Source organism: Triticum dicoccoides, chromosome 4B (genome assembly GCF_002162155.2).
Source record: "Triticum dicoccoides isolate Atlit2015 ecotype Zavitan chromosome 4B, WEW_v2.0, whole genome shotgun sequence".
Classification (NCBI taxonomy): domain Eukaryota; kingdom Viridiplantae; phylum Streptophyta; class Magnoliopsida; order Poales; family Poaceae; genus Triticum; species Triticum dicoccoides.
The window spans coordinates 570,135,387-570,207,314 of record NC_041387.1 but is presented as its reverse complement, the minus strand read 5'-3'; the positions used below and the strand labels follow the sequence as shown (position 1 = coordinate 570,207,314).

Sequence of the window (71,928 nt, the reverse complement as noted above, 5' to 3'; positions counted from 1 at the left end):
CTATGATGAATGGAATCGCATACCGAAACTTGATATCACTGGCAGTGCAAATGAATTTGTATATGCAATTGATGGATGTGGTGACAGCACATTTATATGGGTCACTTAAGACGGATATCTATATGAAAGTTCCCAAGGGACTGAAGATTCCTGATCCGAAAGCTAATCGCAACATGTATTGTGTAAATCTACTAAAGTCATTATACGGCTTGAGATAGTCGGGTAGAATGTGGTATAACCGAATAAGTGAAGGGTTACTCAAACAACAATGATTGCCCATGTGTATTTATCAAGAAGTCCACTGATGGATTTTGTATAATTTCCGTGTATGTTGATGACTTGAACATCATTGGGACTACACGAGAAATACATGAGGCATGTAATCATTTGAAGACGGAACTCGAGATGAAAGATTTGGGTAAAACCAAATTTTGTCTCAGTTTGCAACTTGAACATTTTTCTTCATGAATACTTGTTCATCAGTCTGCTTGTATCCAAAAGATATTGGAAAAGTTCAATATGGATAAAGCATACCCGTCAAAAACACCTATGGTCGTCAGATCTCTTGATAGAGATAACGACCCATTTAGGCCTAAAGGTGATGATGAAGAGATATTCGGACCAGAGTTTCCATATCTCAATGCTATTGGAGCACTAATGTCTCTAGCGAACTGCACCAGGCCTGACATAGCATTTGCAGTTAATTTACTAGCTAGATACAACGCATCACCAACGAAAAGGTATTTGGTGTGAAGAGTATTTCAGATATCGTCAAGGCACCAAAGATCTTTATTTATTCTATCAGAAAAATCAAGAGAGAACCATGGTGGGGTATTGCGATGCTGGATATTTATCAGATCCCCGTGATGTCAGATCGTAGACTAGATTTGTCTTCTTACATGGAGGTACGGCCGTCTCTTAGAAGTCAACAAAGCAAACCTTAGTGGCAATTGTTGGGGAACGTTGCAGAAAACAAAAATTTCCTACTCGTTTCACCAAGATCATCTAGGAGTTCATCTAGCAACGAGTCATTGGATGCATCTACATACCTTTGTAGATCACGCACGGAAGCGTTCAAAAGAACGGTGATGATGTAGTCGTACTCGACGTGATCCAAATCACCGATGACCAGCGCCGAACGGACGGCACCTCCGCGTTCAACACACGTACGGAACAGCCACGTCTCCTCCTTCTTGATCCAGCAAGGGAGGGAGGAGAGGTTGAGGAAGATGGCACCAGCAGCAGCACGACGGCGTGGTGTTGATGGAGCTGCAGTACTCCGGCAGAGCTTCGCTAAGCACTATGGAGGAGGAGGAGATGTTGGGGAGGGAGAAGGAGGCAACCAAAGGCCAAGGCGTTCAGGTATGAAGTCCCTCCTCTCCCCCACTATATATAGGAGGGCCAAGGGGGGGTGGCCGGCCCTAGGAGATCCAATCTCCTAGGGGGTGCGGCGGCCAAGGGGGGTTTCCCTCCCCCCCAAGGCACCTAGGAGGTGCCTTCCCCTCCTAGGACTCTTCCCCTTTCAAACCCTAGGCGCATGGGCCTATGTGGGGCTGGTGCCCTTGGCCCATTAGGCCAAGGCGCACCCCCTACAGCCCATGTGCCCCCCCGGGACAGGTGGACCCACCCGGTGGACCCCCGGGACCCTTCCGGTGGTCCCGGTACAATACCGATAACCCCGAAACTTGTCCCGATGCCCGAAACAGGACTTCCCATATATAAATCTTTACCTCCGGACCATTCCGGAACTCCTCGTGATGTCCGGGATCTCATCCGGGACTCCGAACAACATTCGGGTTACTGCATATACATATCCCTACAACCCTAGCGTAACCAAACCTTAAGTGTGTAGACCCTACGGGTTCGGGAGACAAGCAGACATGACCGAGACGACTCTCCGGTCAATAACCAACAGCGGGATCTGGATACCCATGTTGGCTCCCACATGCTCCACGATGATCTCATCGGATGAACCACGATGTCGAGGATTCAATCAACCCCGTACGCTATTCCCTTTGTCTATCGATATGTTACTTGCCCGAGATTCGATCGTCGGTATCCCAATACCTCGTTCAATCTCGTTACCGGCAAGTCACTTTACTCGTACCGTAATGCATGATCCCGTGACCAGACACTTGGTCACTCTGAGCTCATTATGATGATGCATTACCGAGTGGGCCCAGTGATACCTCTCCGTCATACGGAGTGACAAATCCCAGTCTTGATCCATGTCGCCCAACAGACACTTTCGGAGATACCCGTAGTCTACCTTTATAGTCACCCAGTTACGTTGTGACGTTTGGCATACCCAAAGCACTCCTACGGTATCCGGGAGTTACACGATCTCATGGTCTAAGGAAAAGATACTTTGACATTGGAAAACTCTAGCAAACGAACTATACGATCTTGTGCTATGTTTAGGATTGGGTCTTGTCCATCACATCATTCTCCCAATGATGTGATCTCGTTATCAATGACATCCAGTGTCCATAGTCAGGAAACCATGACTATCTGTTGATCAACGAGCTAGTCAACTAGAGGCTCACTAGGGACATGTTGGTGTCTGTTATTCACACATGTATTACGATTTCCGAATAACACAATTATAGCATGAATAAAGACAATTATCATGAACGAGGAAATATAATAATAATGCTTTTATTATTGCCTCTAGGGCATATTTCCAACAGTCTCCCACTTGCACTAGAGTCAATAATCTAGTTACATTGTGATGAATCGAACACCCATGGAATTCTGGTGTTGATCATGTTTTGCTCTAGGGAGAGGTTTAGTCAACGGATCTGCTACATTCAGGTCCGTATGTACTTTACAAATCTCTATGTCTCCATCTTGAACATTTTCACGAATGGAGTTGAAGCGACGCTTGATGTGCCTTGTCTTCTTGTGAAACCTGGGCTCCTTGGCAAGTGCAATAGCTCCAGTGTTGTCACAGAAGAGCTTGATCGGCCCCGACGCATTGGGTATGACTCCTAGGTCGGTGATGAACTCCTTCACCCATATTGCTTCATGTGCTGCCTCTGAGGCTGCCATGTACTCCGCTTCACATGTAGATCCCGCCACGACGCTTTGCTTGCAACTGTACCAGCTTACTGCCCCACCATTCAAAATATACACGTATCCGGTTTGTGACTTAGAGTCATCCAGATCTGTGTCGAAGCTAGCGTCGACGTAACCCTTTACGACGAGCTCTTCGTCACCTCCATAAACGAGAAACATTTCCTTAGTCCTTTTCAGGTACTTCAGGATATTCTTGACCGCTGTCCAGTGTTCCTTGCCGGGATTACTTTGGTACCTTCCTACCAAACTGACGGCAAGGTTAACATCAGGTCTGGTACACAGCATGGCATACATAATAGAACCTATGGCTGAGGCATAGGGGATGACGCTCATCTCTTCTATATCTTCTGCCGTGGTCGGACATTGAGCTGAGCTCAATTTCATACCTTGTAACACAGGCAAGAACCCCTTCTTGGATTGATCCATATTGAACTTCTTCAATATCTTATCAAGGTATGTGCTTTGTGAAAGACCTATGAGGCGTCTTGATCTATCTCTATAGATTTTGATGCCTAATATATAAGCAGCTTCTCCAAGGTCCTTCATTGAAAAACTTTTATTCAAGTAGGCCTTGATGCTGTCCAAGAGTTCTATATCATTTCCCATCAAAAGTATGTCATCTACATATAATATGAGAAATGCTACAGAGCTCCCACTCACTTTCTTGTAAACGCAGGCTTCTCCATAAGTCTGTGTAAACCCAAACGCTTTGATCATCTCATCAAAGCGAATGTTCCAACTCCGAGATGCTTGCACCAGCCCATAAATCGAGCGTTGGAGCTTGCACACTTTGTCGGCATTCTTAGGATCGACAAAACCTTCCGGCTGTATCATATACAATTCTTCCTTAAGGAAACCATTAAGGAATGCCGTTTTGACGTCCATTTGCCATATTTCATAATCATAGAATGCGGCAATTGCTAACATGATTCGGACGGACTTCAGCTTCGCTACCGGTGAGAAAGTCTCATTGTAGTCAACCCCTTGAACTTGTCGATAACCCTTAGCGACAAGCCGAGCTTTATAGATGGTCACATTACCATCCGCGTCTGTCTTCTTCTTAAAGATCCATTTATTTTCTATGGCTCGCCGTTCAACGGGCAAGTCAGTCAAAGTCCATACTTCGTTTTCATACATGGATCCTATCTCGGATTTCATGGCTTCTAGCCATTTGTCGGAATTCGGTCCCGCCATCGCTTCTTCATAGTTCGAAGGTTCACCGTTGTCTAACAACATGATTTCCAAGACAGGGTTGCCGTACCACTCTGGTGCGGAACGTGTCCTTGTGGACCTTCGAATTTCAGTAGGAGCTTGATCAGAAGTATCTTGATCATTATCATTAACTTCCTCTCTAGTCGGTGCTGGCACCTCAGGAACATTTTCTTGAGTTGCGCCATTTTCCGGTTCAAGAGGCAATACTTCATCAAGCTCTACTTTCCTCCCACTTACTTCTTTCGAGAGAAACTCTTTCTCCAGAAAGGACCCATTCTTGGCAACAAAGATCTTGCCTTCGGATCTGAGGTAGAAGGTGTACCCAATAGTTTCTTTTGGGTACCCTATGAAGACGCATTTTTCCGATTTGGGTTCGAGCTTTTCAGGTTGAAGTTTCTTGACATAAGCATCGCATCCCCAAACTTTTAGAAACGACAGCTTAGGTTTTTTCCCAAACCATAATTCATACGGTGTCGTCTCAACGGATTTCGACGGAGCCCTATTTAAAGTGAATGCGGCAGTCTCTAAAGCATAGCCCCAAAAAGAAAGCGGTAAATCGGTAAGAGACATCATAGATCGCACCATATCTAATAGAGTGCGATTACGACGTTCGGACACACCATTACGCTGAGGTGTTCCAGGCGGCGTGAGTTGTGAAACTATTCCACATTTTCTTAAGTGTGTGCCAAACTCGTGACTCAAGTATTCTCCTCCACGATCTGATCGCAGAAACTTGATTTTCCTGTCACGTTGATTTTCAACCTCACTCTGAAATTCCTTGAACTTTTCAAAGGTTTCAGACTTGTGTTTCATTAAGTAGATATACCCATACCTACTTAAATCATCAGTGAGGGTGAGAACATAACGATAGCCACCGCGAGCCTCAATACTCATTGGACCGCACACATCAGTATGTATGATTTCCAATAAGTCGGTTGCTCGCTCCATTGTTCCTGAGAACGGAGTCTTGGTCATTTTACCCATAAGGCATGGTTCACACGTGTCAAATGATTCATAATCAAGAGACTCTAAAAGTCCATCAGCATGGAGCTTCTTCATGCGTTTGACACCTATGTGACCAAGGCGGCAGTGCCACAGGTATGTGGGACTATCATTATTAACCTTACTTCTTTTGGTACTCACATTATGAATATGTGTAGCATCACGTTCGAGATTCATAAGGAATAAACCATTCACCATAGAGCATGACCATAAAACATATCTCTCATAAAAATGGAACAACCATTATTCTCAGATTTAAAAGAGTAGCCATCTCGAATTAAACGAGATCCCGATACAATGTTCATGCTCAAAGCTGGCACTAAATAACAATTATTAAGGTTTAAAACTAATCCCGAAGGGAGATGCAGAGGTAGCGTGCCGACGGCGATCACATTGACCTTGGAACCATTCCCGACGCGCATCGTCACCTCGTCCTTTGCCAGTTTCCGCTTATTCTGCAGCCCCTGCTTTGAGTTACAAATGTGAGCAACTGCACCGGTATCAAATACCCAGGAGCTACTACGGGCACTAGTAAGGTACACATCAATTACATGTATATCACATATACCTTTTGTTTTGCCGGCCTTCTTATCCGCTAAGTACTTAGGGCAGTTCCGCTTCCAGTGACCGCTTCCCTTGCAATAAAAGCACTCAGTCTCAGGCTTGGGTCCATTCTTTGGCTTCTTCCCGGCAGCTTGCTTGCCGGGCGCGGCAACCTCCTTGCCGTCCTTCTTGAAGTTCTTTTTACCCTTGCCTTTCTTGAACTTAGTGGCTTTATTGACCATCAACACTTGATGTTCCTTCCTGACTTCTACCTCCGCTGATTTCAGCATAGCAAATACTTCAGGAATGGTCTTTTCCATCCCCTGCATATTGAAGTTCATCACAAAGCTCTTGTAGCTTGGTGGAAGCGACTGGAGGATTCTGTCAATGACCGCATCATCCGGGAGATTAACTCCCAGCTGAGTCAAGCGGTTATGCAACCCAGACATAGTGAGTATGTGCTCATTGACAGAACTGTTTTCCTCCATCTTACAGCTGAAGAATTTGTCGGAGACTTCATATCTCTCGACCCGGGCATGAGCTTGGAAAACCATTTTCAGCTCTTCGAACATCTCATATGCTCCATGTCTCTCAAAACGCTTTTGGAGCCCCGGCTCTAGGCTGTAAAGCATGCCGCACTGAACGAGGGAGTAGTCATCGGAACGTGCCTGCCAAGCGTTCATAACGTCTTGTTCCGCAGGGAGAACGGGTGCGTCACCAAGCGGTGCTTGTAGGACATAATCTTTCTTGGCAGCTATGAGGATGATCCTCAGGTTCCGGATCCAGTCCGTATAGTTGCTGCCATCGTCTTTCAGCTTGGTTTTCTCTAGGAACGCGTTGAATTTGAGGACTACGTTGGCCATTTGATCTACAAGACATATTGTAAAATATTTAGACTAAGTTCATGATAATTAAGTTCAACTAATCAAATTATTAATGAACTCCCACTTAGATTAGACATCCTTCTTGTCATCTAAGTATTACATGATCCGAGTTAAACTAGACCGTGTCCGATCATCACGTGAGACGGACTAGTCAACATCGGTGAACATCTTCATGTTGATCGTATCTTCTATACGACTCATGCTCGACCTTTCGGTCTTCTGTGTTCCGAGGCCATGTCTGTACATGCTAGGCTCGTCAAGTCAACCTAAGTGTTTGCATGTGTAAATCTGTCTTACACCCGCTGTATGTGAACGTCTGAATAAAACACCCGATCATCACGTGGTGTTTTGAAACAGCGAACTGTCGCAACGGTGCACAGTTAGGGGGAACACTTCTTGAAATTATTGTGAGGGATCATCTTATTTACTACCGTCGTTCTAAGTAAACAAGATGCAAAACATGATAAACATCACATGCAATCAAATAATAAACGTGACATGATATGGCCAATATCACACAGCTCCTTTGATCTCCATCTTGGGGCTCCATGATCATCTTGTCACCGGCTTGACACCATGATCTCCATCATCATGATCTCCATCATCGTGTCTCCATGAAGTTGCTCGCCAACTATTACTTCTACTACTATGGCTAACGCGTTTAGCAATAAAGTAAAGTAATTTACATGGCGTTTCTTGATGACACGCAGGTCATATAAAAGAATAAAGACAACTCCTATGGCTCCTGCCGGTTGTCATACTCATCGACATGCAAGTCGTGATTCCTATTACAATAGCATGAACATCTCATACATCACATATAGATCATTCATCATTCATCACAACTTTGGCCATATCATATCACAAACCACTTGCCGCAAAAACAAGTTAGACGTCCTCTAATTGTTGTTGCAAGTTTTACGTGGCTGAATTAGGGTTCTAGCAAGAACGTTTTCTTACCTACGTTAAAGCCACAACGTGATTTGTCAACTTCTATTTACCCTTCATAAGGACCCTGTTCATCGATTCCGCTCCAACTAAAGTAGGAGAGACAGACACCCGCTAGCCACCTTATGCAACTAGTGCATGTTAGTCGGTGGAACCGGTCTCACGTAAGCGTACGTGTAAGGTTGGTCCGGGCCGCTTCATCCCACAATACCGCTGAAGCAAGAAAGGACTAGTAACGGCAAGAGAGTTGACAAATCTACGCCCACAACAAATTGTGTTCTACTCGCGCAAGAAGAACTACGCATAGACCTAGCTCATGATGCCACTGTTGGGGAACGTTGCAGAAAACAAAAAATTTCCTACTCGTTTCACCAAGATCATCTAGGAGTTCATCTAGCAACGAGTGATTAGATGCATCGACATACCTTTGTAGATCGCGAGCGGAAGCGTTCAAAAGAACGGTGATGATGTAGTCGTACTCGACGTGATTCAAATCACCGATGACCAGCGCCGAACGGACGTCACCTCCGCGTTCAACACACGTACGGAACAGCCACGTCTCCTCCTTCTTGATCCAGCAAGGGAGGGAGGAGAGGTTGAGGGAGATGGCACCAGCAGCAGCACGACGGCGTGGTGTTGATGGAGCTGCAGTACTCCGGCAGAGCTTCGCTAAGCACTATGGAGGTGGAGGAGGTGTTGGAGAGGGAGAAGGAGGCAACCAAAGGCCAAGGCGTTCAGGTATGAAGTCCCTCCTCTCCCCCACTATATATAGGAGGGCCAAGGGGGGGTGGCCGGCCCTAGGAGATCCAATCTCCTAGGGGGTGCGGCGGCCAAGGGGGGTTTCCCTCCCCCCCAAGGCACCTAGGAGGTGCCTTCCCCTCCTAGGACTCTTTCCCCCTTAAACCCTAGGCGCATGGGCCTATGTGGGGCTGGTGCCCTTGGCCCATTAGGCCAAGGCGCACCCCCTACAGCCCATGTGCCCCCCCGGGACAGGTGGACCCACCCGGTGGACCCCCGGGACCCTTCCGGTGGTCCCGGTACAATACCGATAACCCCGAAACTTGTCCCGATGCCCGAAACAGGACTTCCCATATATAAATCTTTACCTCCGGACCATTCCGGAACTCCTCGTGACATCCGGGATCTCATCCGGGACTCCGAACAACATTCGGGTTACTGCATATACATATCCCTACAACCCTAGCGTAACCGAACCTTAAGTGTGTAGACCCTACGGGTTCGGGAGACAAGCAGACATGACCGAGACGACTCTCCGGTCAATAACCAACAGCGGGATCTGGATACCCATGTTGGCTCCCACATGCTCCACGATGATCTCATCGGATGAACCACGATGTCGAGGATTCAATCAACCCCGTACGCTATTCCCTTTGTCTATCGATATGTTACTTGCCCGAGATTCGATTGTCGGTATCCCAATACCTCGTTCAATCTCGTTACCGGCAAGTCACTTTACTCGTACCGTAATGCATGATCCCGTGACCAGACACTTGGTCACTCTGAGCTCATTATGATGATGCATTACCGAGTGGGCCCAGTGATACCTCTCCGTCATACGGAGTGACAAATCCCAGTCTTGATCCATGTCACCCGACAGACACTTTCGGAGATACCCGTAGTCTACCTTTATAGTCACCCAGTTATGTTGTGACGTTTGGCATACCCAAAGCACTCCTACGGTATCCGGGAGTTACACGATCTCATGGTCTAAGGAAAAGATACTTTGACATTCAAAAACTCTAGCAAACGAACTATACGATCTTGTGCTATGTTTAGGATTGGGTCTTGTCCATCACATCATTCTCCTAATGATGTGATCTCGTTATCAATGACATCCAGTGTCCATAGTCAGGAAACCATGACTATCTGTTGATCAACGAGCTAGTCAACTAGAGGCTCACTAGGGACACGTTGGTGTCTGTTATTCACACATGTATTACGATTTCCGGATAACACAATTATAGCATGAATAAAGACAATTATCATGAACAAGGAAATATAATAATAATGCTTTTATTATTGCCTCTAGGGCATATTTCCAACAGCAATGTCCACCAATCATTCTGAGATAATTGCTTTGTTCGAAGCATCACGTGAATGTGCATTGCTTCGCAGAATGATGAACTTTGTCCAAAGTTCAAGTGGGATTGGTTCATTGAAATCACCCACCATTATCTATTAAGATAATGCTGCTTGTATTACACAAATGCAAACGGGTTATATTAAGAGCAATATTACAAACCATATTTCTCCTAAATTATTTTATCCCCATGATCTGCAAGAGAAGGGGAAGATAAATATTTTGCAAACGAAGTCATGCGACAATCTTGCCGATCTGTTTACAAAGTCCTTACCAAGTTCTCTGTTCCATAAATATGTAACTGGAATTGGTATGAGACGACTTCGAGACGTGCAAAATTCAGGAGGAGAAATCTCCTAGGGTATAACCTGTCAAGATCATGTGATCTTTAGTATTGCTCTTTTCCTCTGTGAGGTTTTCCAAATGGTTTCTCATAGAAGGTTTTTAACGAGGCAATATCAATGCAAGCATGTACGATATACATCATTTTCTCCTTATTTTCCCACTGGGTCTTAGGAGTTTTTCATGGCATATTGTATATTATTTTCTCAATTTTTCCCACAGGGTTTTGGAGAAGAATGTTTCAAAGATGAACAGTCTCGAGGACAAGCGAGGATTAGGGGGAGTGTTACGATTTAAACTAATTATATTATTTAGGAATAATCCTCCCTTGTAACCAGTGTGCGGTTTGAAATATGCCCACGCCCCCGCGAGCGAATGCGCCCCTTCGTGGCATTGGATCCTGTTCCCTCTGTATTTAATCCCCTGGGTCATCAATGAAAGTGACAGATGTCGGTACACTATGCGGTTGTGGAGGCTGATTAGAGATTGGATGCAAATTGGCGATATCAACACCAACCAGTGGGCGGCTCATCACTCTCTCAGTAGTTGGTGGACTCATATGGCAAGGCGCAGCAAGGCGATGGCGACCCTCACCTTGCTCACCACCTGGACCATTTGGAATGAGAGAAATGCAAGGGTCTTCCAGAAGAAATCAACGCCCCCCCAAATCATCTTGCGAAACTTGAAGGAGGAAGCTAGGCTATGGTGCTAGCGGAAAAAAAATTATATGAGACCAGGTCTCATATAAACCAGGCGAGACCCGCCCTAATGAATGACATGTGGCATTCACAAATCACAAAGCATCTAATCTCTCCATCCCTGATTTCAGGTGGGGGTGGGGTAGATGCTTTGTGATTTGCAAATGCCACGTGTCATCCATCAAGATGGGTCTCACCTGCTAAACTGTGAGACCTGGTCTCATAGAATTTTTTTCCGTGCTAGCGGGGGCGAAACGCCCGAGTAATTTGATGCCGCGAGAGTAATGACTTTGTATTCAGTGGGCCTCATGTGGCTCCGACTTAAACCTTGTCTCTTCCCTTAATTAATGAATGAAGCAAATCTTTTGCCTTTGGGTTCAAAAAAAAGTGACAGTTCAATCAATTCGTTACGCACCAGAGGTGAGTTGGACCAGCGTCGACGAGAGAACAGAAAGCCTAAGTTCCTCCAGCGAACCTCGTGGAGGAAAGGAACGGTTCTTCACTACTCTACTTCTAGAAAGCAGGCGAAGGAGACACTGTGATCAATGGTTTAGGCGTCTATTGTGCACCTATGGAGTTCAATCACAGCCCCTCACCGGCTCAATGACCAGTTAATGCTTAGCAAACCCAGGAACCTAAGGGTGTTCATAACTTCGGGGATGCACACCATAGCATTTGTATTACTTTGATGGGATTCACATCCAGAAATAAGAGACGAGTGGATGTCGGAGGCTCCTCAGAGCTCAGGCGATTCCGGCCGTCCGATTGATCTCCTGATGCGTTTCCGGCCGTCGGATCTCGGGTTCGGTTCACGTGAGGCGGCAGATATTTACCAGATCACCGTGAGCCGTTAGATAAAATTCCAATGCCACCGCGTGTAAAACTAGATGGTTGCGGAGGGCATTTTCGTCATTTCCCATGGTTGGAAAAATATCCAATCGCCACATGGGCGTGACCTAGCCGTCGCTTCTCCACATTCGCTCGTCCCACCTCCTCCTCTCTCTCTCTCTCGATCTCCTATGCCTCGCACGCCGCCACCGCTCGCCCTCGCGCCGCCGCCGCCTCCGCTCGCCCTCGCGCCGCCCCCTTGCCTCTCTCTCTCCCTCCAAGCCCTAGAACCTCACCCGCGCCTCCCAGCTCCACCGCCGTCCAGGTCCAGCCCCATGCCACCGTCGTCTTCTCGCCCAGCCGTCCGCCACCACACCGCACGCTCGTGCGCAGGGGCGAGAAGGGGAACCACCGCCCGCTCCCGGAGCGCGAGGAGGACGTGGTGATGCAGCGCCCAGATCCACGACGGCATCAACGCGCCGTCGTCGACCTGAGCCACCACCGTCCTCGAGGCCGGCCATGGAGTGGGGGTCTGACCCAGGTACAGCCGTGGACGGAGACACCCCAAACCCTAGCATTGCTGCTGCTGGTCAAGGTGCTATTGGCCCCTCCCCTCCCCTCATGATGTTGTTGTTTTTGGCCCCTCCCCTCCCCTCATGTTGCTGCTGCTTTTTGGTCACACAGGTGCACGCACGCGTCCAGCAGCGAACCCTAGCCTCGGACGACAGCAGCGGCCATCACCAATGATGGCAGCGACAGGGGGTGAATTAGTTCTGCAAGTCAACCCCTTTTCTCCTCCTTTCCACTCTTGTCTGGTGCTTATGTGGGACTCCAATAGTTTTTTGGACGTGTTGGCTGGTCGGATGCGGCAATTTTTTTGGATGCATTAGCTATTCGAGCCTGGATATGGTCTGTTTCCTTTTGTGAAATTAGGGGATCTGCTTGGGTCGTAGTTGGATTCTGTTGGTTTAAGATATTTCACTGGTCTGACTATTGGTTTGGGTTAGTCCCAGATTTAGGTGTTTCTCTTGATGATTAATTGTTGGATTACATTATGTTACAATATGACGCAGATTTGTTGCCATTCGGGGTTAGTCCCAGATTTAGGTGTTTCTCTTGATGATTAATTGTTGGATTACATTAGGTTAGAATATGACGCAGATTTGTTGCCATTCGGGTTAGTACCTGCTTTAGTTCTTTTTCTTAAGGATTAGTTGCATGAATCACATGCCTGGTTAATTTAACGGATTGTACCTTTCGTGGTTGCTGTTCAGTGGGTTTAGGAGCCATTCTTAGGTGCTTGATTGGAGCTTGTTAGGTGAAGGTGATGAGATGGATTGTGCATGGGCTCTGTTCTTGGAAATTGTCTGCCTGAATGGATTGGTTAACCCAAGCTCTTCCTTGTCCGTTTATCTTCGGGGTTGGACATCTGACAAGTTGGTTGGGAAAATATAAGACAATCTGTGTTGCTGTAGGTGTGGTTCTGACGTTCTTGGAATCAATGTACTATTTTCAGGGGCTGGATTTGTCTGTAATCGATTAGGCCTTGCAAAAGAGAGGTGGGGAACAGGTTATTCGTGGGCTTCTGTTGTTGGATTCTTAGATGGTGTCATTGTTGATTTGTTTTCATTGGTCCTTTCTTAATTGTTTGCCTTGGCGGTCAGTGAGGTTGCATGGTTGGTTAAGAACATGGGTGGTCTATGCCTGTTGTGGGTGCAGTTGTTTGTATTAGAGTATTGTCCTCAAGTGCTAGATTAATTTGGTCCTTGCTTAGCAATGTAATCACAGGAATGGATAGGTCACATGGTTGATTAGAAAAAGAGCACTGGGTTAGTCTCTGATTTGGTTCTTTGTCTTTAGGATTCACTGCACGCTGAATTATGTAAGGCTAAAATGTGTCCCAAATTTCTTGGTTCGAGTGTTTGGCTTGAGGGTTGATTGTTGGCCTGGGTTGGTCTCTGATTTAGTTCTTTAGCTTAAGGATTGATTGCATGGCTGGTTAGTATAATTAAGATTAATTGTTGGTCTGGGTTAGTCTCTGATTTCGTTCTTTGCCTCAAGGATTAATTATATTGTCCTGTTATTCTTGAAGGTTAACAGTGGTGATGGACAGTGTTGGCCGTGAGCTATTTTTAGGCTAGAAATTATTTCTTTCTTATGAAGGTTAATTATATTCACAACATCATATCTCGGAAAAGAGCGGTTACGAATTTGTTTAGTGTCAGGAGTGCAATGGATTATGATCAATTAAGACAAATCTATGGACAATCGTTACAAATGTGACTATTTCATTGCCTGCAAATTTAGTACTTACTCTTATTTCCAGGATTGTTGGTCGGTTCTATTGCTATTTATTGTGCAAGGACCCTCTTTTGCTGGCCTCGTTCTTCTGCACTGTGTACCCTCTTTTGTTGGATCAGCCTTTTAGATGATTTGCCAGTGTGTGTGTGCTCTTGGTATAATGATGTGATGAACTAATTGATCCTACTTAGGAGGTAGGATCACTATTTACCTTTATTGTCGCGATTACATGTGGTGTGTCTTTCTTTGATGTGTGTGTTGGCATGCTGCCTTTGATTATATTTGGGTCTGTACAATATGTTATGTGCTTATCATGATTGCTAGACCATGGCCTGCTCTGATTAGTCTTTGCATTTTTTTGCATTTTCTATTTGTTGTAGATAACATTCAATGCACTGTCTGAAGTGCGTCCGTGTAACTCGCTCTAGCATACCCTGTGTGTGCATATCACGTCTGTGGCATCACCATGGTGGAACCGAAAATGGACCTATCAAGGAGATGGATGTGGTTATACTAGATGCAGGTACATGTATTCTTTGATCTGGTTTCCTGTCTTTCTTGTCCTGTTATTTAATGGTCTGTTATTTCTCCTGTGTTGAACCATACTCTTTTCCTCGCAGGGTAACCATATGTATGCAGAGATGCCTGAGAAATTTGTTAACCAATTTATATGTGTCCCCCAAGAGTGTGGGTTGATGATCTGTCGCAAGTTTCTGGTCTTTCTCAAGAAGTATGTCTTCGGGCTGGTGGAGAGTCAATACATGATTAAGTTCACTAGGTATACAACTGTTGCGTGATGGGAGGGTCTAGAAGCAGAATTTCCTTTCTGCACCTATGTCCTGACTCCAATTAATCAGCTCCCAAGGCCTACAAACACGCCTGAGCGTTTCACAGGTACTTTTTATGATGCCTATCGTGTTGCTCCTTTTGTATTGGGCATGCCTTTGGTGTATTGACTTGTGTTTTTTGTATGGACAGATGTGGTTGGGATTATCCCAGGTTTCTTTGTTCTTTCATGTTGGAATCAGTGACAATACCTTGCCGGGTAAATTACCTTCTTTCCTATTAGAAAGTAGTGTATACTCTCTAGCTACTTAATGTGTTCTTTCTTGGCTGTAGCTTATTTGCTATTTTTAACTTCAAAATGATATGTCAAATATGCTCTAAATTTTTTTATGCCATCGAAGATCTCAGCTCATATTACTTCCTCTCTGTTTATGGTTGGGTAGTGGTGATTTTCTGTGGGTTCATACTTACTTCAACTTTGAAGTGGCATTCTAATATTTAAAAGCCACCTTTATGCTAGCAGACAGCCTGATTTTGCATTACAATTTCTAAGGATGAAACAGTCTGCATACCATAGGGCACACATCATTTAACTTCATTTTTATCGGACCGCACAATTTAAAACCTTGTGTTGTAATACAATTCACATTTGGCTCGCTATTCCTTACTTTTTGATGAGTTTTAATGTTAATCTGATGGAAACTGCAGGGACAGCTATTAACTTAATTTTTTTCCTATACAGCACTCCTCGTATTCTCTCCACTATGTTTGGCTAAGGTTGCAAAGTAAGAGGCATGTATGCTCTTGGTATTCAGTTCTAAAAGTTCAAATAAAAATCATCTAGATTTGGTAACCGTGAATGTTTGTGAGGGAGGTACATAAAAGAGTTAATTTCACAAAGCATAGTGTAGAAAATATATTGACCCTTTTAAGTTAATGGCTCTGGGTACATATGTATTGTATAACAGTTGACCCTTTTAATTTTCCCTTGTCTTTCATGTTCCAGATAGCATGTACCCATTATATAATATATTGTGACAGATAGATAAGAAAAGGCACACCATAATCTCATAAACCTATTGTTAAAATAGATCTGGTTGTATTTCAGCTTCTATAATGTTGCTTAAAATTCCTAAAAAGTTAATAGTTCTTTGCAGCCAAGAACATATCCTGTTCATGTACTCAATAGCAGCAGAGACGAGCATGTTATGTGTTGTTCTTCTGGTGGGTTTCTGACGATTTGGCTCTTGGATGCAGGGTGGGTACGAGGAGATGAGTCTCGTGGCGGTGAGCGGAACGGAGACAAGGATGGCGACTTTATGCTTCTCGGAGACCTCATCTGGAGGTGAATTTTTTGGGCCTTTTGTTTGCAAATTCACAGAGTTGGATCTGCATGCTCGTGTTGTTCTTCAGCTTATGTCATGTAGTTTAGATTCATATATACATTACTTAATTAGGTTCAGGAGATGGTTCGCTGTTGGACTGTGTGCTATGGGATGTTTTGGTGGTCTGATGCTTTTAGCCACCGCTCTCGTTCCAGAGGTGCTCCTTTATCTTAACCATGACTCTGATTTTTAGTTAGACACCATGTTTGCAGATTCAAGTTCCAAAATGAGGGTACTATTTTTTATTTTTTGTAAGCATTAGTGAGCTGAAATATGTAGAGCTTGGATTGGGGATATAAGCATTGTTAAACTAGGTTACATACTAGATTTTTCTGAATTTCTCCTCCTTTTCTGGTTCATTGCCAGTACATAGCTTCTGGTTTCCTGTAAGCCAGGTATAAAATTAATATAGGCTGCTATCGTTGCATGCATGTTTATTATAAACTTCAGCTAAATTTGGTTGTGTACTGTCCAGGTGGTGGCCAAAGGCAAATGGTACAGAACCTCCATGAGATTTTGAATTCTGCTTGATGCATACAAGAAAGGATATTGTGAACATTTGGTTCATTTTGGTTGTGGATTGACCTATGTTGTGCAAGGAAACATGTTGTCACGCCTTCAAGTGAGATTCTATCCGATAAAAATGTGCACTCTTGACATGCTTAATCTTTGATGTTTTCGGCTTCAATTGTGAGGCTGCACTGCAATCCAAATGTCTTTTTGGGTATTGTGTCTTTGTAGCATAGGATACCTTCATAAGATATGGCTGGCCATATGTACTTATGGTTTCCCTGGTGGTTTGCTTCCTGTTTAGTGCTTTGGGAGAGATATATGCATTTTGGTTCATATCCATGTCTGTAGGGTGTGCCCAATTTTCAGTGTACTGTAATACCTGTTCAGGTTAGTGATTTGGGAGAAATATGTGCGGCGGGTAGTAGTTGCTGCTTCCTAACAGAGGAAGTCTGACTACACAGATAATTAATCTATGTGCTCCAGAATTAGACCGCCTCCTCATTGTTTGTAGATGCACCAAACAATGATTGATGCTTGCTAATTATAGGAATGGTAACTTCTTGCATAATTAATCTATGGGTTGCATAGTCCATTAGGTCACCTGCTTATTGTTTATATATGAAAAAAACAGTTCCTCCTTGCTGATAAAGGAAAGTTGGGTAGGAAGAAATCTAGGTAGACAACCTTCTGATTGTTTATATATGCATCAAGCAATAGTTGGTACTCATTGATTACATTAATGGTAACTACAGAAACCTTTCCATGCTCAGCATTATCGACGACCTTTCTGATTTGGAGTTGTACTTCGTTATTGTGAATAATGAATATGGTCAACAATCTGAAGAAGAGTCACCTTCTGCCGAGAGAGTGATGCGTGTTACTGCCGGGAGAGCTGCTTCTTGCCGGGAGAGTGATGTGTGTTACTAATCTCCTATTTAGGGTTGCTCTAGGATCAATAGTACCATATGAAAGATCAAACATTTCATTCTTCCTTTTGTTCTAATGCAAATGCTTGCTTATGTGATTGCAGATCAACCTGCGATGTGTTAAGCGGATCACTGTGTAACTGAATGATCAATCAGAGAAGAGTATTTTTCCACCAAAAGTGAGGTGAAATGTTTCTGTTCATCTTGGTTGTACTTCAGATAAGATTTAGCTACAGATAATCAGTAGTCACCTAATGTATTTGTTTGCCAAGTGTGTAGTGAGAGCTAAGGTGTCACTGGTTATTTTACATCCTTTATTCTTATTCCCTTTAACCTCCAAATGAAATACTCTAGGAGATTTGTTGGTGCTCCATTAACCAAATATCGCTGACAAAATGTGGTTGTCATTTCAGTTGAGAGAAAAATTGCATACTTTGTGAACCAATGGGAGATTCATTGTTTAATATTATTCTTTAATCACTAAATCATATAGGAGATTCCTTTGGTGCCCCATTAACCAAATATTAGTATTACTAATAAAACTGACAAAATGTTATTCTGGGTGCGACTGAGCCCTGCTGAGGCAAGGTCACCCCTTTTACCCGCTTACATCCTCAAACAGTGAGTCCCTGACACCCCTCTCTCTATTGATCATTGTTGAGGAAATCGTTAACTTGTAGCTGCTCGGTTGGCTGACGAGTAGGGGATTAATAGGCTAATCGGCAAGTTAATCGGCCATTTAATCAATTACTCGGGTGATTAATCAGTTAATCGGCTACTCGGTGACCCTACGAGTAGGGGTTAATTGGCAAGTTAAGTGGTTAATCGGATGAATTCTTGAACAGGGCTATTGATTGATCCATATATCGCTAGGAAAGAATGGCTCCCTATCAGTTCAGCTACTATTGGACTATGAATTATTGTTTTTTTTAGGGAAACTAATTACTCCTTGGAGAATCATAGATCCGTGTTCTATTTTTGTCATGTAAGTTGGGTTATAACTATGTAGTTACAACCACATATTTAGTGTTGCAATAAAAAACAATTAATAATAGAAACAAGTCAATTATGCGACTCGGTTGTGTCTTTCTGCATATCAATCTTGGTTTAGGTCATTTATTATTTGATCCCGTGATTGTGTTGATGGCTTAGTTTCTATTTCTTCAGAAAGGCACAAATATGATCAACCCTATCCAATTAAAGTTTAATCACCCCACATATACATGCTTTTTTTTCAATATAGAGTTGTATTCAATTTGGCTAGGATGTAATCCCAGTGCTCCTAAAGTTATTCCCCAAGCAATCAAATATTTGCAGTGTTCTTTTAGAAGAAATGTCTTCCTGCACAATACTATGTATGGCTAGCTGCTAGCTGTTGATTTATATTGATTTCTCTCAAATCGGCTGCAGTTATATAAACCTTAATGAGACATCTTTGAAGAGAGTTTAGCCATTCCATATTTCTCTTTCGGGCATGTGTTGGCATGATATTAGTACCAGCGACTCATGTGGTGGCTTACATGAGAAGTGTTACATGTCTTGGCATGATTTTATATAAGCCAGTAACACCGTTTTATTTTTTGTCTGCCATGATTTATTAGTTTGGTTGTTATAAATCTGTTTTTCATCAAGCTCATATCACTGTTTATTTGAATTCCTTGCATTTGTGGTTGGCTGACGGTATAAGCATTATTTATTAAGTGAATTTGTAGACTGATGTAATTGAGACTAATAATAGTATTGACATTGTTTGCTTACTAACTAATGTCTTTGTAGCAGGCCAATTTGTTTGTTTTTGGTTGTGGCAGACCATTTTCAGTCAAATTGAGAAACAACTGCCTTTTGGTCTCGGCCCATAACCAGCCGTGAAAGATGAGATGTTTATGCTGCCCTTCTACCTTCCTCCCTGTCCCTACTTTTCCCCATCGTGTGTTGGTCTCTCTGAAGTAAAATAAACATGAAACCATATGCTGAAAAGTGGGGTGATAAATATCCAGTTACTAAATTCACTAAATTTGTGATCCCAATAGTGTGATCAAAATAGTGAAATGTCAGGGTTTGCTCTACTGCAAATTTGCAGTTTACTTGAACTTTGTTGTGATGAGCAATTCCGATTAGTGCATCACCTTTTGGATCTGTTTTTTGCGCGAGAACGGATCCGACCAGAATTCATCTTCTTTATGAACGGGATCTCGGACATCTTTTTTGAAGGAAGTTTTCGTATGGGGTGTTGTGTTTTATTTTTAATAGTATTAAAAGTATTCTTGCAATACGAACTTCACCATTGTGCCGGTGTCAAACCAGCCCGACAACATCACTCCACGGCGGCCGACCTGCGTTAGACACGTCGTCGCTTTGTTGAGCCGAGCTTAATTTCTTCGTATCATCATCTCGGCCGGCCGAACAATAGTTCGGCATCGTGAAAGATAAATCGTCACCAACATCGCCGCCCTATAGATTACACGGAGCGGGCACACCTACATCGCCACACGGTCACTTCATCAAGCCGGCATCGACCACGTCACGACTTGCATCGCTGGACCGGGGGCTTCATCATCTCTTCATCGACCTACTCCGGAGACTTCGGCGTCGCTGACCGACCAGCTCCTTCACGTTAGCTGGACCGAGGGCTTTACCTCGCCGAGCCAACCTTTGCCAGCATCACCATGCCGTTGCTTTATCGCCCATCAGGCGATAGGTGTGCGGATCGAGTCTCAATTTTGGGAATCACCTTTCTTTGGATTGCTATAACAAATAAGCCAGGTGCTATTAATCCTAGTATTTTTTGCTTGTTAGGGTTCATTTTTCCCAATGAATTATTACTCCGGTTTGTCTGTCATATGTACGCAGGTCTATCAAATGGTGACCGCATTAACGACGGTCGCATGGTGGTTCGGTCAGTTTCCGTACATAGTCCGGCGAACGCCGCATCCGGAACTCGAACCGACCTGTGAATTCAGGCCTTGCCATACCTTTACCGCATCACGCCGCCGCCCTGCATCGACATTGACTTTGGCGCCAGGCCATATTTTTTTTATTACTCACTTTGCATAAATTATTTGTTATGCAACGAATTTTTTTTATTTTTATTATTATTACTATTATCTCCGGTTTGCATTATTTGTTTTGTGCACAGGAAAATGATCCAGCCGGACTATATCCTTTGGCGTCACCTCGGCTGGACGGGGGGCTTTGTCAACACTTCATTACCCCATGCCGGGGACTTCGGCATCACCCTGCCGTCCTGCATTGACCGTGCTATGTCACCACTTCGGAGTGCCGAGCTCTTTGCTTCGCCACCTCGGGACTGGTTCGGGGATGGAACCTTGTCCCGCATCAAGCTCGGACCGCGTCATCAATACCGAGCACATTAACCAGCTAAGTTGTCTTCATGCTCAAAGTTTTAAATTTTTAACTTGTGTCCGGCTCAGTCAAGCATTATACTTTTTTGGAAAAAAGTTGCTTGTAAAAGTTTCCTTGTCCAAACTTTGTTTGTGACGCGCAAATTCAAATACCCCGTTTACTTGGGGGCTTTCTTCATGAAGCTTTTTCCTCTTGCATATGATTATACTTGTACGGCTTCGTTCCTTGTTCATGTATTACGCCACAATATGCACCATATTGACTTAAGCGATTTGCAAGCTGGGTTGCATGGCTCCTGTGCTTGCCCCCATGTTTCCGATTTTTCGGCTAGGGAGTAAAGGGAGCACCTCTGCGATTGTCACGATCGGGTCAACCGAGCCGGACCTCAGACTGGGTGAAGCCGAAAGCTAGCGCTCTTATTGTTTTCAATCATGGTCGGCACACAACGGAACTCATGAGTACAAAAAATCTATTGCACAAGTCTCATAATAACAATGAGCACCGAAGAAAGGTATTGATGGGGGTACTATTTTCTTCGAAGATGCTTCTTACTCATCGCAGTAATATAGCATAAGTTCCCTGAGCGCGCTTTGTCTGTTACAGCCTTATGGCCTGATTGCCTGGTTATTGAAAACACCGTCGATATTCTCGTCAGATGGAGTACATAACACTTTACGGTCCTTGACCGAAGAGGGAGAAGCCAACGGTCGGTTAAGACGCATTTAAAGTTCGGTTGAACATAGATATGATATAAGTACTTTGGTACATGCAATCATTCTTTTACCCAAGTCACTTGGGGGCTCTTAAATTTATATGAGCCGTTTTATGATAAGTGTTTTTCTTCTTAGTTGTTGCAAACTTTTTATTATTATTTATCACTCCTTTTTTCGACACAAGTGTGCGGTCACTAGCGGGGAGCCTAATTTCTCTCTCAAAGCCGCTAGAGTTTAGTTTGCTAAACTGGCCTAGTAAGAAGTACTCCGCCTTCGGGATAGGAGGTTGAAGCCGTAGGCTGACCCGCTTGAAGTTTTGAGATAGGATGTGTCATGTTAAAGCACGGCAGAAGCACTTTTTTTTCCTAAAGTTCAATTTTCGGATTGGCACCGAACACTTGATCTAGTTCGGACATTAACCTTTTGAATAAGTTTTTTTGGCTTTTCGAGCCGATGGCACTTCTAAATTATTTGTGTGTTTTCAGCACAAGTTTCGCAGTGCAACGTCGGACACCTTTAGATATTCGGCAAAAACATTCTCGGATATTGCTATATATGCATCGGTTTCGAATTGTGTCTTCGGTCAATAGTTGGGTTGCCCGGCTCCTGCGCTTGCCTCCTATGTTCCGCTTTGTTCGGCTAGGTGTGCAAAGGGAGAACCACTGCGATTGTGCTTCCAGCTCACATGGTTAAGCACCTCAGTGGAGAAAGCCGAAAACTGACTGTCACAATAAGCGTAAACTGGTCGGCGATCCGATGACGGCGCTAAACGACGGGCCATTCATAACAATGGCCGAAGTGTTTACGGCTTGACCTCGACTATCGCCGAACACTACCGGGGGCTATTAACTGGCCTCCCAAACTAAATCCTCGATATTTTGCTCTTACATTGGAGCTGAGGTTTCATGATCATGCTTAGCATGACAACCCAAAAAAAGGAACCGATAGCGGGACTATTTTCTTTGGAAGACATTTCTTCTGTTAAACAGTAATATAACATGTCTCTCCGCGTACCTTTGTTTATAAAACCGTATGGCCAGATTGTCTTGTTTGTTGTAAATCTTTGCCCTCATAAAGGCTTTATAAAGTAGGACAAACACTCCTCGGCTATTGGCCGAGGAGGTGGAAGTCGATGGTCGGTCAACAAAGTTTTGTACAATGCGGATCGGAGCATTAATGACATAAAGTACTTGGATACATAGAGTCATTACACATAATTTGTGATTTTACTATGGATATCGATTCTTAATTCGGCCTCCCGTGCCCGCATTAAGGCTCGGGGGCTACTGGGCTTCGGGCTTATTATTTACAAATATTAAATGGGCACATCGATCCCTGATTTGGTGTTGCCACCCGACCAGTGTCTCGGGGGCTACTGCATTGCCTGTTCTATGCAGAAAATTTTAAGTGCAATACAGTTTCTGAGGAGATTTTGATCCTCAGGTTGGTCGGCCGCACCCAACCTGAGTCTCGAGGACTGAGCACGCCACTTTTTGTGTCCCGAAGTATTCTGCCGAGCTAGGACTTGATCCTCAGACCGATTTTGCAAATCAACCTGAGTCTCAGCGGCTACGGGGATCAGCGGTCTTATGTCATCCTTCATGTGCATCTCGGGTTTTAGACCGATACCCACCTTGAGGGCTACTAGCTATGTATCTCGGCAGAGAATAAATTGCACCAATCAAAAACATTGACAAAAATCGGCCCACATTCGGGGTGGTGCACCACCTCGGGAGCAGTCCGGCATAAAGCTCGGGCGCTAGTGGCTGGCTCCATAGAGGGGATTTCCGGCATTAAGCTCGGCTAAACTCCTTCGAACTTCTTTGAACCAAGGTGATTTACGACACTTCGGATAAAGTTCGGCGTTGGAGCTCGGATACATTGTCCGGCGTTGGAGCTCGGATACAGTCCGGCGTTGGAGCTCGGATACATAGTCCGGCGGTAGAGCTGGGCAGCAGTCCGACATTGGTGCTCGGCTGCAAAAGATACCTCGAATGCAGTCCAGTGTTGGAGCTCGGACGCAAGAGGACGTTGCCGCCCGGGAACAACTTCAAACCCGAGGTGTGGCATAAAAATAACAAGGCATTGATAAAGGCCGGAAACTTAAAGGGGCTCCTCGGATACCCGACGTATAAACTCGTCGAATGCATTTCGGCGATCCTCAATATCGGAGAAGATTTGTTGAACCAGTTTTCAAGACCGGCAACCGAAGATGAAGAATAGTTCGGAAGAATCGAGGAGCGTCCCTAACTTGAAGACCGGTTCAGGGGGCTACTGACGGTGTCCTGGACTAGGGGGTACTCAACGCGTCGTCTCCCGATCAGTTGGATTGGGCCGAGGACCCCCATGGCCGTATACTCATGGGCCAGTCCGGACAGCTGCCGCATACAAACAAGAATCAACAAGACTTGGCGATCAAGACAAGTACTCCTCCCTCACCGGCGTATTCGGCTAGGACTCTTGTTATCCTAGGCCTCTGATGCATTATATAAACCGGGGCCAGGCTAGTCGATAGATATAGACAACATCAATCATACCATAGGCTAGCTTCTAGGGATTATCCTCTCTGATCTCGTGGTAGATCAACTCTTGTAATACTCACATCATCAATATCAATCAAGCAGGACGTAGGGTTTTACCTCCATCAAGAGGGCCCGAATCTGGGTAAAACATCGTGTCCCTTACCTCCTGTTACCATTGATCCTAAGACGCACTGCTTGGGAACCCCTACCCGAGATCCACCGGTTTTGACACCGACAGACATTTTAATTACCCATGATGCATTTTCTTTTTGTTAACTTATTTCATTGTTCTCATCTGCCAACAAAATTCTCTATTACGGTGCAATTATAAAGCTTATACTTCAGTCATTTCTGTTTTTTTGTATCACAACAGTTTTGAGATTGGCCTTGTTATCATTGTACAAGACATCTTAGGTAAGATCCCATGTGCTGATGGGTTAGTTTCTCATGTAAACTCATCTTTTATGGTGTTCTGTGATAATCATGGCAGACTAAAGATATGTTATCTATGCGGTATAATAGTACCATTAAAATTCAAGCTCCCTTTGGCATTGTAACAGTGCTGTCTAATTATCATGCAGCGCAAATATCTAACTAAATTGCGCTATGGAGCTTGCATTGCTTTTAGTTTTGGACATGAACATAGATGCCTCTGATTATTACCTTGGGACATGGCTTTTGCCTTCGAAATTTTTGTTATTCTGAACTATGCTTATGGATCTCATTTAATCAGGTGCACACACATTTGCAGTGTTTATCAACTAGTACAGGTCGCTGTCTGTCGTCTCTTTCTATCTGCTCCTCCTCTCGTTGACTTGGCATGCTGGTCCCTGCCGTGTCTCCCACTGGCTTGCCCCTTGCCATCGTCAGGAGGGTTGTGTGGGCTGTTCTACATTGGAATCCATATTAACTATGAAAAGGTCAGCTTTGGTTCTTATTTGATTCTTCATTTTTCTCTCATAATGCAATATGATATTTACTAATGAGAAATCATATGCTTGCAGATCGCCACCATGCCGTCTCTCTCTGTGACCGCCTCTCCCAACGTTTTGGTTTGTTGGTTGACGTTGTGTCTCCCGCCGCCATTGCTGGAAGGGTTGTGTAGGCCGCCGCTCATGCCACTACTCTATAGTGACCAGTGAGGACCGTGGCATCGAGATAGCCCAAAAGGGAAACACCACCGGCCACGGCGCCGGTGGAGGCCTCCCCGTCTGCCGATGACTGGATACCACCGCCTCCGCCACTGCCATTGTCTTTGTTGCTTCTTTGCTGGCCTTTGATCAAGTCAAAGGCAACAGGAAGGCACAACGGCGATCAAGGTCCTTATGTACGCCGAGTACTATCTTTTGTCTTGTGTGCATCTTTATATATGTCCAGGGCATTGTGGCTAGATTTAGTAGAGACATGGTTACTATTAGACCCAAGATATGTTAATTGAACACATGATGACAATCATACAAACCAAGAACCTTGAGATAGTACTTTATTTCTATGGTGTACTTGAAATAAAATTAATCATGCACTGGACTTGCACTAATTATGTTCATGTATGTGTTTTCGTGGGAAGCAAAACTCATTTCTGTCAAATTAGTGCAAGGTAACTAGACTCACCTTTGCATATATATTTTAGTTGAAAGAAAATTGAACCATATATGCTGGGTACCAATAAAGTTATCTACTGGTTCCTTCTGTTACTTTATTCAGCTTCTGTTGTGTTTTTCACAAAAAATAACTTATGTTGCGTCTCTGTCCAGTTGAGTTGAGCATATGTATACCTACCTCAGTCGGTGAGGTTTCTCTACCTTCGTTCTGTGACTCGAATTGATTTCTTTTCTAGGCTCTTTTACTGTATCATGTGTATGTACCATTGTTGCATGTCTCTAATTGTTTATATTGCTGAAAGCACAACCACTAATACTATGTTGTTGATAGATAAAACATTTTAGAACCGCATTGTTTAAGAATTAAGAAATTTATGTCTCCGATATGGAAGTATGTATTATGTTGTTGCCAAATCTGGCATTCTAATTGTTGATCCTTTTGTAGAAAATAAGATCCCATGGTTATTTGTGTTGTCACTTCGCATGCGAAAATAATTATGTGTGGTTTCATGGACTCTTACCTTATTGATGGGCACCAGGCAGAGCCTGGGGAGATGTAGGCCAGCGCTCCGCCTCTCTCACTTTCCAAGTCACCGTTGAGCCGCCTTCTTTGCTTCAGAGGCTTCTTGTGTCACCATAGGTTTGTGATTCTTATCTGTCGCCCATTGTAGGCCATGCAAAATGCTAAGATAAAATAATTCTAATTTTATCTTATATATTCTTTTATGTTAAAAGGCTATACTGTATCCAAATCACTGTGTATTATCCAGAGTGATTCTCCTTCATATAGACCAAATTATTTTCTCCCTGTCCATGAGACGCGCTATTTGAATAGTTTGCCTAACACGACATGTCCTTTAGCAGATCCGTGCATCACAACATGCATGCAAATCAAACGAAGGAGTGTGGAGAAAGTTATATATCAAGCAAATTGGATGAAGGCGTGTGGATAAAGTTATATATCCAATAGCCAACCATGTACTACTTTGGTGATCTAAACGTTCTTATATTTCTTTACGGAGAGAGTAGTTTGTTGTGCAATATGAAAAACATTGTAAATAAGTTATCTGGGACTAATACTATGGCCTGCTTTTTGGTTTCTATCATACCAGACCTTGCTCAGGTGTTTCATGTCACATTGTATAACAAATGCGCCAATGGCATGTAGATAGGGCCATTTTTTTACTGTTGTGAGTATCTACCATCAGGTACTCTTTGAGTAATATCATATATATTTCCAGAGATATATTGAGCAATATCAGATGTTAATAAAAAAAGAGCTATATCAAAGGTTTGATCATTGAGCTTTTTTTATTAACTCCTTGATACATTTCCAACCTGATATAGTCTCTGCATTTCCATCCTTAATACACACACTTGGGAGTTGGGCTTCTGTCATGTTACATGTGCTAAACTTGCTTTCCTACTAATGCATCGTGCGGTTTGGTCTCCACTATTTGGCCATATTGGTTTGACCGGCACCCTCGCGTCAAGGCGCTTTGCCGATCTAGTACGGATGGATGGAGCTGCAGTAGCAAGTTTGATGTTAACCGTTGTGTGCAAATTTTAGCAGTCATCGTTGCTAATATCATACTCGAACACCGTCCTTTTTGCTCTTGGTGCTGTTGGAGAAATGAAAAGAACAATTACATCCAGTTTCAACAATGTTAGAATGCGCATCAACAAGTAGAAGCATTTCCTTGCAGAAAAGGAGCACGTGAAACGTGCTGACATTCTTGGATAATCAATTGAACATGAGCAATATTTGGCTATAAAGTAGTGGGTTTTACTTTGACAAAGCATACAAGCAGTTCCCATTGTTTCTAATCAAAGCAATCTTTATAAATTATTATGCTATGCAATATAATCTTCGAAACACAATACATGTTTCTACATATGATTAGCGAAGTTTCAAACATGCTTGAACACTATTTCAAAATACAAATCCATAAAAAAATCAGAAATCTCGCTGCGCGAGAAGTAATGGTTAAAGCCACCTGCAATGCGGAAGACTGAAAACTGTTTCGAAAATACAAATCCTCTTCGTGCCATTATTTTGAAACAACTTTGACCATTATTTGAAACTTCATAACAAGTTGATATGAACTCGGAAAGATGCAAATAAGATATCAGGATGTTCAGAAAACATCACCTGCATTTGCATGTAATTTTTATTCATGAAAAAGCATTGTTTATACCTTTTTATTTTTAATAATGGTAATAACATTAAAAACCTTGGGTAGTTTAAACGGTATTATTTTTCCTAAATGCAGATGACATGCACATAAAGGTAATGCTTATCTGAACATTTTGGTATCTTATTTGCATTCTGAGTTCATATGAATTTGTTACAAATTTTCAAAGTATTGGTCAAACCGTCAAAGGGCATTCGGGCGACCTCGGAGGCAAATCTAAGGGCAAAACTGAGCAGAGTCAAAAAGTAAGGGCAAACCCCGCGGGTAGGTTCCAACTAGGGGCAAAAATGCATTTGTCCCTTCATAGTATTACAAAATAAGCGCTAAATTTTAAAAACACTTTGATCTCGAACCTAGAGCTAGAGTGAAAGTGAAGTTCTGATGGCTCATGGCATTTGGAGTGGTTTCTAATCTAACACTAAAACATACTTCCATTCTTCATGGGAAGGTGGAAATGGTGAACTGACCGTGATTGCTTTTTTTTAAATCTACTTGCAGTCAATGATGACTTGGCTGTAGGTTCATACCACTCTATGACTAGCATTTCCTTTCCTTTTTTCCTTGCGCTGTACGCAAAATGTGAATAACATCCACTTCAGTTACTTACAGGGCCAATAGGTGGTGAACTTTGCAAGTAGTTTTTATCATAGTGTGGTAAGCATTGAAAATTTTGTTCATATAGCTCTCAAGTATACTGGAAGTATTGTGGTAATCAGGCAGGAATCATGTTCCGATTGTGCCCAAAAGATTTTCATCCCTGTTATAGCTTCATCAAAGATAAATGTATTCTGGAAGTCCAGCCCTCCAGGTTGGTTTTACCTATTCGTATAAATTTGTTTGTTGTGGGCTGTGGCAGATAAAGAATGATTTTTGCACGTACCTCACCCTATCCCAACTTGGTCGGTTCACTTATGCTTTATTTGTATCATGTCTTCTGTTTCTACAGTTAATTTGTTGTTGGACATTGGTGATGATCAGGTAAGGGTTTCTTCCTTGGTCTACTGTAATAAAAAAAACTTTCCATCAAGCACACTACAGTGCAATATTCAAGAAACATAACTCATGTTTGATATTCTATTTGAACCTTTCAAAAAGGAACTCTATTTCAATAAAGGAGTATATCATGCTCTCAGAGTTTTGTCAGTCAGTGCCTTATACATGTGTACCATAGCCATAAGTAGAGCATTGCTTTTGCTTCATATGATGACACGTGAGAGTTGCCTCCAATCTAACAGGAAACGATTTCAACCAAAACCCGGGGGTAGTGGCCCACAATGAAAAGCGGCGTGGTAAAGCGCGCAGACCGCTTGTAGTAATATTGTACTAACTTTGGAGTTGGGACGGATTATTCTCATTGTAGTTTCGTGTATATAGTCGTCCATATGAGTAACAGCAAGATGCCTTAAGAAAGAATTTGCAGGTAACTACAAGAATTATAAGTTAAAGTGGAGAAACATCGATAGTAATGATGGAAAACTACGATTTTTGTGAATGACGTGGAACACTACTCATGGCACTATGGAAGCTATCAGTGCAGAATGAAAGTTACATCATTTCCATTGGGCTGCTGCCACCCCTCATTTTTTTAATAAAATAATAGGAATTGATGCACATATAGATATATGGTGACATGAAATGAAGGTTAAAATACAAACTAAGTTGCTTGTAATCTAAGAACAGAGCACGACAGCACCATGTACGTACACTGGTAATTAAAGGGAAGGATCTGATTGCTTGATCTTGGTCTCGAAAGGCATATCGGAGTTCACCATATACAAAAACCTAATTCGTATCTTGTGTTGAGTTGGTTTCATCTAATGTGGGGATACAGGATCGACTATGATGATAGATGCCGATCCAATATGTGAGTGTAAGTTATAGGCATACTGGCTTCTAATACACTAATACTAATAGAAATAAAGCAAACCATGCATAAATACTTTTCACCAGTCCTGAAGAATGAGATGCTTGGTTGCTGATAATCCACATATCTATTCACGGTTCTTTAAGCGAAATAGAACAAACAAAGTGATGAGACCTCACCTCTAGCACCTGATCAATCCACATATTCAGTTCTGCCCACCTACATAAAAGCAAGAAATTGCATAAGCATTTATTGCCTTTTGTCTTATCAACCACTCACCAATATGGCGTTGGCTAACCATGAAGCCTGCAGCATGGGCATTTAAGATACATATAACATTCAAGTGTACAAAATATAAATATCTTTGCTTGACTCCAAGTAATGGCAGGACTCAGCTCACCAAGCGAAATGCGTACAATAGTAGTGTTACTGAAGCCTCGGTGGAAGAAAGCATGAACATAAGCTGAGTAAAAAATAGACAAGGCAAGCGACATGATTTGATGTTCTTCAGCTTTCATTATAACCAGATATGGTTAGGACTTGCTGAAAAGAAAATTCAGAAGGTGAAAGTCAGCCAAACCCATAGGGGTCTTGCTTGCCACTCACCTCCATACCTGGTGGTTTAACAAGACAAGGAAAATGCACAATTGTGTAGCTTTGCTTGGGAAAATGCACCACTCCGATCACCTTCAGCATACTGGGCTGGAATCTCTCAAACTAAATTGATGTTTTTTTCCCTCTTCCTCCATGGAGCTAAGCATCGTTTATATTGATTCATAATAAATAGCTAAAATACATTGTAACTATAATCTCCATCTAAGAAACATCAAAACTGAACTGAGTAACTGACCACAGGACAGACTGTTAAAGATTTACGGCAGTAATTTGCACATACAGATTATTTTGCGAAGTCAGAACCTGAGCTTTCTGTGGTCATGTAGCAATTACATGGACACTGGGAGTCTACCACTGCTACCTGTTCGCAACTAGAAAAACGATCTGCCCTCTAATGCATCAAGTTATAATTCTACATGGAGTTCATTGCACGAGACATAGCAGCAATCAATTTCTCTCTTGTTTGCTGTTCAGAGCCAGGGGACTTGATAACAAAGGAATGCATAACTTTCCCATTGTTGGATGCGATCTTTGATTCACCAACTTTGACTTCTGCCTCTTCAAAAGCTTGGAACACATTATTTATCGGATAGTTGTCCATAGGTGACATTACACGAACAAGAACCTCATCTTGCACCACCTGGATATCTACTTCTGGCCTAGGTGTTTGGACCCTGCGGTCTACCATACCAGACTCCAAGAACATGTCTCTTTCCGACTCCATCTCTTTGAGCTTCTTCTGGAGATCAGTGATGTGCGTTATGGCATCTCCCAGGAGCGATGCTTTGTCCATTTTTGAGATATTGGGAACAACAGCTCTCAGTGCATAGAACCTCTGGTTGAGTTTTTCCCTCCTTTGGCGCTCAGCCTCAACATGGTTAAGTGCCTCTACCCTCCCGTTTGCTGGTTTTCTTCCCCTCTTTCTTGGTTGCTGGCCCTCCATTGTAGGGGCCACTTGCTCCTTACACAAACCATCGACACTGCCATTTTCCCCACCCAACAGAGCTGCTTGTGAAGTCAAAACACCAGATTTTGAACTAGACCCTACGCTAAAATCTATATGCCTCGGTGTCTGTGACTGAGGTGGTGGTTGTGTCAGTATCTGCTGTGAATTCTGGAGCTGAAATGGGCTCAATCCAGGGCTATGCGCAGCTCCATTGCTACGTTGTGAAGTCTCACTTTTCACAACTAGAATACCATTGCCAAATTTCTGGTGATGAGAATTCAGGCCTCGAGCCTGACTCCATGTGAAGTTCTGCAAACCTTTCCGGACATTGGGGAGCAACAGGCTCTCACCACCACAATTCTTCTGCATATCCCATGACCTTTCATTCATTTTTAATGGAAGTGCTCCCGTGTTGACTAAAGGTCGGCTCAGATTCAAATCCTTCCCAAAAATCTTAGCCAAACCGGGTGATATTTGAGCAGAACCATTCTCATCATGCTTCCCAGATGCTGCCTTCTTACTGCTTGCCCCTAGAAACACAGACCTTATGGTTTCCAGAGCTTCAGCACTCTCAAGCACATTCTGCATTGAGCCTAACTCAAGTACACCAGCTTCAAATGGCAGTAGAACAATAGTCCTAAATCCTGCTGCACTTGCAAGGAATCCACGATAGCAATAATTTGAGGGGGAAACCTTGTGCGGATTGTTAGGAATCCAAAGGGGTGCACCTGTTGCAAACACTTGCCCAGGGCCACCTACATGACGTGGAAATGCAAAATACATGGATGCTAGGAAGAATAACTCAGTGTCAGTCACCTGGTCAATTCTGAGAGCATCATCCTCCTCCTCAGCCCCAGCAAATGCTGTATGCAGTCGCTCTAACACTCGCTTACGCATCCTTTGTTGGCTCAGTGAAGATGCATCATGAATATCACCACGAGTAGTCGAGTTCATCTCATTATCATGGGGTTCACGGCAAGATCCGTCACCCCAACCAAGGACAAGTTCACCAGATTTGGTGTGGGAGAGTTGCCAGAAGATGGCGTAGTTCCAACAAAGGCTTTTACCATCAGCTTCAACCAGGTCCTGGAGTTTATTTTGCAAGCCCACCAACCCAGACGCTGCTACGAGATTTTCAGATATGGCACCTCCACCTTTTGTCAGATATGTGAAGGCATCTAAGCCCAGCACAGAAGCACAAAGGGATTTGTCCTCCTCAGTCCAGGACCCTCTGATGCCTTCCTCCTCAATCTCTGTCTTCATCAGTACACTACCTGCTCAAAGTGGTAGGAGTCAGGCCACATGAACAAAATAGCCACGTATAAAAAGGAGAAAGCAAAACAAGAAGGGCTGCACTGGTGTGCGACTAGCGCCCTACGCCGGTAATCCCCCACGTCAGCCCCGATGTCATCGTGACTGGGAGCGAAGAGATGCACATCTGATGCATTAAGTGGTCAGATTGTGTGGTGATATCATGTGCTACGATGTAAAAGCGAAGTTCATGCCACATATTTCCCCAAAAGAAGAATGCATTTCCTTTAATTTCGAGAAAAAACGTGCTTCGTTAATCCCTCACTTTCGATCGCACAGGACCACCCAAATTCCAAGCAGCATGCAACAAATTAGTGTTGTAACAACTTTCACTTTTATCATTTATGGAAAAGTTGAAATGCGTCCAGTTGCTACTGAAAAAATATAGGGGATTTTTGAATTCGGCGAAAAAATGTGGCAGCAACTGCAATAATCTTACAGTCATAGGCCAAATAGTACCATTCTAGCTATGCTTATTTTATCATAAAGTGAATGCAAAAGAACAGTTTATCATGTCGTCTCCACCTTCAGTATGAAGCCATTAGCAACTTAAAAAACATTTTTCTGAATGTTTGGTATCAGAACATCGAATTAAAGGTTGCTGCATATTTTATTACTTTGTTTATCAATAGGAATGCCGATCAGTAAGGTGCTGGATCTACGGCGGATCTAGATCTGGATGGTGTGCCGGGTATGCATCGGCACACTTAGAAACTGTGGAGATCAGTGGGGACTAATCAGTGGGTGAAAACGAGCTCATACCTCAAAATCCGATGGCCAAAGGTTGCGGACGGGGCCGGGACAGCAGGGACGCGATGAGCATGAACAGGAACGGCGAAGCCGGCGAAGGCCGAGGGGTTTGAGGGGGGCGTCAGCCGGCGGCCGTGAGCTATGGCCACGGCGGCGGCTTGTAGGCCACGCGCCCACGCGGTGGAAGAGTAGGGATGTAGGTCGAGATTGGTAGGTCAGGACTCGGGACTAGCTAGGGGAAGAGGAAACAAAGGTACGGGAATGGTGGGGAAGGAACCGGCTCCTCTCACTGTCACGTCACGTGCACAGCACTTCTTGCGGCGCTAGCACGGAGATGGGCCAGCAAAATAACAAAAGCCCATCTGAGGGGTGGAAACGGGCAGATACGACCCATTTCTGAAACTTCAGCAAGAGAAAAAAGAAAGAAAAAGATCTGAAACTTTGCCTATAAAAAGAAACTGGATCTGATTTTTTTCATAAAATGACCCTTCTGCACGACACCATGGCTGAGGCGCCATGCTTGATGGCACGACAACTACCTCTATCAAAGACGATGTTCTATCTAGCATGACGCCCCAGGCCAAGGTGTCATGCTATTTAGCATGGCGTCCTAGATCCGACCGTCATGAAAATGGTCATTTTGTGAAATATTTTCGGATCCGGTTCATATCTATACTAAGTATGCATTAGTATCAAAGGAATGGGGCTATATCTTTGGACTGAACTGTAGAAATGCCAGAAGAGAAGGGAAAGCCTAGCCTATCAAAGACTAGCATCTTGAAGCATCTTGCAGCATTACAAGAGTGTAGATTAGTAACATATAGTAGTAAGTATGTTGTAGTAACGCCCAGAGATCCTTCCTCGACTCCCTGCGAGAAAGCAATCCCGAAGCCATCATATCCATTTCATGTTTCCAGTATCCAGTTCTAGTTGTATTGATCGGGATACAACTCCGAGCGTCCGTTACCGTGGACACGACTATTCGAATAGATTGACTTCCCTGCAGGGCTGCACAAACTTACCCAACACACTCAATTAACTCTGGCCAGGCACACCATCAGATCATACTCGGCCTCGGCTGATCGACCCATTGTAGTCCTACCTAGGCTCAACAGAGAGGCCAACACGTCGGTCTACATCCTGAATGCGAAGGGGACATGGGTGAATCGTCCTTTGCAATCATGCGTGCTGCGAACGTGGCTGGAACAGACCCATCCCTTAATACAAACGTAGGTGGTTCCCGTCCAATCGGGTGCGCGACGCTAAACCGCTGACATCAGTGATCTTTCAGAAGAATTGTATGACGTAGAGTGCCCATACTTATTCCCGCATGGTGGTTAGTGCGAAAAGGCCAGAGGCCTACTCCGATCACATATCCAAAACGTTAGTGTATTGGAAGCGCGCGTTAATTATCAATGATCCATGATCTGTGGTCTCGTCGCCTTGTCTCATGGACTTACAGCAAGGGCTAAGAATGCCCGGCTATGCTGCATAGTTATCTCGCTGGTACCCTCCAGGTCAACCCGACTACACATCAACTCGCGGGTACCCTCACGGTCAACCTGACTCACAAATACTGTCGGGAACTTAGGTCCACCTCTACCGGGGGGTACTGCATGTCCTTCCAGTCCCATAGAAACAATAACTCTCGTGGGTAGCCCTCAGGGCCGACCCATCTTTAACATGGTTCTGGGGGTAAAGTCAAAGTAGATGTGTCTATAACACCAAGGGGAAATCCAGGGAATCACCCGCGATGAATTCCACTTAATGTAACCGTCAAGGCGAACTTGGAGGAATCACCCTCAAGGTTTCACACTTTGTTGCACGACAGAGTCGTTATCGGGAGTGGTGAAGGAGGAATCACCCTCCGTAGATGACATGTCCATTTTGCATCATGTTTTTATGTTGATATTTATTACATTATGGACTGCTATCACACTTTATGATGCAATTCTCATGCCTTTTCTCTCTTATTTTGCAAGATTCACATGAAGGGGGAGAATGCCAGCAATTGGAATTCTGGACCGGAAAGGAGCATGTAATGCCCCGGATCCGATGCGCCAGGTGTCTGTCAGTTATTCGCCGTCGTTGCCATGTCGTTGCCATGTCATGTGCTTGTGTGTTGCATTTTATCATGTCATCATGTGCATTTCATTTTGCATACGTGTTCGTCTCATGCATCCGAGCTTTTTCCCCGTTGTTCGTTTTGCAATCCGGCGCTTCTATGTCATCCGGCGTCCCCTTCTAGCCTCTCTTCGTGTGCGGGTATTAAACTTTCTCGGAATGGCCCGATGCTTGCCAAGTGGCCTTGGTATACCACCGGTAGACCGCCTGTCAAGTTTCGTGCCATTTGGAGGTCGTTTGGTACTCCAACGGTTAACCGGGTAACCGTAAAAGCCCTTTTCTCTTTGCAGCCCAACACCCCCTCCAAAGTGGCCCAAAACCCATCTAACTCCCCTCCATGCTCTCGGTCGTTCGATCACGATCGCGTGGCCGAAAATCGCTCCTCATTTGGACTCTCCTAGCTCCCTCTACCTATAAAACTATGCCCTCCTCGTCCAAAATCGCAGATGAACCCTAGCCCTCTCCCTCCTCGCGCGCCGGACATGTCCGCCCGACGGCCGGACACGTCCACCGCCGCCGCCACCTCACCCCGGCCAATCCCGGCATGCCACCTCAGCTCCACCGCCACGTGTCGCCTCCTGATTCGCCGCCGCCCCGCGCCCACTTCACCCGCGCGCCGCGCCGCCGCCGCCCAGGGTCGCCCGCACCCCACGGCCGAGCCCCGCCGCCTCCGCCGCCGGCCTCCGCGCCGCCGTCCCTCGCGTCGGCCGCCGCCTCCGCCGCCGCCCGCGCTCCCGGCCGCCGCTGGCCGCCTCCTCCGCTCGCCGCCGCCCTCGGCCTCCGTGCCAACCGCCGCCGTCGCCGCCTCCCGCGTGGTGCGCCGCCGCTCCGCCGCGGATCCGGCGAGCCGCCGCCCGGCTCCCTCCGGTCTCCCCGACCTCTTCCGGCGCCGCCCCGGAGCTAGTCCACCGCGCCTCCCGCCGCCCCGCGCCGGATCCGGCCGAATCCGGCCGGAGGAGACCTTCCCCGCCCATCTCCGGCCACCACCACGTCCATCTCCGGCGCCTCAAAGTCCGTGCCCGATCTGGATCACGAGGTTGACTTTCCCCCCTCTGAAAATGACTAAGTCCCCAAATCTGCAATAATTTTCATGCCATATTCGTCATGCCGTAACTCTGCATTCGTAGCTCCGTTTTGCGCGTGTAATATGTCAAATTGTTCGTCTCGACGAGTAAATCATTTCATTCTATTGCATCATATTCATTTGAGGTCATCTAGATGCCTGAATCATCGTTGTAAGAGTGCTTCATGATGTTTTTCTGCTGGCTGTTATCAGAACGAGCTCTTTTGTCATTTTTGCCATGATTGATGTGTGCATCCTATGAGGTTGATGTCTACATGTGTTTTGAGCTATGTTATGTCTTCTTTACAGAGGTGCTTACCATGTATTTTTGTGATCAATGTGGTGACTAGCACAAGCATGCAAACTAGGCATCGTGATGTTGCTGATTTTAGCCCTGTTCTGCTGTTATTTTGATGCCATGTAAACTTGATGCTACAGAGAGATCCATGCACATTTTGAGATACTTCAGTAAGGGTGTTTTGAACAATAGGTTATTGTCTATCCATCCCTGCCTTTTGTTGCAATTATGGAGTAGTCTAGCATGTCATTTGAGTGCTCTACTTTTGCTTCAAAATATTTCCTGGCAGATTGTTTACATGTTATTCAGTTTAGCCAAGGTTGCTATAGTTGACCCTTGCATGCTATGGACTTGTTCTTGACTTGGTTTGTTTTACAAACATGTCTTCTTGATGATGCTATGCTTATCTTGTCATGCAATAACTTGTGGTGAGTGTATCGAGCTTGTTAAGTAGGGTTCATGATGTTGTTGTTTTGCTAGGCTGAATCTGTTATTTCGTGATGCTATATAAACATGTTGCCACTAATCATTCTATGCATAATCTGGAGATGTTCTATAAACATGTTTTGATCTACATGTCATCCTCTAACCATACATGCCCCTGGTTGCATTTATAGCTTGTTGTAGCTTGTTAATATCTTGCTCCAAAGTTGCTTCATAATGTTGCTGTCAGCCTGTTTACATTAAGTTCAGTTGTTTCCATGTGTTTTCCTAGTGTTCCATGCATCCTATGAACTTGCTATTGACATGCTTAGCTTCACAAACATGCCTTCTTACTGTTGGGTGCCTCGCCATGCCATGTATTGCTCTGTAGTGAGTTGCACAAGCTCATTAACATGCCTTCATAATTATGTTCCTGCCATGTTTGAATCTGTAATATAACTTGCCATGTTTGCGTGGGTGCCATCATATTTTCTGATCCTTTTTGGCTTATGGTCAGTAAAGGACTTTTGATCTATGCATTTAGTAGATTCATGCCATGCCTTTGTTTGCCAATATAAGTTCCTGTAACATGTTGTTTGATGGCTCTAAACATTGCATCGTGATGTTATTTTCTGCAAAGTCTGAATTGTTATAACTTGCAATCTTACCATGTGTGTTTGAGCATGTTCTAGTGATTTCTGGAGTTAGCTCAGTGTTTATGTTTTGTTGTGCTTTACCTGTACATCATGTCCATGCCTTTTGTTTTCATAATGGGGTGCTGTAGCATATTATTTTGATGCTTGCAATATGCCTAGTTGCTGTTTTGGACAGATTGTTGCTATAACTTGTTTCATGTGTGTGTGTTGAACTGTTGCTCTGTTTTGAGTGTGCTCTATATGAAACTTGCTTAGATTTGCATGTAGTTTTATATTATCATGTTGCATCCATGTTTTGAGGTGTTTGCTTGATGTTTGGGTACATTTTGCATCAATGCCATGTTTAACTTGTTTTGCTCATATCTTCTAGGCCGTAGCTCCGAACTAAATGAACTTTACATGTAACTTGACTAGAATCTCATGTAGATCATCGTTGTGCATCTTAACTTGATGTTTAACTACTTGAACATAATGTTTATTCAGATCTGGACCAATTTCAGAATTTGCATATGAGGACTTACCGGAATTATTATATGTTGTTCCCGGCCTCATTTAAACTTGCCTTGATGTGTTGCTCTTGTTTGCATCATCTCTTGCCATGAGTAGCTTCATGTAGCCGTGTCATGCATCATGCTTGTTGTGCATCATGCCTTGTTTATGTGTGGTGTGTTTACTATGTCGTGTGCTTCTGTCGATAGTTGCTGTTTCGTTGCGATCGTGAGGATTCGTTCGTCTATGGTTGGTTCGGCTTCATCCGTTCGTCTTCTTCATGGACTCGTTCTTCTTTCTTGCGGGATTTCAGGCAAGATGGCCGCTACCCTGGATCTCACTACTATCATTGCTATGCTAGTTGCTTCGTTCTATCGCTATGCTGCGCTACCTATCACCTGTTTATCAAGCCATCCTATATTGCCATGAATCTCTAACCTTTGACACCTTTCCTATGCAAATCGTTGCTTCCCTATGTTATCTCTTTGCTCTGCCCTCTTATAGCGTTGCTAGTTGCAGGTGAAGTTGAAGATTGCTCCATGGTGGACAGGATTTTGGTTGGGATATCACAATATCTCTTATATTATTAATGCATCTATATACTTGGTAAAGGGTGTAAGACTCGGCCTTTTGCCTAGTGTTTTGTTCCACTCTTGCTGCCCTAGTTTCCGTCATACCGGTGTTATGTTCCCGGATTTTGTGTTCTTACGCGGTCGGGTGATTTATGGGACCCCCTTGACAGTTCGCTTTGAATAAAACTCCTCCAGCAAGGCCCAACCTTGGTTTTACCATTTGCCTCACCACCACCTATCCTTTCCCTTGGGTCGGCCAACCCGAGGGTCATCTTTATTTTAGCCCCCCCTGGGCCAGTGCTTGTCTAAGTGTTGGTCCAAACCGAGCCGCCTGCGGGGCCCCCTCGGGGCAACTCGAGGTCTGGTTTTACTCGTAGCCTGTCTCATCCGGTGTTGCCCTGAGAACAAGATATGTGCAGCTCCTATCGGGATTGTCGGCGCATCGGGCGGTCTTGCTGGTCTTGTTTTACCATTTTTGAAATGTCTTGTAAACCGGGATTCCGAGTCTGATCGGGTCTTCCTGGGAGAAGGTCTATTCCTTCGTTGATAGCGAGAGCTTGTCATGGGCTAAGTTGGGACACCCCTGCAGGGTATAATCTTTCGAAAGCCGTGCCTGCGGTTATAGGCAGATGGGAATTTGTTAATGTCCGGTTGTAGATAACTTGACACCAGATCCGAATTAAAACGCATCAACCGCGTGTGTAGCCGTGATGGTCTCTTTTCGGCGGAGTCCGGGAAGTGAACACGGCTTCTGGGTTATGTTTGACGTAAGTAGGAGTTCAGGATCACTTCTTGATCATTGCTAGTTTCGCGACCGTTCTGCTTGCTCTCTTCTCGCTCTTATTTGCGTATGTTAGCCACCATATATGCTTAGTCGCTGCTGCAGCCTCACCACTTTACCCCTTCCTTTCCCTTTAAGCTTTGCTAGTCTTGATACCCATGGTAATGGGATTGCTGAGTCCTCGTGGCTCACAGATTACTACAACAACAGTTGCAGGTACAGGTTTATGCGATGATCATGACGCGAGAGCGATGCTTGCTTGCGTTGAGTTCTGCTTCTGCTTCTTCGATCAGGGGATAGGTTCCAGGTCGGCAGCCTGGGCTAGCAGGGTGGTTGTCGTTGAGTTTCTGTTTGTGTTTCATCCATAGTCGGATGATGCTCTTATGTATTGTGATGTTGTACTCATGTGGCATTGTGTGCCTCTTGTATGTATCCCCATCTATTATGTAATGTTGATGTAATGATATCCACCTTGCAAAAGCGTTTCACTATGCGGGTCTATCCTTGGTGGGACCTTCGAGTTCCTTTTGGATAGGGTCGCATATTGGGCGTGATAGAGCAAATCTGAGATCCCTATTCTGCACAACTCCAAATGTCTTGAAACTTTACAGAGAATTATTTTGGAATATATAAAAAAATATTGGGCGAAGAAATACCAGGAGGGGACATACCAGGTGGCCACAAGCCTGGGGGTGCGCCCTACCCCCCAGGGTGGACCCCTAAGCTTGTGGGCCCCCTGGCCAGCCTCTGGTGCCCATCTTTTGCTATATGAGGTGTTTTGACCTAGAAAAAAACAAGAGGAAGGATTTCAGAACGAAGTGATGCCGTCTTGAGGTGGAACCTGGGCAGAAGCAATCTAGGTCTCCGGTGGAGCGATTTTGCCGGGGAAACTTCCCTCTAAGAGGGGGAAATCGAAGCCGTCATCATCACCAACGATCCTCTCATCGTGGGAGGACTAATCTTCATCAACATCTTCACCAGTACCATCTCATCTCAAACCCTAGTTCATCTCTTGTATTGAATCTTTGTCTCAAAACCTTAGATTGGTACCTGTTGGTTGCTAGTAGTGTTGATTACTCCTTGTAGTTGACGCTAGTTGGTTTAATTGGTGGAAGATCATATGTTCATATCCTTAATGATATTCAATACCCCTTTGATCATGAATTAACATGCTTTCTGAGTAGTTGCTTTTGTTCCTGGGGACATGGGAGAAGTCTTGTTATAAGTAATCATGTGAATTTGGTATTTGTTTTTTATGTGATGTATGTTGTCTTTCCTCTAGCGGTGTTATGTGAGCGTCGACTACATGACACTTCACCATGATTTGGGCCTAGGGGAGGGCATTGGGAAGTAGCAAGTAGATGATGGGTTGCTAGAGTGACAGAAGCTTAAACCCTAGTTTATGCATTGCTTTGTAAGGGGCTGATTTGGATCCACATGTTTAATGATATGATAAGATTTATCTTAATTCTTATTTCATAGTTGCGGATGCTTGCGAGAGGGGTTAAACATAAGTGGGAGGCTTTTCCAAGTAAGGACAACACCCAAGCACCGGTCCACCCGCGTATCAAACTATCAAAGTAGCGAGTGCGAATCATATGAGCATGATGAAAACTAACTTGATGATAATTTCCATGTGTCCTCGGGAGCGCTTTGCTTTATATAAGAGTTCGTATATGCTTATCCTTTGCTATAAAACGTTTTGGGCAAGCTTGTTGCACCTTTGTTACACTTGTTACTTGTTACCCGTTACGAATTACCTTGCTACCAAACTATATGTTAGCGATAATTTCAGTGTTTGCAGAGAATACCTTGCTAAAAGCTACTTGTCATTTCCTTCTGCTCCTCGTTGGGTTCAACACTCTTACTTATCGAAAGGACTACAATTGATCCCCTATACTTTTGGGTCATCAAGACTCATTTCTAGCGCTGTCTCCGGGGAGTGAAGATCTGATACGTCTCCAACGTATCTATAATTTTTTATTGTTCCATGCTATTATATTGCATGTATTGGATGTTTAATGGGCTTTATTATACACTTTTATATTATTTTTGGGACTAACCTATTAACCGGGGGGCAGTCCAAATTGTTTTTTTTTCCTATTTCAGTGTTTCGCAGAAAAGGAATACCAAACGGAGTCCAAACAGAATGAAACCTTCGGGAGAATCATTTTTGGAACAAACTCAATCCAGGAGACTTGGAGTGGATGTTGGGGAAGCAACAAGGTGGCCACGAGGGTCTAGGGCGCGCCCTACCCCCTGGGCATGCCCCCACTCTCGTGCGCCCCTCGTGGCTCCCCTGACCGACTTCTTTCGCCTATATATACTCATATACCCCGAAAACATCCAAGGGCACAGTAGATCGGGAGTTCCGCCGCCGCAAGCCTCTATGGCCACCAAAAACAATCGGGACCCTGTTCCGGCACCCTGCCGGAGGGGGGGGATTCCTCACCGGTGGCCATCTTCATCATCCCGGCGCTCTCCATGAGACCATGACGAGGAGGGAGTAGTTCACCCTCGGGGCTGAGGGTATGTACCAGTAGCTATGTGTTTGATCTTTCTCTCTTATGTTCTTGATTTGGCAATGTACCACGAGCTTTTCTATTATACTTGGATCTTATGATGTTTCTCCCCCTCTACTCTCTTGTAATGGATTGAGTTTTCCCTTTGAAGTTATCTTATCAATTGAGTATTTAAGGATTTGAGAACACTTGATGTATGTCTTGCATGTGCTTATCTGTGGTGACAATGGGATATTCACGTGATCTACTTGATGTACGTTTTTGTGATCAACTTGCGGGTTCAGTGACCTTGTGAACTTATGCATAGGGGTTGGCACACATTTTCGTCTTGACTCTTCGGTAGAAACTTTGGGGCACTCTTTGAAGTACTTTGTGTTGGTTGAATAGATGAATATGAGATTGTGTTATGCATATCGTATGATCATGCCCACAGATACTTGAGGTGACATTGGAGTATCTAGGTGACATTAGGGTTTTTGTTGATTTGCGTCTTAAGGTGTTATTCTAGTACGAACTCTATGATAGATCGAACGGAAAGAATAGCTTCGTGTTATTTTACTACGGACTCTTGAATAGATCGATCAGAAAGGATAATTTTGAGGTGGTTTCGTACCCCACAATAATCTCTTCGTTTGTTCTCTACTATTAGTGACTTTGGAGTGACTCTTTGTTGCATATTGAGGAATAGTTATATGATCCAGTTATGTATTATTGTTGAGAGAACTTGCACTAGTGAAAGTATGAACCTTAGGCCTTGTTTCAACGCATTGCAATACCGTTTACGCTCACTTTAATTACGTGTTACATTGCTGTTTTTATATTTTCATATTACAAAAACCTATATATACTATCCATATTGCACTTGTATCACCATCTCTTCGCCGAACTAGTGCACCTATACAATTTACCATTGCATTGAGTGTGTTGGGGACACAAGAGACTCTTTGTTATTTGGTTGCAGGGTTGTTTGAGAGAGACCATCTTCATCCTACGCCTCCCACGGATTGATAAACCTTAGGTCATCCACTTGAGGCAAATTTGCTACTATCCTACAAACCTCTGCACTTGGAGGCCCAACAACATCTACAAGAAGAAGGTTGCATAGTAGACATCAAGCTCTTTTCTGGCGCCATTGTCGGGGAGGTGAGTGCTTGAAGGTATATCTTTAGATCTTGCAATCGAATCTTTTTGTTTCTTGTTTTATCACTAGTTTAGTCTATAAAAGAAAATTACAAAAAAATGGAATTGAGGGTGCCTCATATGCTTCATCTTTTTAATGTCTTCCATGAAAATAAGGATTCCGATAATTGTGCTCAAGTGCTAGAAGAAGAATGCATTAGAATGTTTGGCAATAAATATTTGAATGATGAGCATGATTGCAATGTTGTTAGTATGAATTCCTTGAATATCCATGATGCTAATGATATGCAAAGCCACAAGCTTGGGGAAGCTATGTTTGATGAAGATGATATTTTTTTGTCCCCCAAGTTTTGATGAGCAAATTTATTATGATGAAAGCATGCCTCCTATTTATGATGATTATATTTATGAAAGTGGATTTGGAGAGGTCATGACTTTATTTAGTGATGAATCCACTATTTCGGAAGAGGTTCCAATTGATTATGAGAATAAAGTTCCCATCTATGATGGTTATTGTGATGACATGTATGCTATAAAGAACAAAGGTAACCATGAAACTTGTCATCTTGATTTTAATCTTCAATTGGATTATGCCTCACATGATAGTTATTTTGTTTAGTTTGCTCCCACTACTATTCATGAGAATTTTTTTGCTTATGTGGAGAGTAATAAAATTTCTATGCTTGTAGATCATGAAAAGAATGCTTCATGTGATAGTTATATTGTTGAATTCATTCATGATGCTACTGAAAATTATTACGAGGGAGGAATATATGCTTGTAGGAATTGCAATAATATCAAGTTTCCTCTCTATGTGCTTAAAGTTTTAAAGTTAAGCTTGTTTTGCCTTCTTATGCTAGTTGATTATTGTTCCCATAAGGTGTTTGCTCACAAAATCCCTATGCATAGGAAGTGGTGTAAGTGCATCTAGTGCCCCTTAGTGATTTTGGTGTATTGAAGACTTATAGGTTAAGGGACTAATATGTTTGTGAATGTACACAGGCTCTATAAGTCAATGAGGAGTTTGATATTCACAGTGAAAGTCGACCCCTAAAAATGAATGTCTTCGACTGAAGACTTTGGTTCTCTTGAAGACTTTGAAAGTGAAGAAATTGGTGTGACCATGAAGACTCGATATTCATACGAGGAATCTGAAGCGTGAAGACTTTTGTTTTCGTAGTTTCATTTTCTCTTTGTTTAGTCATAGGAAACACCATACTGTTAAAGGGGGTCGAGGTAATACTAAGGAAACAGATTTCCAAGTGATGCTCATCTCAAAATCCTACACCTACCCAATCATTCGAGTGAAGCCATTGGAAATCTCATATCATTTCAATCAATTTCTTCAGTGACAGAGACGAAGATCTTCTGGTCTCTGAGGAATTTGTTCTGACTGAGGAGTTAGGAATTCGCCAGTGCGGATTGCCTACACAGTGAGGAACATGATAGCCCTGAGGAATTCGAACCTCAAAATATTCGACCGTTGCTGAGCCGTGCGCTAGCCGTTCCAAAATATCTACCACCTAACGGTCATATCATTGAAGGGCATTTATGTCTTATCATGTCGGGCTGCTCCCTAGGCTATAAATAGCCGCCCCCTACAACCACTAGCTGGTTGGCTGCTCTGAGAGAGACTGACACTTGTCATTTGAGAGCATCCCATCCTCCGAGGACTTTGAGCGAAAATCATCAAGTGAGGAAAAACCCAAATCCCAAAACCAAACCTACAAACCCCAAAGTGATTGAGCATCACTGAAGAGATTGTTCCTGTGTGGAACCGACACTTGTTACCTTTGAGGACTATGTATCCTCCAGACGGTTAGGCATCATGGTCTGAGCATCCAAGAGGAATTGTGGATTGCCGAGTGACCTAGTCTGTGAAGGTTTGGAAGTCACCTGTGAAGACTTACCACTACTGTTGGGCGAGATTTGCGTGATCTTAGCTCAAGGAGAATACGGTGAGGACTGTGTGTCCGGGACTGTGTGTCCTCGAGTTTAAATACTCAGCCGCTCCAACCAGACGTACAACTGTCACAACAGTTGGAACTGGTTGAACAAATCATTGTCTTCATCAAGCCAACTGGTTCTATTTCCTCAACCCTTTCATTTCCTCAGTTATGTGTTGATGTACCTGATCATTACTGCTTGAAGACATTGACTGAAGACTTTCTCTATTTCCTCAATCCTAATTCTTCGGTCTGTTTGTCTTCATCCTGCTTATCCTGTGTTTACGCTTTCTGTACTCAGTGTGTGTATTTCATTTCATCATGATGACTATGTTGTTACTCTATTTTGCTTATACCTGAGTACTTATTCTGCTGCAAGTAGTTCTTCGCTTAGGAATTTCCTCACCTTAAAATTCCTCATTGAAGATTTCTTAAAAATCGCCTATTCACCCCCTCTAATCGACTTAACGCACTTTCAATTGGTATCAGAGCAAGGTACTCCCTTGTTCTGTGTGATTTTGGTTTAACCGCCTGGAATTTTAGTTATGTCGACTGCAGGTATGATCAAGGTCTCGGCTGGGTGTCCTACCTTTGACGGGACAGACTACCCCTACTGGAAGAACAAGATGCGTATGCATCTTGAGGCAATTGATAACAATCTCTGGTACGTTGCGGAAAATGGCGTTCCCTCAGTCACTCCTTCTCTGAATGCTACCGATGTGAAGAGATTCAAGCAACTCGATTCTCAAGCGAAGAAAATCATATGTGGCCATTTGAGCAAAGGTCAGTATGACAGAGTGAGTGCATTGGAAACTGCTAAGCTGATTTGGGACAGGCTGTCCAAGGTCAACGAAGGAGTCTCAACTCAATGTGACTCCCGAGTTGATGTTCTTCGCAATCTCTTCAACCGCTTCAAAAGACTCGACAACAAAAATGTTCAGCAAACCTTCGATCTCCTCGCTGACATCTCAAATGAGCTTCAAGCACTTTGTGCCACTGATATCACCGATCATGAGGTGGTGAAGAAATTGCTGAGATCACTTGACACCTCATTTGATACCCTCGCACTGATGATTAAAGAATGAGCTGATTACAAGTCACTTGATCCCGCTGATATCCTCGAGAGGCTAAATACTCATGAGTTCCAGCTTGCTTAAAAGAGAGATCTATATGGATCGAGCTATGGAAGATCACGTGCACTGAAGGCCAAGGCAGTATCTAAGTCCAAAGCAGAGGATTCTGGTAGCAGCCTTGGTGATCCTGAAGAACTGAGCCAGGAGCTAGCTATGCTCGTGAGGAAATTCCAGAAGTTCTCTCGCCGTGGCCGTTTTGGAAAGTCTTCAAGAAATGATGATTCCTCATCCCGTGATTACAAGTAGAGAACTTGCCACAAATGCAAGAAACCTGGTCACTGCATGTCTGATTGTCCTCTGTGGGAAAAGGAATCAAAGAAGAAGAAGTACAAAGATGATGACTCTGATGATTCAAAGACGAAAAAGAAATCCTCAAAGTCTTCATCATCAAAATCCTCAAAGTCTTCATCTCACAAGAAGAGAAGCTCCAAGAAGGCTCGGGCATTCATTGGCAAGGAAATGGACTCTAAAGCGGAATCTGAGGATAATGTGGAAGAGGAGGGATCTGAGCAATCTGACTCTGGTGTGGCTAGCCTAGCCCTCGCTACTGCATACGTCAGCAAGTCCATCTTCAACGCTGAAGAAAATGACTTCTCCGACTCTGCTGACAAGGGCAACGATGACTATGCTCCCACCTATTGCTTCATGGCAAAAGGTGCCAAGGTACTCAAGCACTCCCCCTCTGACTCTAGTGAGGATGAATCTGATGACAATCTTAAGCCTAGCTATTCAAAACTTGCTAAAATTGCTGTTAAACAACAGAATGATTTAGAAAATATTCAAAATAAACTAGACAGAAGCGATGACCTGTTGGGTGAGGAATTGAATCGAACTAAGACTCTGACAGATAATCTTCAGAGACTTCAAAATCAGTTTGACAACCTTCAAAATCATCATAACATTCTCTTAAGTGATCACGAGACGCTTTCTTATGAATTTCTTCAGAGAAAGTAAGATCTTGAGACGTTAAAAGTGAGTTATGAAGATCTTCAGAAGGAAAATGATTCATTGCTTGCTCAACAGATCAGTTCCGCTCAGGAAGAATTTGTTCCACCATGTCTTAAATGCATTGAGTGTGAATCTACTAATTCATCACCTGAATGTTCAAATGCTTCTATTGCTGCAAATTCTTTAACTATCTCTGTGGTCACAAATTCCTCATCTGAGGATACCACATGTATCACTGACGATAATGCAGGGCTGAAGGAATTGTATGTGACAGGCATTTACAAAAGCCTCAAAGGGCATCAGACTCTTTGTGATGTGCTTAAAAAGCAGATCTTGAACAAGAACCCTGGGAAAGAGGGTATTGCCTTTGAGAGGAAACTCAATGCTGATGGAACGTACTGAAAACCTAAGCAGTACCCCAAAACCTCATGGGTTGCTGCAAAAGGACCTCCTGTAGATCCACACAATTTATCTGGATTTATCTCTGATTCTTCATATTCCTGTGATGAGTCATTTGACTCCAATTATAAGCTGTTCAAGAATTGGAATGGTGAAGTATTTGCTCGATATGTTGGAACTAACTATAGGAACGGTCCCCCTATGAAGAAAATCTGGGTTCCTAAACGTTGCCTTGAAAATCTTCAGGTGAATGTCATCATGACACCATCCATGAAGAATAGGAACCCCAAATCAAATTCTTCATATGGACCAAACTCTTCATATGGATCCAAGTCCTCATATGGACAAAATTCTTCATGAGGATCAAATTCCTCACATGGATCAAAATCCTCATATGATTATCATCGTGCTAACACTTCTCTTTCGCAGGGAAAGTCTAAGGGCTATGACTATGTGCATTATTCTTCAAATCATTATGTTCATAAGTCCTCGAAGAATCTCTCTGCTTATTTATATGCTTACCCTAACCACTCTACTGTGAAACGAAGTGCACTGGCTTCTATGCCATCATTTTCTTATGGAGCTCGCAGAATGATGAACTCTTTGCCACCCCTCCAGATGTGGGTGGTGAAGAAAAAGAACTAATCTCTTATGCAGGGTCAGGTCTCCAGACGAACTTGATCGTCTGAAGAATTTGCTGGAGACCTGAATGTTCTTGAAAGGACGCAAGCTAATCATGAAGAAATGAATCATTCATTTCTCATGTCCTCATATTGCTATATTTGTTACTGTTGATGAAATTGATATCATATTCTTCACTAATGAAGTATATGGGTTCATAAGTTGCACTAATTCATCTGCAGGATGAACAACCCAAAGCTACTGAGTGGGTCCTCGACAGTGGATGTACAAATCACATGATTGGTAACAGAAGCTTGCTGATGGACACTGGTTTGTCACCATCTCATCTGAAGCATATCACCTACGCTGACAAAGGCAAAAGCAAGGTATTGGGTCTAGGTAAGGTTGCAATCTCAAAGAATAAACACATGGACAAAGTCATTCTTGTTGAGTCCTTAGGATTCAATCTTATGTCAGTATCAATGCTTTGTGATCTTGATATGGTTGTTGTCTTCGACAAATTTCGTTGCCTTGTGCTAATGGAATCTGACAACTCCAAAGTCTTCGAAGGCTTTAGGAAAGGAGACTTGTATATTGTTGACTTCTCTACAGGACCACATCCTGCCACATGTCTACTCGCAAAAGCTTCAGAATGCTGGTTATGGCATCAACGACTTGGTCATGCTGGGATGAGAAACTTGCATACACTCGTGAAGAAGAAGCATGTCATTGGCATCGAGGGTGTCAAATTCCTCAAAGATCATCTTTGTGGGGCTTGTGAGTCTGGAAAGATCACCAGAGCCAAGCATCCCGCGAATACTATCATGACCACCTCTCGTCCTTTTGAATTACTTCATATGGATCTATTTGGTCCTACTCATTATGCCACGTTCACTAGCTCTGCATCATTATATGGCTTTTGTCATAATTAATGACTATTCTCATTACACATGGGTGCATATCATCACTTACAAAAATGAAGTGCAGGAAGTCTTCAGACATTTTTCCTCAAGGGCTTCCACTGACTTTGGTGTGAAGATCAAGCATATCAGGAGTGATAACAGAACCGAGTTCAAGAACACTGGCCTTGATGAATATCTCAATATGCTTGGTATTACTCACGAATTATCTGCTCCTTATACTCCTTAGCAGAATGGCGTCGTGGAGCGCAAGAACATGACTCTTGTTGAGATGGCCCGCACTATGCTTGATGAGTACAAGACAACTGAGCGCTTCTGGCCTGAAGCAATTGATACTGCGTGCCACATCATCAACAGGGTATATCTTCACAAATTCTTCAAAAAGACCTCATATGAACTCCTCACTGACAAGAAACCCAATGTAAGTTATTTCAAATTCTTCGGTGCTAAATGCTGGATTAGAGATCCTCACCATCACTCTAAATTTGCACCGAGAGCACATGAGGGTTCTATGCTTGGTTACGGAAAGGACTCGCACACCTACAGAGTCTTCAACACCTTTCACCACAAGGTTGTTGGAATTGTAGATGTGCGGTTCGATGAAACTAATAGCTCGCAAAGAGAGCACCTAGCTCCTGTGCTAGATGAAATGTCACCTGAGGAATCCATCAAGTTCAAAGCTAATGAGGATGTCATCCCTACCGAAGAAATTATTGAAAGAAGACATTCCTGATCGTGAGGAAAATCATGTTGGTACTGCTGAAGAAACTGGTCCTGAAGAAACTGCTGAGCCTAAGCACAGTCGTCAAGTCGCACATCCTCGCATTGCAAATGAAGTGCAAATCAAGAAGATCATCGATGGCATCAAAGCACCAGGTCCCCTCACTCGCTCAAAAGCTTCACATTTATCTAACTGTTGTGGGCATTTTGCTTTTATCTCTATCACAGAGCCCACTAAAGTAGATGAAGCATTCATGGAATCTGAGTGGATTCAAGCCATGCAAGATGAATTGCATCAATTCGAGCTCAACAATGTGTGGGAGCTTGTCAAGCGACTAGACCCTCGCAAGCACAACATCATCGGCACCAAATGGATCTACCGCAACAAACAAGATGAAAATGGCCTCATGGTGAGGAATAAGACTCATCTTGTAGCTCAAGGCTACACACAGGTTGAAGAAATTGATTTCGATGAAACTTGTGCACCTGTTGCTAGACTTGAGGCTATTCGCATATTGCTTGCCTATGCTAACCATCATAATATCATCTTACAAAAAATGGATGTGAAAAGTGCATTCCTCAATGGTAAGCTTGAGGAAGAAGTATATGTTGCTCAACCACCAGGTTTTGAGGAACCAAAATTTCCATATCACGTCTACAAACTCAACAAGGCTGACGGTGTCCTGGACTAGGGGGTACTCACCACGTCGTCCCCCGATCAGTTAGATTGGGCCGAGGACCCCCATGGCTGTATACTCATGGGCCAGTTCGGACAGTTGCCGCATACAAGGAAGATTCAACAAGACTTGGTGATCAAGACAAGAACTCCTCCCCCACCGGCGTATTCGGCTAGGACTCTTGTTACCCTAGGCCTATGGTATATTATATAAACCGAGGCCAGGCTAGTCGATAGATTATTACATTACTCATCATACCTCTAGGGTTTAGACCACAACATATGATCTCGAGGTAGATCAACTCTTGTAACCCCTATTTAAAACAAAAAAGAGGCTAGCCAACTCACCTCCAGGAGGCTCCCCCGATTTCAGCCTTCGTTGGTCGTTGGATCGTGCTCAATCTGATCTTTGACTTTGTTTGGGCCGTTAGATGCTCGTTGCTCTCGCTACTGGTTTTTACCGCGTGGTAACTTCACATGACCCATGACGGGTGGGCTCTTGTCCTGTGCCTGTTGGCTGGGTAAGCTGTTTCGAGGTGCGGGTGTGCCCTCTCCCCGCATCCCCGCACGCCGCATGCGCGTCGTGCCATTTGCGGGAGCGTGGGTAGCCATGCCCTCGAAAGCACCTTGGTCCAATCCCATCGCCCCGCATGCCACAACCCCTCCCTCCTCTTCGATCTCTCTCCCTCCTCAGCCGCCACAAACCCTAGCCCCCTTTCCTACGATCCAGCCGTCGCTACCCCTCCTCCATCCAACCTCCATCGTCAGCCGCCGCCGCCGCTACGGCTCCTCCGTCCACCGACTCCGTCCGTGCAGGTGGCCAGTTTCCTTCCGCCTCGACCTTCTCCACGGTCTCCCCAGTTCACCCCCCATCCCTTGCTGCCCGAGGTGCTCATCTTCCCAGGTCGTGAGGAAGCCGCGTGGGGATGGAATCACCACGTCGTGCCGCCGGGGGAAGCCTTGGATCCACGCAGGGGGCCTCCCCGGGGGCGCAGAGGAGGGGTTGTGGAGGCGTGAGGCCAGAAGGACCCCTCTTGCGTCGCTCGTCTCCACCTCATATCCGGCATCTTTGCTGCCGCCATAGATCGAGGAGGACGGCACGATGACGACCATGATGTATCGGACATCCCAGATTGACGATGCCATGGAAGCCATGAGAGCTGGCCAAGGAAGAGGGGGCAGTGTCGCAGGCCATGAAGGGCACGGCGGCTGCGGGCGGAAGCAGCATGGGTTGAAGGAGCGGCGGATGTGGGCGGGGTCAGAGGTTGGGGGAGACTCGTCGGCTGGGCGACAGCGAGCGCCGGTGAGTGCAAGCATGTGTTTCCAAAAGCGTCATCTCTTACAAGGCAGGCAAGGACGACGTCGTCGCCCTCGCAGGTCCTCCTCGCATCCCTTTTGCTCCCCCTCCCCTGCCTCCTCACATTGCCTTTGAGTTGGATGCAATGTAAGACAGCCCGCAGGCAAGCTCAAGCTGGAGGCGATGAAATCCCTCTCTTGTGCCAGAATCTAACTTTATATTTGTGCAGTGTTCTTTTGCTTCTATGTACTGTACCATGGTTGTGCTCTGACCTCCCATTTGTTTTGCAGGTTCTACGATCTGTCACATCTCTGTTCTCCTCGTTAAGGTTTTTGTGGGTGCTATCATGGTGCTTGGTCTGCTGATCATTTTAATGTTCTGAGAGGGGAGGCGGCCAATGACAGGGAGAAGGAGGAGGCTGTTGAGGAGTGCAAGCAGAAGGGTAAGATGTGTATTTTTTTTCATATTTTTACAGATGATCTTGACTGTTTTGCAACGTGTATTGCATTTCCAGGGATTATCCTCTTGCTTATTTAGTATTTCCTCTGTTCTCTGAAGATTAATTTTGGCCCATACAGTTTCCGGTGACTGGAAGTCTGAAACTGAAGACAGGGCATATTGTTTTGGTTATGAGTGGTTGGAAATATTGTGGCTTGATGTCCCTAGAGCAGTCAGACCCTTCCAAGATAGGTGAGCCTGATTTCTTCTGCAATTCTTCCACCACAGTACATGAAAAGGAATATGTTCTACCTATCGGCACCATTTCTTGTGGAGGATTGGTGCTTCCCCTTTATTTTGTCACACTTTGGTGTCCTTGAGTTCAGAATAGATTCACCTTTGTTCTGATTCTTCTTTATATATTCCCAGGTGTTAAAATCCTAGGTGCCAAGGGCATTGTGGTGGTGCAATCCATGTCTCCTGCGAGCGCTCGGCATGGCGTCCATAGCCCCAAAGAGCAAGGCTTCAAGGTTCTTTTCATTGAATGACTTGATTTGTTTCTCCTATGTTGTGCTCGATTACTAACTGAAACTGTAGCTCTGCTATGTATCAGGCTGGACAACAAGCTTCACTTGATGAAAGCATTTCCCTTCTAAAATAGAGTAATGCTGAGATTAATGCACAAGTTAGTCTTGATACTAAGGTGGTTATGGGATTGCTTGATCTATGCTAGGCCAATATGTCAGCCAACCACTTAAAAATAATCACTTGCATTTCTTCCTATGAACTCTGAAACCTGACGAGTGACGACGCATAAAAAATTAGCAATAGAAGGTGTCAGTGAACACGAGTACTCAGTCAAGAGCAATATAGCGGTAGATACTTTACAGTGTAATTTTATATAAGAATAAATAAATGGCACTTAAGTTGTTAAGAAATTGTTGTTGGAGTATTGTCTCACCCTTTATCTACTCTCTCGAAAACTGTGGATTGCTATGGGCTGGAGCTCCAGGGGAGGAGGGAGGTAAGCGTGGATGCAATGGATATTGTTCGGATAAAAAGTTGGGTGGAAACTGAGTAGTGACGGTGAGACTTATTCCATTTGTTTCTCCTTTGCCCTTTTAATCAAGAACAACGTTCAGAGCTTGCATGGTTGTCGAAATATAATTCTGTAAAAGAGAAATATTGATATCATGCAATGATCAATGCAGAGTAGGATAGTTATAGAGTTCTTCCTTAGTTTTCATTGAGCAAAGATTGGATCTGTGCGATTTGTTCTAATACCAAGTAAATCTTGGTCTGCATAGTTTTTTTCCTATATTCTTTTAAAAAAATTGGGACTTGATGTGAAAAAGGGTGTGTGTTGACATGCATGTAACCAAATCATGGATTAATGCGAGGTACTATATATACTTGCCTATCTCTCTGCAAAAGCTTATGGCCCTCTTTGATACGACTAGGAACATCAAAACCAAATGGGATTTATTTGAGTGTACTTCAGATGGCCATACTATAAGTGCACCATTACTAAATAGTATATGAATCTTCCTTGTATAATTAAGATGCACTTTCTACATAGCGCTTCTATATATTGATACTGTGTGATCACTTAACATAAATCTGGCTAGGCGATTTGCTCGCCTAACTCTCTGGTTGCATATAATCCGATCCTGATAGTGACATGATTTACTCTGTTTGATCAAACAGGTAGAAGCCAAAGCTGTTTTACGTGAATCTAATGACGTCCCCGCTGCTATAAGCTAGGAGTTTGATAAATTCAACATTGGCAATCTGGTCTTGTGCTCTTCGTCCAAAAGCATATTCTGATAGTGAGATTCTTATTGTGGATGTTTCAGCGTCAACCTGAATTTTGTTTAACCTACTACAGAAAGACCTTCTAGGGTGATTAGCTGCAGTACTGTGACAAATAATGAAAAAAACTCAGTGTCTTCTCATTTAATATTCTAGCTGCAACTACTTGACTACAAGTTTTATGTGGAATTTTTCTGTACAGCTTGCACAAACTCAGTGAGATCGGGAATCATCATCTCACATTTTTTTCTGTTGAAAGGTAGGTGTCATCTCCTACATTTTTTTCTCAGAATTAAGCATGTTTCTAAGCCTTGCTTGAAAGTTTCTCATTATTAACTTAACAACCAACCTGGACGGCAAAAATTTACTTCACTTGGTAACAGGGGTTGGACACCGAAAGCTTGCTATCTAATTTTCTTCTCTGTAGATGAAAACAAGTACGCCTATAGTTGGACACTGAAAGTTTGCCAAAATTATTTTTAGAGCTCTATAGTGTTTACGTTAATGTAAATCCTTGCTCATGTTACACCTTTCTTGTTCTTATGGAGAAAAAATTAGCATATTAACCATTTCTATACTTTTTTGTCCTTTTCTTTTAATACAGTAGTGTCCAGGCTTATGGATTCCTATATTTTTATTGTCAATCTAGCATACTTATGTCACTCCCCTCTTGTTTTAGCTGTTGATGGATGATTTTTGCCATTTATCTTTATTCCCATTTTATATATTGTGATTACTGCTTCATTATTTATCAACTGAGGCATGTTGTTGTGCACTTCTTACTAATGATGATCCTGGTGTTGTTTGTTTGAGAAAAGAAAGAGACAACTCGATGTGCATATTTATCCTTATATTGTTCAATTATAATGGGATGAAGTAACTTAATGACTGATAGTGTTGTTGGCAGTGATAGACAATAGGCAATTTACTAGAGCAGTTCAAGCAAGAATACTTCCAGAATACATCTTGTGATCTGTTGGTAACAACACCAAGTTTGCCAACTTGTTCAACCAAACAAAGTGTATAACATGCTTCATTTTTGCAAGTATAGAAGAAGGAAAAGAGAGCATTGGATTTTGAGTTAACGAAATATATTTGCAAAAAAGAGAGTTAATGAAATATTCTCAATCAAGAAAACTCAAGGTCGGTTCAGTCAACAGAAAAGAATAAGGTGAAACCTCTTGCGTTTTTCTATTAGCGCACACATGGCTCTAACATTCGATAGTTGATCTTTATTTATTCACTCAACGTTGTGTTAGCCATAGACCTCTCTCTCTCTCTCTCTCTCTAAAACCAGCTTCTCATGCAAGATCTTATCCTATGCCAAGTTATTCTGTGGGTATCGTTTTAAAATATTTATCTTTGTTTTCCGCTTAGCTACACCATCCTTGAGTGTTTTTTATGGAATCTAGAAAACAAAGTGCTTTGCTTCTTTCCTTAATTGGTTCATGGTTCCAGGTGTGCGTTGGACAGTGTCAATGAGGGTCCAGTTTCTCATTTTTCAGATTTTGTAGTAGCAGAGATGTGTAGATAACTGAACTGGTGTTTAGGCGTTTCAGTGCAGGACTGCTACTTGCTCGATTAGTTAGATGAACTGGTGTTTAGAGATTTCAGTGCAGAGTAATGTTTCAGTTTTGATTGCAGGGCTTCGAGATGCACCGTGAGGGCTGAAACGAGTCTTATACCGGGTCTTTCATGAATTTAGTTAGCCTAAATACTTCCAGAATCCCTCTTGCAATATGTAAGTCTGTTGGTAACAACACTAATTTTGCCAGTTTGTTCTGCCAAACAAAATGTGGAACATACTTCATTTTTGCAGGTAAAAGAAGGAAAATAGAACATTGGAGGAAAAGGCAGCAGAGTGGATTCTTTAAGCTTTCTCAAATGTTTGAACAAGGAAAAGATAGTTACAATCATTTTTCTCTCGCCTTGTTACATCTTGATGTTAATAGGCTTTGGAAGGTACTATGCACCCCGTTCAAGGTTTATAGAATTTGCACGATCCTATTACAGTTTGTTCTGATGACAGAATTGACTAGTTCTTCCTTGAGGAAATTAATATTTCAGCTGCTACTCCTTTGTGCATTGTTACATAGAGTTATAGTTGTGAAGATGTGTACGCATCAACATATAATTCCCACCATCCTATTACAGTTTGGTCTGACGACGAAATCGAGCAGCTCTTACTTGAGTAAATTGTACAGCTCTTCCTTGAGTAAATTAGTATTGCGGTTACTAAGCCTTTGTGCATTCTGATACAGCTCTACTGAAATACTACTTATGCACTTTAAACCCAGAGCTGACTTTACATCATTTTTGTTCTCATCCGTTCTCCCGAATTTTAGTCCGCTTCAGCAATGCTATGACCTGCCACTCCATGTATATATGAAAAACGACCGCAGGTTCGATGTTGTGATTTGGTCAATCCTTGGTGTTTTGATTACTACTGATCTCTCTGTTTGGCAACTGATGCCACCCGGAGGGTTGCCAGCCCTGAAAGGCAAGGAGTGTAAACCACGTATGAGTGTGGCTCAGAAAGCAAAATGTTTTGCAGCGAGTCAAGCGTAATATGATCAAAAGGAAATGGGGTCGATGCTAAAACTCAAACAGTTCCCTAGAGGGGGCCCCGGGTTGAAAGAGCTGATGCTTTCTTACTTCGTCTTAATATAGGGATTATAGCATTGGAATTATGGAATTTGAATGGATTGAGCACATCAAGATGAATATATTAGGGTGCCGTATTTCTTCTCATAGAAATACAAAAACGTATCACCCACTTCCTACAATCTGGTCTGAATCTTTGGGTAGGCTCCACTGGATCAACAACCCTAGATGCACGGAGTACAGTAGAATTCCCTCGTGCGGTCATTCGGGAAGTCCCATCGAGGACGACTCCCATACAATTCTTGCGAGAGCTAGCGTCTACGGGTAAAGTACTGCCTACCACCTATGTTCCGCCATCCATCAGAGCTCATGTACACCACTCCATCGGAGCTCATGGACGCTCCTTCATAAGAGGAGCTATCACCGGATCCATCTGAGTTGCTCTGAGTTTTCGTCAGAGCCACTGTCGGCGCTTCCATCAAAACTGATATCCACAGGCTCAGTTCGAGATCCCCTCATGCTCAACCATCGCACTGACCTACGACACCATCGATTCTCAATCAAAACAATGGCAGCTTATAAATAACCATAAATTTACTTCCATATGAGTGCATCCTAAACAGAAAGGATCGCAACACCGGATCTATAATGCCTAGAAAAAGAGCCAAAAGGGGTGGGAATCGCCACAAAAGAGAGGGAAGATGCAGAATCGAGATAGATAGAAAGTAAATCCATGCATGCAGACAAATTTGAAATCAAAAGAGGTAAGAAATCGCACCGGTCGCGGCTGACGAAACGCCTCTGTCACCCAGCTGAGGAACCGAGAAAGAAAGGAAGGGGATAGATAGTCTTCGCTGGCTCCGCCCCCTGCCGCTTCATATTCAGCTCCTCACGGGTCACAGACATCACTCAACGTGGGCTGGGCTAAATAATATATGGGCTATTCTAATACCTCCTGATCCCTATATCTCCCTATATGCACAACAAAGACATGTTTTTTCTTAGGTTTCTTATCTTTTCCCCTCTTTTTTTGCAGGAAATATATGCATGGCCAGGTTTCTCATCATGATAACCATGTTTTCAAACTTGCTAAAAAATACAATCATGCCAACTTTACTCTCTCATTATAGTGGCCATATTTTCAAACTGAACATATCCATATTATGCAAAATTTCCCTTTTCCCAGACTATTATTTAACAACGTAATAAACATGTTTACAAAATAGCATGATTTAGTTGAAGGTTCTTGCAGCATGAAACTATTTTCATCGACAACATGTCTTCAGCAGGTCTCTGCGCCATTTGGCGCAGCGGGTCAACTAGTACTCATTATAGTCAATCAAGCAGCATGTAGGGTATTATCTCATCAAGAGAGCCCGAAGCTGGGTAAAATTCTATGTTCATGTTACCATTGATCCTAAGACGCGCAGGTTGGGACCCCCTACCCGAGATCCGCCGGTTTTGACACCGACTGTCGGTGTCAAAACCGGCGGATCTCGGGTAGGGGGTCCCGAACTGTGCATCTAGGCGGATGGTAACAGGAGACGAGGGACACGATATTTTACCCAGGTTCGGGCCCTCTTGATGGAGGTAAAACCCTACGTCCTGCTTGATTAATATTGATGATGTGTGTTACAAGAGTGGATCTACCACGAGATCAAGGAGGCTAAACCCTAGAAGCTAGCCTATGGTATGATTGTTGTTCGTCCTATGGACTACAGCCATCCGGTTTATATAGACACCGGAGAGGGCTAGGATTACACAGAGTCAGTTACAAAGGTAGGAGATCTACATATCCGTATCACCAAGCTTGCCTTCCACGCCAAGGAAAGTCCCATCCGGACACGGGACGAAGTCTTCAATCTTGTATCTTCATAGTCTTGGAGTCCGGCCGATGATGATAGTTCGGCTATCCGGACACCCCCTAGTCCGGGACTCCCTCAGTAGCCTCCGAACCGGGCTTCAGCTACGACAAGTCCAGCGCGTATATTGTCTTCGGCGTTGTAAGGCGGGTTCTCCTTCAAACTTCATGCTCCCGTCGAATAGTGTCCGGCTTCCTTATAAATGTTGCGCTCCTTGGCTTCTACGCCCAATAATGGCCCTCTTCCACGTGTCGTACGAATGCGAAAGGCTGGGGTATTTTTACATTTTACCCCCTAATCGTGCGAATGAGCCGCCTATAAGAGAGGCGAGGATCTAGATACAGCTTACACCATCCTCCATCCGCAAGTTCTCATCGAAGCGCCTCTGACAAAAATCCATTCCATCATGGATAGTCGACGCGGCTCCTCCTCTCGTGCTCCCAGCCCTAAGCCAGGAGATTGGGGGAGATGCTCAGTTCCACATAGCGAGCTAGTGGTGCTCCAAACCGAGGGATATCTTCCCCCAACTTTCATGGTTCCGGTTCGAGCCGGACTAGCCACCTACAAGGGTGGGAAGCAGGCGGAGAGCGTCCCCAACCCCTCCAAAGGGGAGCGGATATGCTTTGTCCCCTACCTAATAAGGGGACTCGGATTTCCCATACATCCGTTTCTCCGGGGGCTCCTAGAGTTCTACGGACTCCAGCTTCACCACCTCACGCCTGCTTCCATTTTGCACATCGCGGGCTTCGTAGCTCTTTGCGAGCTGTTCTTGGGCATCGAGCCCCATTTCGCGCTGTGGAAGAGATTGTTTTGCCTCGTACCCCCGTTCTCATGAGGGGTCGATATATCAAGTGGGCGGAGCCGAAATATGGCGCATCGCCGGGACCGGATATCTATCCGGCACCCCGAAGAAGGCGTCCGAAGACTGGCCTTCGGAATGGTTCTACATGGAGGACGCCCCACTGCCGGATCCAGTTCGGATCGGCCTCCCGGAGTTCAGCAATGCTCCCTTGAAGAAACGCCTGAGTTAGCACTCGCGTAGCCCTCAACGGGAAGATGATAGGAGCGTCCATTATCTGATGGGCCGGATTAGATTACTGGCCCACTCCGGATTGACCATGATTGGAGTCATGGCCACGTGCATTATGCGAGGGGTGCAGCCACTCCAATATAGGGGCCACCCTATGTGGGATTTCAACGGGGAAGATGACGCCACCCGTCATGGCCGCAAAGGGCCAGGCTCGGCAGCCGATCTGGCAAAGATCCTGTCCGGCTTGTACAAGGGAGAGGAGGAGGACTTCCTCCGCACGAATCCGCTGAATGGATTCTCTATGAATAACCCTCGGAGCTGGGTAAGCGGATATTCATCCACCCGATCCATACTTTCAAAGTCAAGTATCTTACTCTGTGATTTCGGCGCAGGAGCTGCGCCGGGATGTGGAAGGCATACGAAGCCTAACTCCACAGCCCGAGGATCCGGAACGATCCCTTGATCCGACCTCCGAAGAGGACCCGGACATAAAGGTGGAGCTGATCGACGGGGTGTTCCACCAATTTAGCATGGACAATGCCCTAGTCGCCATCACGGCTGACTACCCCGGTTTATTTCCGGCCTCCCAGGTGACTACAACCAAGGTCTTGACACCATAATTTGATCCGCGCTCAATTCTAACCATCCCATACTGACGGTGCATCGCAGGAGGTGCCTTTAAGGCGGGAAGCCGAACCCGCGGTGGCCGGCCAACAAGGGTCAGTCCGGCCCAGCAGGCAGAAGAGGTGTGCGACGCGAACTGAAACGTCGCCGCAACGGTACGGAGCACCACTATTTTTAAGGAAAGGATTCCCAGGAGGAATATTAATGCTCATAACTTTTCCAGAAAGAGCGCTCGCCGGACAATGTCCCGAGAGGTTGCCAATCAAGCCTCCGCCAGCCATGCTCCAACGCGTGGCCCGGGAGGGGAGGCGAATACAAGGCATAAGCCGGACGCTCCTCCGACGGAGGATGCCGACAGGCTGTCCGCCACCCGGTCTGAGGTGGAGAGCGCCATGAATCACAGGCGTCGCCGGACAGTTCTTCGTGACGCGTGTTTCTCCCCGGAGGCGTTAAATGCCTTTGATGCGGGAAACGCGCACCTCCGTGCCGCTCAAGATGGGTTAACCAGAGCCACGGAGCAGTATGTGAAAGACATACGTGTAAGTAATCTTAATAGTTATCTATGCCAGTAGCCCCCGAGACTTAAAATAGTTAAAATAACTGATTTAAGGATCAATTTTTATGCAGGATCTTATGGAGAAGAATACCCATCTGTCCCAGGAGCTCCAAGAGTGCAAGGCCCAACTTGAGGCCGCATTGGCCGCCACAGGGGGAGCCACAGAGACCCCCGCTGGTAAGACGTACTTTGAAAAGATGATTAATTAACAAAGTGCGGCATGAATCTGACAATAATATTGCAGAGGGCGCTGGACTAGATCCGGACAAGCAACAGCTACTGCGTCAGCTAAAGGCCGGCGAGAGGGTGCTTATGAAGGTGCAACAGGAGAGAAACAAGCTCCAAGATGCCCACACCCAGCTAGGAGAAGAGCTGAAAGGTGTTCGGGCCCAGCTGTCTGGCTCCGTGAAGGAGAATCAGCGGCTTCGTCGCGGCATTTATAGTAAGTGCTTGAGCAAATTCCTTTGAAAAGAAGAATTCGGCGAGGAAGTCGATTGACAGAAATATGTCTTTAGGTTTGCTCACAGGTCGCCCTGCGGAGGAAATGCCTGGGTCAACGGGTGACCAACTTCCCGAGCTGGTGCAATTGTTCGAACGTGTTCGGCAGGCGATGAGTGGCGTCGTTCAGGCTTTATGGCCATCCGTCTCCCTACCCGAGGGCCTTGGTGAGCTTGCTGAGAAGCTCCAGGGAGCACGGTGACGCCTCCATTTGTGGAAGATATCGGCCTGCCGTCAGGGCGCCAGGGAGGTCTGGGCCATGGTGAAGACGCGCTACCCGAATTCTGACCCAAACCACATGGCCAAGGTCGGACCTGCGGGGCCTAATGGGAAGGAGATCCCTGTGAGCTTGATGTACGGCCAAGTAGAACTGGCCGCGAAATATTCCCAACAGGACTGTAAATTAGACAACCTGTTAGATGGGATTAAGGAGGAGTACAATCAGTCGGTTTGACGATGTAATTTGAAATGACATGTAAAATGCCTTCTAGCCGGATTGTAGATCATTTGTCTTTGCGGACCGTTTCGCTTCAACCTCGGGACCCAACAGTCCGGAGTGTGTCCGAATACCCTTACGGTTATAAAAGAACCGGGGCATGCATGGAGACAAGGCATCGGGGTCATAATTGCTTTATCAGACAAGTGCCCAACTAGTTATGTTATATTACATGGTTAGTAAGAAACATCTTCCAGGGAGAATAGTTCCGTTAAGGGTTCCTTTCCCTGGGAGGCATGCCCTAAGGTGCAATGCCGGACTGCGAAAATAGCAGAAAAAGCATCTGGGGGCAGATAAAGAAGTAAGTAATAAATCATCTTTCAAGTCACCGACCGAATATTCTCTTAAGAACGCTAGCTTTCGGCTTCACCCAGTCTGAGGTACACATCCGGCTGACCCGGTAGTAACAATCACAGAGGTGCTCCCTTTACCTCCTAGCCGAACAATCGGGAACGTAGGGGTAAGTGCAGGAGCCAGGCAACCCAGCTTGGCCAAAACTTAAGTCATATCGATGCATATAATGGTGAATAAAAGGTACATGCGGAAGTATGACACATGTATTGGGCGTGAAGCCCCTATGAATAAGCTTCTGGTAAGGAAGCCCCCAGGTATAATGAGTTCTAGGAGCACATCAAGTGTGTGCGAACAAAGCGCAAATCAGCCTATAAAAGGTATTGAAAAAAAGTGGGAAGAAGGAGGGGGACAAGAGACAGTAAAAAATATAAAAAGGTGGACGGGGGAGTGAGACGAACTCTGAGTCCGGTGTTTAGGCGTAGAATCTTCGGAGACGGGCTGCATTCCATGGGTTCGGCTCGAGTCGGTTGTCAGATGCTTTACGTAGACGGTATGCTCCGCCGGTCAGGACTTGGTCGATGATGAAGGGACCTTCCCACTTGGGCTTAAGTTTGTCCTTTTTTTTGTCCGGCAGGCGTAGAACGAGTTCGCCGACATTGTAAGTTTTGGCCCGTACTTCTCTGCTTTGATATCTTCGAGCCTGCTGCTGATAAAATGCGGAACGAGCCTTTGCCACGTCCCGCTCCTCCTCTAAGGCGTCCAAACTGTCCTGCCGATCCAACTCGGCTTCTCTTTCTTCGTACATGCGCACACGAGGTGAGTCATGAATTATATCGCAGGGCAGAACTGCCTCTGCGCCGTATACCATGAAAAATGGTGTGAATCCAGTAGTTCGGTTTGGCATGGTCCGCAGTCCCGAGAGTACGGAGTCGAGCTCCTCTACCCAGTGCGTGTTAGATTCCTTGAGGGACCGCACTAGTCTGGGTTTGATGCCGCTCATGATTAGACCATTTGCTCGCTCGACTTGACCGTTAGTTTGGGGGTGATAGACTGAAGCGTAATCGAGCTTGATGCCCATGTTTTTGCACCAGAGTTTGACCTCGTCGGCCGTGAAGTTCGTGCCATTATCAATGATGATGCTGTGGGGGACGCCAAAACGGTGTACTACACCGGATATGAAGTCTATCACCGGTCCGGATTCTGCCGTTTTAACCGGCTTGGCCTCAATCCATTTGGTGAATTTGTCCACCATGACCAATAAGTATTTGTGCTTGTGGGTTCCCCCTTTAATGGGTCCAACCATGTCAAGCCCCCAGACCGTGAACGGCCAGGTAATGGGTATAGTTTTGAGGGTGGTGGGTGGCATGTGGCTCTGATTAGCAAAGAGCTGGTAACCGACGCATCGTTGGACTAAGTCCTGAGCATCTGCCCGGGCTGTCGGCCAATAAAATCCTGTACGGAAGGCCTTGCCAACAAGGGCCCGGGCTGCAGCGTGGTGCCCGCCGAGTCCGGCGTGAATTTCAGCCAGGAGATTCCGCCCCTCCTCTTCGAAGATGCACCTTTGAAGGACTCCGGTTGTGCTTTTCTTATAAAGTTCTCCCTCATGGACCTTGTAGGCTTTAGATCGCCGAACTATGCAGCGGGCCTCATTTTGGTCTTTAGGAAGTTCCTGCTGAATTAAGTAGGCTAGGAATGGTTCTGTCCACGGGGCAATTACTGCCATTATTTCGTGAGCTAAAGGTGTTATTTCATTGGCTGAGCCGCCGATTGTGTCAGAATGGTCTGAGTTAGGTGATGCAGCTGGCTCCGGATTGTTATTTCCGGACTCCTCTTCCCATAACATGGATGGCTTAAAGAGCCGTTCCAGGAAGATGTTTGGAGGGACGGCGTCTCGTTTCGCGCCGATGCGTGCTAACACGTCTGCTGCCTGGTTATTATCCCGGGCTACACGGTGGAATTCGAGTCCTTCGAACCGAGCTGACATTTTTAGGACGGGGTTGCGGTAAGCTGCCATTTTTGGATCTTTGGCGTCAAAGTCTCCATTTACTTGGGATATTGCGAGGTTTGAATCCCCGCGCACCTCTAGGCGTTGAATGCCCATGGAGATTGCCATCCGGAGGCCATGTAGAAGGGCCTCATATTCGGCTGCGTTGTTGGAGTCCATGTACATTATTTGAAGTACGTATTGGATGGTGTCTCCAGTTGGGGACGTCAGGACGACGCCAGATCCCAAGCCAGCCAACATTTTGGATCCGTTGAAATGCATGATCCAATTGGAGTATGTGCCGTACTCTTTAGGGAGTTCGGCTTCGGTCCATTCGGCGACGAAGTCAGCCAGAACCTACGACTTTATAGCTCGCCGTGGTTTATAGGTTATGTCAAATGGTAAGAGCTCAATAGCCCATTTTGCAATCCTGCCCGTTGCGTCGCGATTGTTTATAATATCGTTGAGAGGTACTTCGGAGGCCACCGTTATGGAACACTCTTGAAAGTAGTGTCGCAGCTTCCGGGATGCCATGAACACCGCATACGCTATCTTGTGATAATGTGGGTACCGGGACTTGCATGGAGTTAGAATAGTGGATACGTAGTACACTGATTTTTGAAGAGGGAATCTGTGCCCTTCTGTCTCTCGCTCGACGACGAGTACCGCGCTGACAACTTGATGTGTTGCCGCGATATATAATAACATAGGTTCGCCCAGGTTGGGCGTGGCCAGGACCGGATTTGTTGCCAGTATGGCCTTTATTTCTTCAAGTCCGGCTGTGGCAGCATCCGTCCATTCGAAATGTTCGGTGCGCTGGAGGAGGCGGTAGAGGGGCAGAGCCTTTTCTCCCAAACGGGAGATGAAGCGACTTAAGGCCGCTACGCATCCGGTTAGTTTTTGTATTTGCTTGAGGTCCTTTGGAATATCCAATTGTGACAGAGCTCGGATTTTGGCCGGGTTTGCTTCAATTCCTCTACTGGATACGATGAAGCCCAAGAGCTTTCCGGCTGGTACGTCGAAGACGCATTTTTCCGGATTGAGCTTAATGTCATATGCTCGTAGGTTGTCGAATGTCACCCTCAAGTTTTCAACTAGAGTTTCGACGTGTTTGGTCTTGACGACCATATCGTCTACGTATGCCTCTACTGTTTTGCCTATCTGGGTAGCCAGACATGTTTGAATCATGCGCTGATATGTTGCACTGGCGTTTTTGAGTCCGAAGGGCATTGTGTTGAAGCAGAATGGCCCATATAGAGTAATGAATGCTGTTGCGGCCTGGTCTTTCTCCGCCATCTTGATTTGATGGTATCCGGAGTATGCGTCGAGGAAGCACAATGAATCGTGCCCTGCGGTAGCATCGATGATTTGGTCGATGCGAGGGAGGGGGAAAGGGTCCTTTGGACAGGCCTTGTTAAGGTCTTTAAAATCGATGCAGAGGCGCCAGGATTTGTCCTTTTTTGGTACCATTACTAGATTGGCTAGCCAGTCCGGATGTTTTATATCTCTGATGAATCCGGCTTCTAAGAGTTTGGCTAGCTCCTCTCCCATTGCCTGTCTTTTGGGTTCGGAAAATCGCCGAAGAGCTTGTTTGACCGGCTTGAATCCTTTTAGGATGTTTAGGCTGTGCTCTGCCAGCCTGCGTGGGATTCCTGGCATGTCTGAAGGGTGCCAGGCAAAAATGTCCCAATTTTCCCGAAGGAATTCTCGTAGTGCGGCTTCGACATCAAGACTTAATTGTTCCCCAATGGAGACCGTCTTTGTGGGGTCCGTTGGATGGACCTGAAATTTGACTATTTCGTCTGCTGGTTTAAAAGAGGTGGACTTGGACCTCTTATCGAGTATCACATTGTCCCTTTCCACCGTGGAGCGCAGCGTAGTTAGTTCCTCTGCCGCTAGGGCTTCGGACAATGCCTCTAGGGCCAGTGCGGCTGTTTTATTTTCAGCGCGGAGTGCTGTATCTGGATCACTAGCGAGAGTGATTACCCCATTGGGTCCGGGCATTTTGAGCTTCATGTACCCGTAGTGGGGTATAGCTTGGAAGATTGTGAATGCCTCTCGACCTAACAAAGCGTGATATCCGCTGCCGAATGGGGCCACTTGGAACGTGACCTCCTCGGACCTGTAATTATCCGGTGAGCCAAACACTACATCTAGTGTGATTTTTCCTGTGCAGCGTACTTCTCGACTAGGGATTATCCCTCTGAAGGTTGTGCTGCTTCGCTCGATGCGGCTCTAGTCAATTTCCATTTTTGAAGGGTTTCCTCATAGATGAGGTTTAGTCCGCTGCGGCCATCCATGAGTACCTTAGTAAGACGGAAACCGTCCACTATCGGACTGAGGACCAATGCGGCTGGTGCTCTAGCTGTTCGGAATTTAGGTTCGTCGCTGGCGTTAAAGGTGATAGCCGTGTCGCTCCATGGATTTGTTGTTGCTACTTGGTAGACTTCGGCGAGGCTGCGGATTGTTCATTTCCGCACGTTATTTGTTGCGAAAGTCCCGAAGACTGTTAATACCGTACTGGTACTACTGGGTTGGTTGCCCGGGGCTAAAAAGCCCATGCCACTTTTGGCCACCTGCCGTAGTATCCAACATGCTCGAAGGCTGTGTGTTGGAGTGGCGCCCTCCGTACTGTGGATTTTGCAGGGTCCGTTGAGCCATCCCTCTAGTACGGTTCCGTACCCTTTAGGTTTTTTTTGCTTTTTGGTTTTTAACCCAGGTGCTTGAGTATGACGCACCCTTTTAGTTCGGACTGGGGTTTTATTCAGGGCCGGATTGTCCCAAAACATGGTTTCGGTTTTCCAGGCACTCTCCATCACGCTGTATTTTTGTACAATGGTCGCTAGGTCGGCGAAGCGTGAAACTTCGCAACGACTGATGGCGTTTATGATTCCCTTTTCCGTGCAATTGTTGCAGAAGATTGAGATTGCGCTTTCTTCACGGCAATCCTTTATCCTGTTCATAACCAGGAGGAATTTGGCCCAGTAATGATATACTGTTTCAGCGGGCTCTTGCCGTATTTGAGATAGATCGCTTATGTTTGGGTGGGCGGGTGGAATTAAGTTCGGAACCCCGCCCGATCCAAGGCTCAAAGGCCAAGAAGCTTCCGGATTCGGAAGCTTGGTTTGCTGAGCGCTTTCCAACAGATCTGGTCCGATGCCTGACTTTAGATTCAGTATTTGATTAGCGTCCGTCCTTCCGCGGGAATCCGTCATGGAGGGATCCGGAATCCGGACATAGTTGGATTTTAACATAGAAGAAGAGTTGCCGCATTGTTCCTCTACCACGACAACATGGTGGGTAGCCTGGGGAGAGTTAATTTCTCTCAGATCAGTTTTAAGCCCAATCTGATCATAGTCGGTGGCGACTCCCAGGGCGGCGATGCGATCCAAGAGCTCTTTTACGGAGGAGAGCTCAATCGGATCTAGCTGCTCGGCGAATTCCGAGCTGACGTGAAGATCACTTTCAATGACTTGAGAGGTCATTGTCGGGGCGGTGGCCGAACAGGCGGTCATGAGAAAACCGCTTAGCTGGATAGTCTGGCCGACGACCAAAGCTCCCTTGACGACGGCGCCATCTTTAAAGACAGGAAAAGGCATCCTTCCTGATGGTGACGACACAGAGGAACTCTCAATGAAAGCACCAATGTCGGTGTCAAAACCGGCGGATCTCGGGTAGGGGGTCCCGAACTGTGCGTCTAGGCGGATGGTAACAGGAGATGAGGGACACGATATTTTACCCAGGTTCGGGCCCTCTTGATGGAGGTAAAACCCTACGTCCTGCTTGATTAATATTGATGATGTGTGTTACAAGAGTGGATCTACCACGAGATCAAGGAGGCTAAACCCTAGAAGCTAGCCTATGGTATGATTGTTGTTCGTCCTATGGACTACAACCATCCGGTTTATATAGACACCGGAGAGGGCTAGGGTTACACAGAGTCGGTTACAAAGGTAGGAGATCTACATATCCGTATCGCCAAGCTTGCCTTCCACGCCAAGGAAAGTCCCATCCGGACACGGGACGAAGTCTTCAATCTTGTATCTTCATAGTCTTGGAGTCCGGCCGATGATGATAGTTCGGCTATCCGGACACCCCCTAGTCCGGGACTCCCTCACCGACATTGGTGCTTTCATTGAGAGTTCCGCTGTGTGATCGGCGAAAGGATCAATGGCTCGACTGCAGGTCAACTGCGACATCGGTTTGTTCGTCACCGGGTCGACTGGTCACCTTGGCTTGACCGAGGGCTGCGCCCTACCTCCGATCGTCATGTTCAGATGAGGGCTTTCATTAACATCAACTCCTATCTCTATCAAGATCATGGAGGAGTCATTCATGGAGCTCGGGGGCTCAACGTCAACATTGCCCTCGGGCGACCGTGCTGTTTTTTTGGACAACAAAATTGTATCCGCCGTCACCGCCTCCTCGAGAGTCGCCTAGACGATTGCTTCGGCGGAATTATGCGGAATTAAGTCTACAACAACCCTGCCAAAATTTCATCGAGTTCCGATGGAGGAATCTCCGGCAATCTCCGATATACCGGAGCCCTGTTGAATCTGGATGAGAATCCGGACGAGTTTGGAGCGGGGTGTCCAGCATCTAGCTCGGACGTCCTTTGGAAGATCCAACCGTTGATCGGCTGCGGAATTCCCATATCTACCACCTGCCAAAAATTCTGCTCGATCCGACCGCCCAAACTCCGGGAAACTTCCGATTAGTGCATCACTTTTCGGATCTGTTTTCTGCGCGAGAACGAATCCAACCCGAGTTCATCTTCTTTATGAACGGGGTCTCGGACATCCTTTTTGAAGGAAGTTTTTGTATGGGGTGTTGTCTTTTATTCTCAAACACATCCCACTAGTATTAAAAGTATTCTTACAATACGAACTTCACCGTCACGCCGGTGTCAAACCGGCCCGACAACATCACTCCACGACGGCCGACCTGCGCTAGACACGTCGTCGCTTTGTTGAGCCGAGCTCAACTTCTTCGGATCATCATCTCGGTCGGCCGAACAATAGTTCGGCATCGCGAAGGATAAATTGTCACCAACATCGCCGCCCCACAGATTACACGGAGCAGGCACACCGGCATCACCGCACGATCACTTCATCAAGCCAACATTGATCACGTCACAAGCTACGACCTGCATCGGCATGGTCGAACTGTTGCTTCATCGAGCCGATGTCCATCATGCCGAACTACTTCAACACCTCGGCTGACACATCTCCTCACCGACCTGCTCCGTCTTCTCGCCTGGACTGGAGGCTTCGTCATCCCTTCATCAACTTACTTCAGAGACTTCGGCGTCACCAGCCGACAAGCTTCATCACATTAGCTAGACCACGGGCTTCGCCATGGCGAGCCAACCTTTGCCAGGATCGCCGTGCCATCGCTTCATCACCCATCAAGCAATGGATGTGCGGATCGAGTCCCAATTTTGGGAGTAACGTTTCTTCGAACCGCTACAACAGATAAACCAGGTACTATTAATCCTAGCAATTTTCGCTCGTTTGGGTTCATTTTTCCCAAGGAATTATTACCCTTCTTTGTTCCATCATCTATACACAGGTCTATCAATTGGTGGCCGCATTAGCGATGATTGCGTGGTGGTTCGGTCAGTTTCCGTGCATAGTTCGACGAACGCCGTATCCGGAACTCGAACTGACCTGCGAATTCGGGCTTTGTCACGCCTTCACTGCGTCACGCCGACGCCCTGCATCGACATTGACCTCGACGCTCAGGCCGCATCTCTTTCATTATTTCCTTCACTTGTGTTAAATAAGTAGAATAATTTATATATATATATATATATATAAATATACATTATTATCTTTATTTGTTATTTCTTTTGGTTTGCACTATTTTATCTGTGCAGCCAATCGACTCAGACTAAGCCGTGTTGTTGCCTTGGCATGCCGGCCTGCTCCATTACCGCGACTGGACTGGGGGCTTCATCTTCTCGGAGTGTCGGACTCTCCGCTCGGCCACCTTGGGACCAGCCTGGGGGCTGGAACCCTGTCCCACATCAAGCCCGGACCGCGTCATCAATGCCGAACATATCAACCAGCTAAGTTGCTTTCATGCTCAAAAACTTTCAGTCTTAAATTTTGTTCGGTTTGAACAAGCATTATACCTTTTTGGCAAAAAGTTGCTTGTGAAAAACTTCCCTGTCCAACCTTTGTTTGTGACACACAAATTCAAATACCCTGTTTACTTGGGGCTTCCTTTATGAAGCTTTTCCTCTTGCATATGATTATACTTGCACGACTTCATTCCTTGTTCGTGTATTATGCCACAATATGCACCATATTGACCTAAGTGATTTGCAAGCTGGGTTGCCTGGCTCCTGTGCTTACCCCTACGTTCCCGATTATTCAGCTAGGGAGTAAAGGGAGCACCTCTATGATTGTCACGACCGGTTCTTCCGAGCTCTGACCTCAGACTGGGTGAAGCCGAAAGTTAGCGCTCTTATTGTTTTCAATCATGGTCGGCACACAACGGAACTCATGACTATAAAAAATCTATTGCACAAGTCTCATAATGACAATGAGCACCGAAGAAAGGCATCGGTGGGGGTACTATTTTCTTTGAAGATGCTTCTTACACTTTGTTAGTAATAGAGCATAAGTTCCCTGAGCGCGCTTTGTCTGTTACAGCCTTATGGCCTGATTTCCTGGTTATCGGAAACACCATCGATACTCCCGACAAGTGAAGTACATAACACTTTTCGGTCCTCGACCGAAGAGGGAGAAGCCGACGGTCGGTTAAGACGCGTATAAAGTTCGGGTGAACACAAACATGATACAAGTACTTCAGTACATACAATCATTTTACATAAAATTCTTTTACGTAAGTCACTCGGGGGCTCTTTAATTTATGTGAGCTGTTTTATAATAAGTGTTCTTCTTCCTAGTCGTTGCAAAGTTTTTTTTCTATCACTCCTTTTTTCGACACAAGTGTGTGGTCAATAGCCCGATTTCCCTCTCATCCACCTTCGGGATAGGAGGTTGAAGCCATAGGCTGACCCGCTTGAAGTCTTGAGATAGGATGTGTCATGTTAAAACATGATAGAAGCACAATTTTTTCTCTAAGACCAGTTTTATGATTGGCACCGAACAATTAATCTAGTTCGAACGTCGACTTTTTACTGACGTTTTTTTAGTTTTCCAATCCTATGGCACTTTTCAACTATTTGTGTGTTTTCCGCATAAGTCTCGCAGTGCAACGCCGGACACCGTTTGAGATTCGGTAAAAATTCTCGGATATTGCTATATATGCATCGGTTTCAAATTGTGTCTTCGGTCGATAGTTGGCACTACAAAAAAATACACTTCCGTGATGATACGTGTTTGTCACAGTAGGTCGCGTTTTTTGTCATGCATGTACATCCATGACAAATTTATGACAGAATCAAGATAGTCATTCCTGTGCTGTCGTAGAAGTGTTCCATGACATTACCAAAATTATCATCACGGAAGTGTCCACTTCCATGATGATAAATCGCGCGTCACAGAAGTGCTTTCGTCAAGGGTGACCGACACGTGTCATCCACCGTAACGGAACGCCGTTAAG

The 71,928-nt window shown here is 44.9% G+C and overlaps 1 protein-coding gene and 3 long non-coding RNA genes across 36 annotated transcripts; 3 read left to right on the top strand and 1 right to left on the bottom strand.

The window, feature by feature from the left end:
* Window positions 1-11,797: 11,797 nt before the first annotated feature.
* On the top strand, window positions 11,798-20,047 carry LOC119291490. Of its 7 annotated transcripts, none has more exons than XR_005142472.1 (10): window positions 11,798-12,231; window positions 12,321-14,460; window positions 14,558-14,831; window positions 14,916-14,982; window positions 15,466-15,508; window positions 15,981-16,068; window positions 16,584-16,730; window positions 17,374-17,536; window positions 17,652-17,731; window positions 19,327-20,047. It is a non-coding gene; the product is annotated as an uncharacterized LOC119291490 (long non-coding RNA). The 7 variants fall into 7 exon arrangements; XR_005142475.1 differs by lacking the exon at window positions 19,327-20,047 and having other exon boundaries at window positions 12,321-12,415; window positions 14,318-14,460; window positions 17,652-17,992; XR_005142473.1 differs by lacking the exon at window positions 19,327-20,047 and adding an exon at window positions 16,181-16,265 and having other exon boundaries at window positions 17,652-17,992.
* Window positions 20,048-24,268: 4,221 nt separating this feature from the next.
* LOC119291489 lies at window positions 24,269-26,877 on the top strand. Of its 4 annotated transcripts, none has more exons than XR_005142467.1 (4): window positions 24,269-25,065; window positions 25,150-25,464; window positions 26,192-26,386; window positions 26,611-26,877. It is a non-coding gene; the product is annotated as an uncharacterized LOC119291489 (long non-coding RNA). The 4 variants fall into 4 exon arrangements; XR_005142468.1 differs by having other exon boundaries at window positions 25,150-25,472; window positions 26,286-26,386; XR_005142466.1 differs by having other exon boundaries at window positions 25,150-25,472.
* A 199-nt stretch (window positions 26,878-27,076) lies between these two features.
* Window positions 27,077-33,701, bottom strand: LOC119291488 (transcription factor MTB1-like). 5 transcript variants are annotated; one of them, XM_037570250.1, is made up of 5 exons: window positions 33,440-33,701; window positions 30,412-32,640; window positions 30,206-30,268; window positions 29,985-30,024; window positions 27,077-27,368 (listed from the first exon to the last, which is right to left on the bottom strand). In XM_037570250.1, exon 2 carries the CDS (start codon window positions 32,627-32,629, stop codon window positions 30,833-30,835), a length of 1,797 nt encoding a protein of 598 aa, XP_037426147.1. In that variant the 5' UTR covers window positions 32,630-32,640; window positions 33,440-33,701; the 3' UTR covers window positions 27,077-27,368; window positions 29,985-30,024; window positions 30,206-30,268; window positions 30,412-30,832. The 5 variants fall into 5 exon arrangements, with proteins under 5 accessions (XP_037426147.1, XP_037426145.1, XP_037426146.1 ...); XM_037570248.1 differs by having other exon boundaries at window positions 30,206-32,640; XM_037570249.1 differs by having other exon boundaries at window positions 29,985-30,268.
* Window positions 33,702-51,431: 17,730 nt separating this feature from the next.
* LOC119291486 lies at window positions 51,432-56,601 on the top strand. Of its 20 annotated transcripts, none has more exons than XR_005142462.1 (9): window positions 51,438-52,235; window positions 52,446-52,597; window positions 52,734-52,845; window positions 53,023-53,123; window positions 53,606-53,679; window positions 54,301-54,664; window positions 55,313-55,576; window positions 56,050-56,146; window positions 56,225-56,601. It is a non-coding gene; the product is annotated as an uncharacterized LOC119291486 (long non-coding RNA). The 20 variants fall into 20 exon arrangements; XR_005142456.1 differs by having other exon boundaries at window positions 51,439-52,235; window positions 53,023-53,679; window positions 54,301-54,422; window positions 54,608-54,664; XR_005142461.1 differs by having other exon boundaries at window positions 51,433-52,235; window positions 53,606-54,664.
* Window positions 56,602-71,928: the final 15,327 nt, after the last annotated feature.

What these genes read in the sequence shown, in the direction of transcription:
- LOC119291488 (XM_037570247.1), bottom strand. Translation starts at nt 32,629, where the DNA reads ATGAAGACAGAGATTGAGGAGGAAGGCATCAGAGGGTCCTGGACTGAG.